The sequence below is a fragment of the Salvelinus alpinus genome, chromosome 31 (assembly GCF_045679555.1).
Source record: "Salvelinus alpinus chromosome 31, SLU_Salpinus.1, whole genome shotgun sequence".
Taxonomy (NCBI): domain Eukaryota; kingdom Metazoa; phylum Chordata; class Actinopteri; order Salmoniformes; family Salmonidae; genus Salvelinus; species Salvelinus alpinus.
In genome coordinates this window covers 24,177,898-24,249,986 of record NC_092116.1, presented here as the reverse complement: position 1 = coordinate 24,249,986, position 72,089 = coordinate 24,177,898, and the positions used below count along the sequence as shown (strand labels likewise).

At 45.9% G+C, this 72,089-nt stretch overlaps 3 protein-coding genes across 4 annotated transcripts in view; 1 reads left to right on the top strand and 2 right to left on the bottom strand.

The window, feature by feature from the left end:
* Positions 1-38,930: 38,930 nt before the first annotated feature.
* LOC139561260 (neurosecretory protein VGF-like) lies at positions 38,931-48,202 on the top strand. Its single transcript, XM_071378245.1, has 2 exons — positions 38,931-39,297; positions 42,938-48,202. Exon 2 carries the CDS (start codon positions 43,001-43,003, stop codon positions 45,176-45,178), a length of 2,178 nt encoding a protein of 725 aa, XP_071234346.1. The 5' UTR covers positions 38,931-39,297; positions 42,938-43,000; the 3' UTR covers positions 45,179-48,202.
* A 6,046-nt stretch (positions 48,203-54,248) lies between these two features.
* Positions 54,249-68,377, bottom strand: LOC139561809 (AP-1 complex subunit sigma-1A-like). Of its 2 annotated transcripts, XM_071379103.1 has the most exons (6): positions 68,175-68,313; positions 67,469-67,505; positions 61,040-61,218; positions 59,024-59,132; positions 56,973-57,110; positions 54,249-56,573 (listed from the first exon to the last, which is right to left on the bottom strand). In XM_071379103.1, exons 3-6 carry the CDS (start codon positions 61,216-61,218, stop codon positions 56,526-56,528), a joined length of 474 nt encoding a protein of 157 aa, XP_071235204.1. In that variant the 5' UTR covers positions 67,469-67,505; positions 68,175-68,313; the 3' UTR covers positions 54,249-56,525. The 2 variants fall into 2 exon arrangements, with proteins under 2 accessions (XP_071235204.1, XP_071235203.1); XM_071379102.1 differs by lacking the exon at positions 67,469-67,505 and having other exon boundaries at positions 68,175-68,377.
* A 2,371-nt stretch (positions 68,378-70,748) lies between these two features.
* LOC139561808 (plasminogen activator inhibitor 1-like) overlaps positions 70,749-72,089 on the bottom strand; it is a 6,106-nt gene continuing 4,765 nt past the window's right edge. Inside the window, exons 7-8 of the mRNA XM_071379101.1 lie at positions 71,649-71,732; positions 70,749-71,212 (exon numbers count right to left, since the gene is read on the bottom strand). Of these exons, the coding sequence (XP_071235202.1) occupies positions 71,166-71,212; positions 71,649-71,732 (131 nt within the window). The 3' untranslated portion in view covers positions 70,749-71,165. The remainder of the gene's footprint in view (positions 71,213-71,648; positions 71,733-72,089) is intronic.

Here is a 72,089-nt window from a genome sequence, read left to right as displayed (position 1 = left end):
CATTACTCTGGACCCTGATCTCTCTTTTGACGAACATATCAAGACTGTTTCAAGGATAGCTTTTTCCATCTACATAACATTGCAAAAATCAGAAACTTTATGTACAAAAACTATGCATTCCAAAAATTCATCCATGCTTTTGGCACTTCTAGATTAGACTACTGCAATGCTCTACTTTCCGGCTACCCAGATAAAGCACTAAATAGACTTCAGTTAGTGCTAAACACGGCTGCTAGAATCTTGACTAGAACCAACAAATAGTATCATATTCCAGTGCTAGTCTCTCTACACTGGCTTCCTGTTAAGGCTACTGCTGATTTCAAGGTTTTACTGCTAACCTTGGTCTGCCTATCCATGTGAGAGATGCAGACTCTGTCTCGACCTTTAAGTCTTTACTGAAGACTCATCTCTTCAGTAGGTCCTATGATTGAGAGTAGTCTGGCCCAGGGGTGTGAAGGTGAATGCAAAGGCACTGGAGCGACGAACCGCCCTTGCTGTCTCTGCCTGGCCGGTTCCCCTCTCTCCACTGGGATTCTAACCCTATTACGGGGGCTGACTCACTGGCTTACTGGTGCTCTTCCATGCCGTCCCTAGGAGGGGTGTGTCACTTGAGTGGGTTGAGTTACTGACGTGATCTTCCCGTCCGGTTTTGCGCCCCCTCAGGCTCGTGCGGTGGAGGAGATCTTTGTGGGCTATACTCGGCCTTGTCTCAGGGTAGTAAGTTGGTGGTTTGAAGATATCCTTCTAGTGGTGTGGGGGTTGCGCCTTGGCAAAGTGGATGTGGTTATATCCTGCCTGGTTCGCCCTGTCCGGGGGTATCGTCAGACAGGTCCATAGTGTCTCCAGACCCCTCCTGTATTTATGCTGCAGTAGTTTATGTGTCGGGGGGCTAGGGTCAGTCTCTTATATCTGGAGTATTTCTCCTGTCTTATCCGGTGTCCTGTGTGAATTTAAGTATGCTCCCTCTAACTCTCTCTATTCTCTCTTTTCTCTCTTCTCTCGGAGGACCTGAGCCCTAGGACCATGCCTCAGGACTACCTAGCCTGATGTCTCCTTGCTGTCCCCAGTCCACCTGTTTGTGCTGCTGCTCCAGTTTCAACTATTCTGCCTGCGACTATGGAACCCTGACCTGTTCACCGGAAGTGTTAACTTGTCCCGTACCTGCTGTTTTCGACTCTCTCTCTATACCTCATCTGCTGTCTCTAACTCTGAATGATCGGCTATGAAAAGCCAATTGACATTTACTCCTGAGGTGCTGACCTTTTGCACCCTCTACAACCACTGGGATTATTATTATTTGACCCTACTGGTCATCTATGAACGTTTGAACATCTTGGCCATGTACTGTTATAATCTCCACTCAACACAGCCAGAAGAGGACTTGCTACCCCTCAGAGCATGGTTCCTCTCTAGGTTTCTTCCTAGGTTCCTGCCTTTCTAGGGAGTTTTTCCTAGCCACCGTGCCTCTACATCTGCATTGCTTGCTGTTTGGGGTTTTTGGCTGGGTTTCTGTATAGCACTTTGGGACATCGGCTGATGTAAAAAGGGCTTTATAAAAACATTTGATTGATTGATTGATTGATTTTGGATGAGGGGTGATAGAGAGAGAGAGAGAGGTGAAATGGATGGAGGTGTGAATGAAGGAGAGGTGAGATTGAGGTGAGAGAGGAGAGAGGGAGAGAGAAAGATGACCTGAGAAACAGAGGATTAAGGCTAGAAATAACATGTCTGTCGGCCCACCTTGCTCCTGCCTCACCCCAGGACACACCTGCCGCTGAGTCCAAGAGCAAAAGTAGGGGGAGGGAGGGAGATAAAAGGTAGAAGTCATGAAAGAAAAAGTGAAGCATTTGAGTAGTTGGTAGAGAGAGAGAGAGAGAGAGATTGAGAGAGGAGGAGGGGAAGATGTGGTGAAAAGGGCAGTAAAGGGGGGATGATGACAGAAAGGGAAGAGGGTAAAACGTTGAGAGACAGTAAAGGGGGGATGATGACAGAAAGGGAAGAGGGTAAAACATTGAGAGACAGTAAAGGGGGGATGATGACAGAAAGGGAAGAGGGTAAAACATTGAGAGACAGTAAAGGGGGGATGATGACAGAAAGGGAAGAGGGTAAAACGTTGAGCGACAGTAAAGGGGGGATGATGACAGAAAGGGAAGAGGGTAAAACGTTGAGAGACAGTAAAGGGGGGATGATGACAGAAAGGGAAGAGGGTAAAACGTTGAGAGACAGTAAAGGGGGATGATGACAGAAAGGGAAGAGGGTAAAACGTTGAGAGACAGTAAAGGGGGGGGGGGTGATGACAGAAAGGGAAGAGGGTAAAACGTTGAGAGACAGTAAAGGGGGGATGATGACAGAAAGGGTAGAGGGTAAAACGTTGAGAGACAGTAAAGGGGGGATGATGACAGAAAGGGTAGAGGGTAAAACGTTGAGAGACAGTAAAGGGGGGATGATGACAGAAAGGGAAGAGGGTAAAACGTTGAGAGACAGTAAAGGGGGATGATGACAGAAAGGGAAGAGGGTAAAATGTTGAGAGACAGTAAAGGGGGGATGATGACAGAAAGGGAAGAGGGTAAAACGTTGAGAGACAGTAAAGGGGGGATGATGACAGAAAGGGAAGAGGGTAAAACGTTGAGAGACAGTAAAGGGGGATGGTGACAGAAAGGGAAGAGGGTAAAACGTTGAGAGACAGTAGAACAGTCAAACAGCTGGGTGGTGGAGCTCCACACTCCAATGTTAGGATCAATGTCCAATTCAGTTCATTGAAACTCAAATAAATGTGTTAACACTTCATTAGGAAGTCTGCTCCCAAACATTATTACAAGTAATAGTCCATTGACAGTCCCTATGTTGGTCTTTAATTCAATGGACTCAAAATCCTCTTTCGACTCAAACCACGCCCCCCCCCCCCTTCTTCCCCCTCCTGTTAATCAGTCTAATGTAATGTGTCTCTAATGGCTGCCACCAATCTTTCCCAGAATCCTCCGGGCTAATGGGGCTCTCCGCTCTCGTCCCTACAACGTCCATTTACTCATTATGTGTGTCTGTTAGCATCAGTGTGTATGTGTGTGTATGTGTGTGTGTGTGTGTGTGTGTGTGTGTGTGTGTGTGTGTGTGTGTGTGTGTGTGTGTGTGTGTGTGTGTGTGTGTGTGTGTGTGTGTGTGTGTGTGTGTGTGTGTGTGTGTGTGTGTGTGTGTGTGTGTGTGTATCTCCTCTCCTCTCCAAATATGAATCATACGCTCAACGCCTCCCTTGGTTACATTTAAAAACTTAAAACAAAAAGGGACAGAGGGTCCTCACACACACACACACACACACACACACACACACACACACACACACACACACACACACTAATTGCCGTACAATGTAGTGCTTAACCTGGCAGCACCCTACTCTGAGCATCCTTAACAATATCATAATGTCTCCACAGCAGCTTCCTGCTTGATTCACATCATAATTAGAGGAAATGAATGATGGTCTGTGTCCTTAATGGCACCCTGTCCTCTATATAGTGCACCACTTTTGAACAGGGCCCATGTGGCTCTAATTCACTATATAGGGAATAGGGTGCCATTTGGGAGGTATCCATGGTAAATGAATGTAATTGATGGTTGACTGATTAAAGACTGCAGCTGCTTTCCGTCCTTGTTCTGGAGCTCACCTGAGAGAAAAAGAAAAGCCTTGTTTTTCTCTTTTGAGAGAGAGAACTAGAAAAGGAACGAGAGAGACAGAGAGAGAAGAGAGAGAGAGAGGGAGAGCTGTCTTGTCTGAAAATGTTCTTCTTATTAAACCTGTAAAACACCACATGATAGGTCCTTTAAGAGCTTAAGGGCTAAAGAGAGAGAGAGAGAGAGAGAGAGAGAGAGAGAGAGAGAGAGAGAGAGAGAGAGAGAGAGAGAGAGAGAGAGAGAGAGAGAGAGAGAGAGAGAGAGAGAGAGAGAGAGAGAGAGAGAGAGAGAGAGACAGAGAGACAGAGAGACAGAGAGAGAGAGAGAGAGAGAGAGAGAGAGAGAGAGAGACAGAGAGACAGAGAGACAGAGAGACAGAGAGAGAGAGAGAGAGAGAGAGAATAATAATTAAGCCCTGCCAATACTTCAATACAGCAGACATCTAGATGCTGTTTGGCCAGTTACCATCAACAAGAATCACATTTGATACATAGACGATGAAACGGATGAAACTGTCTCAGAGGTTGTGTGTGTGTGTGTGTACACTATCAGGGTCTGCTTTTCCATCAGCTCTAAATCACCTCAGGGTGCAGTGCTGATAGCACAGAGCAGCTGTTGTATGAGCTGGAGGACCAGAAGAGGCAACAAGAGGCAATGAAGTATGACACGACCCGAAGGTGTGTGTGTGTGTGTGTGTGTGTGTGTGTGTGTGTGTGTGTGTGTGTGTGTGTGTGTGTGTGTGTGTGTGTGTGTGTGTGTGTGTGTGTGTGTGTGTGTGTGTGTGTGTGTGTGTGCATGTGTGTGCGCGCGTGCGTGCGTGCTGGTTGGTTGGTTCTTCTATCCTTGTGGGGACCTAAAATCCCCCAAAGTCCCCACAACAAGGAAAACAAGGAAAATTCTCCCTCGTTGGGACATTTCCCACGTCCCCATGAGGACAAAGGCTATTTTAAGCTTCGGGGTTAAGTTTAGGGTTAGGTTTACAATTAGGGTTAGGCTTAAGGTTAGGGTTACATTTAGGGTTAGGGGTTAGGGAAAATAGGATTTTGAATGGACTTCATTTTAGGTCCCAATGAGGATAAAAGAACATAATGTGTGTGTGTGAGTGTGTATGTGTGTTCGTTTGTGTGTGTGTGTGTGTATGTGTGTGTGAGTGTGTATGTGTGTGTGAGTGTGTATGTGTGTGCGGAGGAGCCACTTGCCTATTGTTGACTCTAACTCAGTACAAACAGATGAGCTTCATAGCATTTCCTCCTCTCTCTCTCTCTCTCTCTCTCTCTGCTTTGTGGTAGCAGGGTGGAAGTCTTTGTGGTAGCAGGGTGGAAGTCTTTGTGGTAGCAGGGTGGAAGTCTTTGTGGTAGCAGGGTGGAAGTCTTTGTGGTAGCAGGGTGGAAGTCTTTGTGGTAGCAGGGTGGAAGTCTTTGTGGTAGCAGGGTGGAAGTCTTTGTGGTAGCAGGGTGGAGGTCTTTGTGGTAGCAGTGTGGAAGTCTTTGTGGTAGCAGGGTGGAAGTCTTTGTGGTAGCAGGGTGGAGGTCTTTGTGGTAGCAGGGTGGAGGTCTTTGTGGTAGCAGGGTGGAAGTCTTTGTGGTAGAAGGGTGGAAGTCTTTGTGGTAGCAGGGTGGAAGTCTTTGTGGTAGCAGGGTGGAAGTCTTTGTGGTAGCAGGGTGGAAGTCTTTGTGGTAGCAGGGTGGACGTCTTTGTGGTAGCAGGGTGGAAGTCTTTGTGGTAGCAGGGTGGAGGTCTTTGTGGTAGCAGGGTGGAAGTCTTTGTGGTAGCAGGGTGGAAGTCTTTGTGGTAGCAGGGTGGAAGTCTTTGTGGTAGCAGGGTGGAAGTCTTTGTGGTAGCAGGGTGGAAGTCTTTGTGGTAGCAGGGTGGAATTCTTTGTGGTAGCAGGGTGGAAGTCTTTGTGGTAGCAGGGTGGAGAAAACCATATGTGCGTTGGGGAAGGTAGAAGAAGCTTTTTCAATCACTCTCTTGAGCGCTGTGGCCACCCTTTCCTGCTGGTCCCTCAGGTCGTTTGTGCCTGTGTGTATTATTATGTGGCTGGGTGACCCTAGTTGGTCCTCAGACAGAAGGTCTAGGGCGCGCTGGGTGTTTGGACACCAGAGTTTAGACACACTGTGTTTTGGGCAAAGTTTTTTTTCTTGTATATATTTCCCGTTTGAGTCTATAAGGAGTCCTCTTTCTCTCTCTCTGTCTCTCTCTGTGTCTCTCTCTGTCTCTCTGTGTGTGTCTCTCTCTCCGTGTCTCTCTCTCTTTCTCTCTGTGTCTCTGTATCTCCATCATATTAGATATAAATTAGCAGGAGTGATTGTTGTTGCCAATATACATCGTCAGCGACATGGTCAAAGTAATCTGCACTGAAACAGTCTATCCAGCACAATGGAAATCCTCTCTGCTGATTCATTTACATCCTGTTCCTCCCAAAGAACCGGAACAATGACTCTGCTATCTGTCATGCACACAGAGACTGTGTATCAAATGGCACCCTATTCCATATACAGTCCACTACTTTTGAATGATCATCACACACACAGCGTCAGTGGCACAGTGTGCTTCATCGTCTTTCTCTCAGCGTCCCTCTCCTCTTTTCTCTTTCATTCCACACAGCTATTCATGTTCTGTCATCTTCCATCTTCCCTCCCCTCACTTTCTCCTCCCCCTTTCTCTCCCTTCGGTCTCATGCAATCTTCCTCTGTTTCTGTCTGGACCGTTTCATGGTCTACAGAGCAAATCAGTGGACTGGAAGCATGAAACTTCATTAACCTGTGTGATAGACAGAGAGGGAGGGGGGTTGAAAGAGGGGGTGAAAGAGAGTGAGAGGGAGACAGAGAGAGAGCGAGAGAGGGGGGGGAGAAATACGGTTTAATGTGGGGATCTTTACAGCTGAGCGAGAGTGGCCCTTTATGGCACTCAGTGAAGCTGATACACACACACACACACACTCTCTCAATTCATCTGCAGAGAAATAAACAGCAACTGTCTAGGATGACAAGCTGTTGTGTCGTCTGCTGCAATGTGGCCTCAGCCAATCAAAGAAGCAGAATTGAGGCAATGTGGAGAAAGGGATAGAGAGAGACACACAGAGAGAGAGAGAGAGAGAGAGAGAGAGAGAGAGAGAGAGAGAGAGAGAGAGAGAGAGAGAGAGAGCGAGACACACACACAGACACAGAGAGAGAGATAGAGAGAGCGAGACACACACACAGACACAGAGAGAGAGATAGAGAGAGCGAGACACACACACAGACACAGAGAGAGAGAGAGAGAGAGAGAGAGAGAGAGAGAGATAGAGAGAGCGAGACACACACACAGACACAGAGAGAGAGAGAGAGAGAGAGAGAGAGAGAGAGAGAGAGAGAGAGAGAGAGAGAGAGAGAGAGAGAGAGAGAGAGAGAGAGAGAGAGAGAGAGAGAGAGAGAGAGCTGTCTTGTTCTGAAAATGTTCTTCTTATTAAACCTGTAAAACACCACAAGATAGGTCCTTTAACTGTACCAACGTACGTACGCACACACGCACGCACACACGCACACGCACACACACACACACACACACACACACACACACACACACACACACACACACACACACACACACACACACACACACACACACACACACACAGGGAGTTGTTATTACTTCTGGTGTGTGTGTGTGTGCAGATGAGTCATTATTCAAATGCAGAAATGAATGATTAGCATGTGTATGTGAGGGTTTTCTATTAAACCATCCGGTGTGTTTCTGCATACATGTGCCACTGTTTACATTACGTTCCAGTGCATGACTACCTCTGCATTAGATCACATGACTACCTCTGCATTAGATCACATGACTACCTCTGCATTAGATCACAGTGAGTTCCATTAATACCAGCAGCAGTTGTGTATATAACCAGTATTACTATGACCACCTGTGTCCCGACTCCCTGATGTGCCCTTGAGCAAGGCACTTAACCCTAATTGCTCCTGTAAATCACTCTGCATAAGAGCGTCTGTTAATGACTAAAATGTAAATGTGTGTGTCTCCTCCTCCAGCGCTGGTGACGCACGACACAGGGCTGCAGAGCTATGAGTCATACTGCCCCTGGGAACCTACCAGCTACACCTCTCTCTCTCTCTCTCTGTCTCTCTCTCAGTCTCTCTCTCTCTCTCTCTCTCTCTCATTGTGTCTGCTTTCATCCCTCCTTAATGTTCTCTCCTTTTCTGCATTCCCACCCTCCTTCCCTCACACCCAACAGTTATCTCCCTCCCTTCTCCCTCCCCCACTCCCTCCTTCCTCCATCCATTCATCTCCCTGGATGAACACACAGCTAGCTAGTCCAGATGGATTAACTAAGTGATTCCTTCAGGGTAGGATATCCCTGATCCTCTGAGACTCACCATTACTAACACTAAAGTGTGTTTGCGTGGGCTGTCCCAGGTCCCCAGAGACTAGCTCTCCAGATCACCATTACTAACACCATGTCTCACTAAAGACTGGGATTCTCCTGACTGTATAACTGGGGTCTTAAAGACTGGGATTCTCCTGGCTGTATAACTGGGGTCTAAAAGACTGGGATTCTCCTGGCTGTATAACTGGGGTCTTACAGACTGGGATTCTCCTGGCTAGATAACTGGGGTCTAAAAGACTGGGATTCTCCTGGCTGCATAACTGGGGTCTTAAAGACTGGGATTCTCCTGGCTGTATAACTGGGGTCTTACAGACTGGGATTCTCCTGGCTAGATAACTGGGGTCTAAAAGACTGGGAATCTCCTGGCTGTATAACTGGGGTCTTAAAGACTGGGAATCCCCCTGCTGCATAACTGGGGTCTTAAAGACTGGGAATCTCCTGGCTGTATAACTGGGGTCATAAAGACTGGGATTCTCCTGCTGCATAACTGAGGTCTAAAAGACTGGGATTCCCCTGGCTGTATAACTGGGGTCTTAAAGACTGGGATTCCCCTGCTGCATAACTGGGGTCTTAAAGACTGGGATTCCCCCTGCTGCATAACTGGGGTCTTAAAGACTGGGATTCCCCCTGCTGCATAACTGGGGTCTTAAAGACTGGGATTCCCCCTGCTGCATAACTGGGGTCTTAAAGACTGGGATTCCCCTGGCTGCATAACTGGGGTCTTAAAGACTGGGATTCTCCTGGCTGTATAACTGGGGTCTTACAGACTGGGATTCCCGCCGCTGCATAACTGGGGTCTTAAAGACTGGGATTCCCCTGGCTGTATAACTTGGGTCTTAAAGACTGGGATTCCCCTGGCTGTATAACTGGGGTCTAAAAGACTGGGAATCTCCTGGCTGTATAACTGGGGTCTTAAAGACTGGGAATCCCCCTGCTGCATAACTGGGGTCTTAAAGACTGGGATTCCCCCTGCTGTATTACTGGGGTCTTAAAGACTGGGATTCCCCTGGCTGTATAACTGGGGTCATAAAGACTGGGATTCCCCTGCTGTATAACTGGGATCTTAAAGACTGGGATTCCCCTGGCTGTATAACTGGGGTCTAAAAGACTGGGATTCCCCTGGCTGTATTACTGGGGTCTTACAGACTGGGATTCCCGCCGCTGCATAACTGGGGTCTTAAAGACTGGGATTCCCCTGGCTGTATAACTGGGATCTTAAAGACTGGGATTGCCCCTGCTGTCTAACTGGGGTCTTAAAGACTGGGATTCCCCTGGCTGTATAACTGGGGTCTTACAGACTGGGATTCCCCTGGCTGTATAACTGGGGTCTTAAAGACTGGGAATCCCCTGCTGCATAACTGGGATCTTAAAGACTGGGATTGCCCCTGCTGTCTAACTGGGGTCTTAAAGACTGGGATGCCCCTGCTGTATAACTGGGGTCTTAAAGACTGGGAATCTCCTGGCTGTATAACTGGGGTCATAAAGACAGGGATTCCCCCTGCTGCATAACTGGGGTCTTAAAGACTGGGATTCTCCTGGCTGTATAACTGGGGTCCTAAAGACTGGGATTCCCCTGGCTGTATAACTGGGGTCTTAAAGACTGGGATTCTCCTGGCTGCATAACTGGGGTCCTAAAGACGGGGATTCCCCTGCTGCATAACTGGGGTCCTAAAGACTGGGATTCTCCTGCTGTATAACTGGGGTCTTAAAGACTGGGATTCTCCTGGCTGTATAACTGGGGTCTTACAGACTGGGATTCTCCTGGCTAGATAACTGGGGTCTAAAAGACTGGGAATCTCCTGGCTGTATAACTGGGGTCTTAAAGACTGGGAATCCCCCTGCTGCATAACTGGGGTCTTAAAGACTGGGAATCTCCTGGCTGTATAACTGGGGTCATAAAGACTGGGATTCTCCTGCTGCATAACTGAGGTCTAAAAGACTGGGATTCCCCTGGCTGTATAACTGGGGTCTTAAAGACTGGGATTCCCCTGCTGCATAACTGGGGTCTTAAAGACTGGGATTCCCCCTGCTGCATAACTGGGGTCTTAAAGACTGGGATTCCCCCTGCTGCATAACTGGGGTCTTAAAGACTGGGATTCCCCCTGCTGCATAACTGGGGTCTTAAAGACTGGGATTCCCCTGGCTGCATAACTGGGGTCTTAAAGACTGGGATTCTCCTGGCTGTATAACTGGGGTCCTAAAGACTGGGATTCCCGCCGCTGCATAACTGGGGTCTTAAAGACTGGGATTCCCCTGGCTGTATAACTTGGGTCTTAAAGACTGGGATTCCCCTGGCTGTATAACTGGGGTCTAAAAGACTGGGAATCTCCTGGCTGTATAACTGGGGTCTTAAAGACTGGGAATCCCCCTGCTGCATAACTGGGGTCTTAAAGACTGGGATTCACCCTGCTCTATTACTGGGGTCTTAAAGACTGGGATTCCCCTGGCTGTATAACTGGGGTCATAAAGACTGGGATTCCCCTGCTGTATAACTGGGATCTTAAAGACTGGGATTCCCCTGGCTGTATAACTGGGGTCTAAAAGACTGGGATTCCCCTGGCTGTATTACTGGGGTCTTACAGACTGGGATTCCCGCCGCTGCATAACTGGGGTCTTAAAGACTGGGATTCCCCTGGCTGTATAACTGGGATCTTAAAGACTGGGATTGCCCCTGCTGTCTAACTGGGGTCTTAAAGACTGGGATTCCCCTGGCTGTATAACTGGGGTCTTACAGACTGGGATTCCCCTGGCTGTATAACTGGGGTCTTAAAGACTGGGAATCCCCTGCTGCATAACTGGGATCTTAAAGACTGGGATTGCCCCTGCTGTCTAACTGGGGTCTTAAAGACTGGGATGCCCCTGCTGTATAACTGGGGTCTTAAAGACTGGGAATCTCCTGGCTGTATAACTGGGGTCATAAAGACAGGGATCCCCCCTGCTGCATAACTGGGGTCTTAAAGACTGGGATTCTCCTGGCTGTATAACTGGGGTCCTAAAGACTGGGATTCCCCTGGCTGTATAACTGGGGTCTTAAAGACTGGGATTCTCCTGGCTGCATAACTGGGGTCCTAAAGACTGGGATTCCCCTGCTGCATAACTGGGGTCCTAAAGACTGGGATTCTCCTGCTGTATAACTGGGGTCTTAAAGACTGGGATTCTCCTGGCTGTATAACTGGGGTCTTAAAGACTGGGATTCTCCTGCTGTATAACTGGGGTCTTAAAGACTGGGATTTTCCTGGCTGTATAACTGGGGTCTTAAAGACTGGGATTCCCCTGCTGTATAACTGGGGTCTAAAAGACTGGGATTCTCCTGCTGTATAACTGGGGTCTTAAAGACTGGGATTCTCCTGGCTGTATAACTGGGGTCTTAAAGACTGGGATTCTCCTGGCTGTATAACTGGGGTCTTAAAGACTGGGATTCTCCTGGCTGTATAACTGGGGTCTTAAAGACTGGGATTCTCCTGGCTGTATAACTGGGGTCTTAAAGACTGGGATTCCCCTGCTGTATAACTGGGGTTAAGTATCTCCACTGGTTGGGGAGTTCCCCATTATATTATGGTTGTATCCACAATGCATAAAGCAGGGTTGTCAAACTCATTCCATGGAAGGCATAGTGTCTGCAGGTTTTTGTTTTTTCCTTTCAATTAAGCCCTAGTCAACCAGGTGTGTGGAGTTCCTTACTACATTAATTCATAAATCATGTAGAAGAGAGGAGCGAAAACCCCCAGCCACTAGGCCCTCCGTGGAATGAGTTTGACAACTTTGACATAAGGTATTCCCTTACTGACTTGTATCTTTAAGTAAACATTTTAAATAGACACCATAGGGAATTTAACATTAGATTCACACCAGTGGAGGCTGGTGGGAGGAGCTATAGGAGGATGGGCTCATTGTAATGCCCGGAATGGAATAATGAAATGGTATCAAACACATCAAACATGGAAAACACCTGTTTGACTTTGTTCCATTAATGCCATTCCAGCCATTACAATGAGCCCATCCTCCTATAGTTCATCCCACCAGCCTCCTCTGATACACATAGATAAACATAAAACTAAGACACAAAGTGGTAGAAAACGTTAAAGCAGTTCAACTTTGGGTAGATTTAAAAAGCATTTTGCAGTGAAGTAGAAGTTCCCTGCACCTGTTAAATCTACCTACGCTAGAATCAATTGAATAAGATTGAAATCACTGAGAGGAAAGAGTCCAACTCTTTCTCTGCGTCCAGCCAGTCTGTGTTATGGTGGTGAGCAGAGCATTATATTTAGAGAGTTGGGACAACTTTTAGTATTTTGAATATGTTTTCTAGACATTCATGTGATGTTAATGGTGAGCTAACATGGCTGCCACAGAATGTTGCAGTGTCATGTAAATTCATCATAATGTCCCAACTTTCTGAATGCATCTGGTTGTGACTGTAAATTGCCAGCTGTCCACTCTGGTAGCATAGCTGTTGAATATGTATTAGAGATAGGACTATCAGGTGACTGTAATTACAAACCAGAGAGGAACCAGAACTACTTCAGCATTACACACACACATGCACTCACCCACAGACTGACTGAACGAGAAAAGGAGAGGGAAATTATAGTCACATCACTTGGACAAGGGGAGAACAGACAGACAGACAGGACAGACAGAGAAAGAAAGAAAGAGAGAGAGAAGGCTTCGAGGGGACTCCTATGGTAGGTACACCTATAGCTCATCTCTTGGCAGTAGTACTGTAGACTACTTTATCACTGACCTCAACCCAGAGTCTCTCAGAGCTTTCATAGTCAGCCAACTGACACCCCTATCAGATCACAACAAAATCACACTCTACTTGAACAGAGCAATACTCAATCATGAGGCATCAAAGCCAAAGGAACTGAATAATATTAACAATTGTGTGGTCTTAACATTCTATATACTCCCCTTGTCCTAAGGGTAAAAAATGACCCACCTTCACTAAACCCCTAAAATAAAGCAGCTTAATTTAATTTTAAATCCCCAAATCTATTTTTCATGAAGAAACAACCTGTCATTCATCACAAACTTTGTGAATTTCTGGGTTTTCCCTCTTCACAACGCAGAAAGACTGCATTTAATCAGTGGATACCACACATTTTTATTACAACACACCTGTCATAATTGTTTTCTTTACTAAAGTAGAGGTTTATTATTATTATTATTATTATTGTTGCTAAAGGTATTGCATAGGTGTAAACATACATTTTTTAGCAAGAGATATCACTTGTATAGCCTAAGAAAGTAGCAGAAATGTGCAGAAAGTAGTTTGAATGCATTTTATTGAAGGTAAACAATAACAGTCTTGAACGTTTTTGGCAACATAGTGATATATTCTTATATACTGTACAATGAGGAATTACACTACAAAATACTTGTCTTCTCCCATTTTTTTAACCATTGCCCCCACCTACAAGGTGTTTAAACAACAACAATAAATAAGAATAAAATAAGATATAAAACAAAAACATGAAGAACATAAATCAATCAACTCCAATTAGCACATGTAGGACAGTATGCAAGTGTGTGTGCATGGACTTTGCAGATGTATTTCTCACATGTGCAGCACAGAGTATTTGTTTTACAGTCCTTCTTTGGGGGCAGAATTGGCATCTCCTCCTCTTGCCTGCCCCAGCCTCAGGTGGATCAGGACAAGATTCAACCCCCTGAACAGCTTTCACAAGCGCTGCAGAGGTTGCTGTGCGGGGGAGGCGCTCCCTTCTTTGAATGTGTGGTGTTACAAGTGCCTTTCCCAGCTGCTCTAGGAACACCCTCCTCTTGTTCCGCTTATCAGGCATCCAGGTAGGGTTGATCTTGTTCCATATCACAAAGGCATTGTATGAGGACACATCAATGATGTTATGGAAGATGACCAGGGGCCAGTGGGCAGTCATCCTCCTGCAGCTGTAAGTTCCACTCACCTTGTCCAGGTTTTCCACGCCTCTTTTGTTGTGGTTGTAGTCCAGGATGATGGCTGGCTTCCTGTCCTCATGATCACTGATCTCAGCCGTTTTGTGCAGTGGGGGGACCACATTCCGTTTTGTGCTCAGGGGGAGCACATTCTTGTTCGTTTTTGGGAGGTAAGAAACTAGAGTGGTGGTGGGGGTGAAGGCAAACTTTGATGAGAAGGCCTCTCTCCCCGTTGTTGTGAGGAGTGCAGGGGGGAGCTCTAGCTTGTTCTTTCTAACTGTGCCAACCATGGTGATTTTCCCCTTCAGGAGCTGCTGGTTGTGTGTGTGTGTGTGTGTGTGTGTGTGTGTGTGTGTGTGTGTGTGTGTGTGTGTGTGTGTGTGTGTGTGTGTGTGTGTGTGTGTGTGTGTGTGTGTGTGTGTGTGTGTGTGTGTGTGTGTGTGTGTGTGTGTGTGTGGGTGCGTGTGGGTGCGTGTGGGTGCGTGCAGTCACTCTAGGAAAAGTCATCAAATTTCAAATTGAAAAAATATAATTGAGGGGGTTTTCTCTGCTGTTAATATAGTGGCGGGTCATTTTTTACCCTTAAGACAAATAAGGGTTAAGAAATGCTATAGATGGAAGGAAAGTAGTGTGGAAACCTACCAAAAAACAACTAGGCAACAACAAATGTAATCCCTTTTAGACAACTTCCTGGACAAAAAGTTCCACTGTAATAGTGAAGGTGTCAACTTGGCAGTAGAAAACCTTAACAGAATGTTTGATATCTAATCTTCCCTTTCAAATCTAAAAATTTCAAACAGAAAACCAAAGAAAATTAACAACAATGACAAATGGTCTGATAAAGAATGCAAAAACCTAAGAAAGAAATTGAAAAACTTGTCCAACAAAAACAGAGAGACCCAGAAAACCTGAGTCTACGCCTTCACTATGGTGAATCACTAAAACAATATAGAAATACACCGCGGAAAAAGAAGGAACAGCACATCAGAAATCAGCTCAATGTAATTGAAGAATCCATAGAATCTAACCACTTCTGGGAAAATTGGAAAACACTAAACAAACAACAACACGAAGAGTTAAATATCCAAAAATTGAGATGTTTGGGTAAACCACTTCTCCAATATTTTTGGCCCTATAACAAATAGCTGAAACATATACATGATCAAATACTCATCTTAGAATCAACTATTAAAAACTACCAGAACCTACTGGAATATCCAATTACATTGAATGAACTACTGAACAAAATGTAAACCCTCCAACCCAAAAAGGCCTGTGGTGTTGATAGTATCCTCAATGAAATGATAAAATATACAGACCACAAATTCCAATTGGCTATACTTAAACTCTTTAACATCATCCTTAGCTCTGGCATCTTCCCCAATATTTGGAACCAAGGACTGATCACCCCAATCCACAAAAGTGGAGACAAATTTGACCCCAATAACTACAGTGGGATATGCGGTAGTTATTATAGATCGGCAGGGATATTATAGATCGGCAGGTAAGGGTGCTCTCGAGCGGCTAGATGTTCTTTACCATTTGGCCATCAGGTTCACCACCAATGCTCCTCATAGGACACATCACTGCACTCTATACTCCTCTGTAAACTGGTCATCTCTGTATACCCGTCACAAGACCCACTGGTTGATGCTTATTTATAAAACCCTCTAAGGCCTCCTTCCCCCCTATGTGAGTTATCTATTGCAGCTCTTATTCTCCACATACAACAGCTGTTCTGCCAGTCACATTCTGTTAAAGGTTCCGAAAGCACACACATCCCTGGGTCGCTCCTCTATTCAGTTCACTACAGCTAGCGACTGGATCGAGTTGCAACAAACACTCAAATGGACAGTTTTATCTCAATCTCTTCATTCAAAGACTCAATTATGGACACTCCTACTGACAGTTGTGGTTGCTTTGTATGCTGTATTGTTGTCTCTACCTTCTTGACCTTTGTGCTGTTGACTTTGCCCAATAATGTTTGTACCATGTTTTTGTGCTGCTACCATGTTGTGTTGGTACCATGTTATTGTCATGTTGTGTTGCTACCATGCTGTGTTGTCATGTGTTTCTGCCTTGTTATGTTGTTCTCTTAGGTCTCTCTTTATGTAGTGTTGTGTCTCCCTTGTTGTGATGTGTGTTTTGTCCTATATTTATTAGGTATTTATTTATTTACTCGGCAGGAGGCTTTTTGTCTTTTGGTAGGCCGTCATTGTAAATAAGAATTTGTTCTTAACTGACTTGCCTAGTTAAATAAAGGTTAAATAAATAAAACATGTGTCAACAGCAACCTTGGGAAAATCCTCTGCATTATCATTAACAGCAGACTAGTTCATTTTCTCAGTGAAAACAATGTACCGAGCAAATGTAAAATTGGCATTTTACCAAATTATAGTACGACAGACCACATATTCCCCCTGCACACCCTAATTGACAAACAAACAAAACAAAACAAAGGCAAAGTCTTCTCATGCTTTGTTGATTTCAATTAATATTTTGACTCAATTTGGCATTAGGGTCTGCTGTACAAATTGATAGAACGGCCGTGGGGTGAGACAGGGATGCAGCTTAAGCCCAACCCTCTTCAACATATATATCAACAATTTGATGAGGGCACTACAACAGTCTGCAGCACACGGCCTCACCCTACTAGAATCTGAAGTCAAATGTCTACTGTTTGCTGATGATCTGGTGCTTCAGTCATCAACCAAGGAGGGCCTAAACCAGCACCTAGATCTTCTGCCAGACCTGGGCCCTGACAGTAAATCTCAGTAAAATACATATAATGGGGTTCCAAAAAAGGTCCAGTCACCAGGACCACAAATACAAATTCCATCTAGACACTGTTGTCCTGGAGTACACAAAAAACGATACATACCTCGGCCTAAACATCAGCACCACAGGTAACTTCCACAAAGCTGTGAACGAGCTGAGACAAGGCAAGTAGGGCCTTCTATGCCATCAAATTTGACATAGCAATTAGGATCTGGCTAAAAATACTTGAATCAGTTATACAACCCATTGCCCTTTATAGTTGTGAGGTCTGGTGTCCGCTCACCAACCAAGAATCCACAAAATGGGACTAACACCAAATGGAGACTCTGCATGCAGAATTCTGCAGAAATATCCTCTGTGTACAACGTAAGACACCAAAATATAACGCATGCAGAGCAGAATTAGGCCTATACCCGCTAATCATCAAAATCCAGAAAAGAGTCGTTAAATTCTACAACCACCTAAAAGGAAACGATTCCCAAACCTTCCATTAATAACAAAGCCATCCCCTACAGAGAGATGAACCTGGAGAAGAGCCCCCAAAGCAAGCTGGTCCTGGGGCTCTGTTCACAAACACAAACACACCCCACAGAGCCCCAGGACAACAGCACAATTAGACTCAACCAAATCATAAGAAAACAAAAAGATAATTACTTGACACATTGGAAAGAATTAACAAAAATACAGAGCAAACTAGAATGCTATTTGGCCCTAAACAGAGAGTACACAGTGGTGGAATACCTGACCACCGTGACTGACCCAAACTTAAGGAAAGCTTTGACTATGTACAACCTACAGAGCATAGCCTTGCTATTGAGACTGGCCACAGACGGCAGACCTGGCTCTCAAGAGAAGACAGGCTATGTGCACACTGCCCACAAAATGAGGTGGAAACTGAGCTGCAGTTCCTAACCTTCTGCCAAATGTATGACCATATTAGAGACACGTATTTCCCTCAGATTACACAGATCCACAAAGAATTTGAAAACAAACCCAATTTTGTAAAACTCCCATATCCACTTGATGACCTGTTGCCACAAGGACAACCAGTGAAGAACAAACACCTGTGAGTGTAATGTTTACTGTTTATTTCACGTTTGTTTATTATCTACTTCACTTCCCATGCCAATAAATCCCTTAAATTGAATTGAATTGAGAGAAAGAAAGATAGAGAGCTAGAGAGAGAGAGAGAGAGAGCGAGAGAGAGAGAGAGAGCGAGAGAGAGAGCGAGAGCGAGAGAGAGAGAGAGAGCGAGAGAGAGAGAAAGAGAGAGAAGAGAGAAAGAGAGAGGAGAGAAAGAGAGAGAGAGAGAGCGAGAGAGAGAGCGAGAGAAGAGAGAAAGAGAGAGAAGAGAGAAAGAGAGAGAAGAGAGAGAGAGAGAGCTAGAGAGAGAGAGCTAGAGAGAGAGAGCGAGAGAGAGAGCTAGAGAGAGAGCTAGAGAGAGAGCTAGAGAGAGAGAGAGAGAGAGCTAGAGAGAGAGAGAGAGAGAGAGAGAGAGAGAGAGAGAGAGAGAGAGAGAGAGAGAGAGAGAGAGAGAGAGAGAGAGAGAGAGAGAGAGAGAGAGAGAGAGAGAGAGAGAGAGAGAGAGAGAGAGAGAGAGAGCGAGAGCGAGAGAGAGCGAGAGAGAGCGAGAGAGAGCGAGAGAGAGCGCGAGAAAGAGAAGAGAGAAAGAGAGAGCGCGAGAAAGAGAGAGAAAGAGAAAGAGAGAGAAAGAGAGAAAGAGAGAAAGAGAGCTAGAGAGAGAGAGCTAGAGAGAGAGAGAGCTAGAGAGAGAGAGCTAGAGAGAGAGAGAGAGAGAGAGAGAGAGCTAGAGCGAGAGAGAGAGAGAGAGAGAGAGAGAGAGAGAGAGAGAGAGAGAGAGAGAGAGAGAGAGAGAGAGAGAGAGAGAGAGAGCGAGAGAGAGAGAGAGAGAGAGAGAGAGAGAGAGAGAGAGAGAGAGAGAGAGAGAGAGAGAGAGAGAGAGAGAGAGAGGAGAGAGAGAAAGAAAGAGAGCTAGGGAGGGAGAGAGAGAGCTAGAGAGAGATGAGAGAAAGAGAGAGAGAGCTAGAGAGAGAGATGAGAGAAAGAGAGAGAGAGAGAGCTAGGGAGGGAGAGAGAGAGAGCTAGAGAGTGAGATGAGAGAAAGAGAGAGAGAGCTAGAGAGAGAGATGAGAGAAAGAGAGAGCTAGAGAGAGAGATAAGAGAAGAGGGAGTCAAAGAGTTATAGAAGAGGAAAACAGGATGCACACCGTTTGTCTACAGGATGGTGGCTGTGACAGCAGCAACACAGCCAGACCAGGGGGTGCACAGCGGTTGTCTACAGGATGGTGGCTGTGACAGCAGCAACACAGCCAGACCAGGGGGTGCACAGCGGTTGTCTACAGGTTGGTGGCTGTGACAGCAGCAACACAGCCAGACCAGGGACTGCACACCGTTTGTCTATGGCTAACAGTCTGGTTTAATCAGTCTGTATTGGTCACAAAGTCTGTGTTCCATTTCAGAAACAATATTGTTCTAACGTCTATACTCAGAGTCAATAGTCACCTTTGAGAAGCAATTCCCCTCAACCACACCCACAGATTGGGGTTACCAAACATTATTTCCAATTGATCCACATTGTAAAAGATCCAACTTGCTTGTTGATTTTTTGTTATACCAAAATAACAAAACATGCCGAAAAGCTGCTGTGTTGTTCAGTGTACATGTAACCAGGTCAAAAATCCCGACCTACGGTTCACAATTCTCCCATGTATGTAAATAGATACTGCGAAAGAGCCCTGTGGCTTCAGGCTATTCAGCGTGGGAGAATCTCAGAGTAGACCAAATTTAGCTAAATGTGTGGAAAACATTTCATCACAGGTAAGACATTTAACTTGTTTAGTATCGTCCGTTTGTAACCTCTGACTTGTTTGTGTTGTTGGTCTTGGCTAGCTAAGCGTTCCGGTCGGTGGCTAGCTAGCACTCACTCAAGTGGCTGCTAGCATAGCCATGAAAAGGGGCATGAGTGAAGCCCTATAAAGTATGACTTTTTAGTAGTGAGAATGCTCAGGAGCAGGCAATGTTGAATAGTGATCTTTAGACATGATGCACTTTTCTTAAATTGTAATGTATACACTGGGAGTCAGAAAGCAAGTGCAGGTGGTGAGTTGAATAATAAACTGAACATCGACCAATACAAGAAACATGAGTAGCGAATAGACATGAAACACAGTCAATACTGACTGGGAAGGGAACTAAGGAAGTGACAGCTATAGGGGAGGTAATCAGTGAAGTGATGGTGTCCAGGTGTGTCTCATGATGAGACACAGGTGCGCGTAATGATTGGTGATGCGTAACGATGGTTGCCAGGGCCGGTGGTTCGTAAACCGGCGACGTCGAACGCCGGAGGGAAGAAGCGGGAGTAGACATGACGACTATAACAAGGAAAACAACAAGAAAACTGGGGCAGCAACGTTCTATCTAATACCAACTGGAAGTATCTAGCTATGTCTCCAACTTCTGATTGGGCCTCCTCCCATCCCTCCACCCCTTCTCCCTCCACCCCCTCTCCCTCCACCCCCTCTCCCTCCCTCCACCGCACTTCCCACCTTTTCTCCAACTCCTGATTGCCTGCCTGCCTCCCTCCCTCCCTGACCCTGCCACCCACGCTGTGTGCAGTGGGGGGTGAAGGTACGTGGGAGAGACAGACAGACTGTTGCCAGGAGCGTGAGCTCTACTGGACCAAACAAAGCATTAAATCGCCTGCCGCAATAATAATGCCACTGCTCAAACACTAGCTAGATCGGTGAATTCGACCGGACACACAGATGTGCATGAGCGTGCACGCACAGACAGACACACACACATACTGTACACACACACAGGCACACACGTACATACAAACGGGCATACAGAGTGTATGCAAATGTAGGTGAGCAGTGAAAGGGAAAGCACTCAAAGTAATTTTTCTTTATTCATATTTTAATCATTTTCTGCCTACATGTGTGTCTGGATAGTGAATAGTGTGTGTGTGTGTGTGTGTGTGTGTGTGTGTGTGTGTGTGTGTGTGTGTGTGTGTGTGTGTGTGTGTGTGTGTGTGTGTGTGTGTGTGTGTGTGTGTGTGTGTGTGTGTGTGTGTGTGTGTGTGTGTGCGCGCACTCCCTCTCTCAGAGACTGCATTTATCTATTTTCTGAATTACTCTTCACTTTTCATTCATCACTTCCACTACACTGGTTCTCTCTCATCCATCCTCCCTCTTCCTCTCTCTCTTTCCCTCCCTCTCTGTCTCCCACCGTCATACCTTGCTGAGCACTTTTCTAATCTCATCTCTCTCTCCTTCCTCTCCCACATATCTGCAGAGTCAACTTTCCATTTAATTCCAATTCCTCCAATTGTGTGTGTGTGTGTGTGTGTGTAAAAGTCAAAAAAAGGTTTTTCTCAATAAAACAACAATCTGTGCTTAATGACAGGGTAGGGGCAACAGAGGGAGAAGAGAGACAATGAGAGAGAATGAAAGAGTGATAGAAAAAGAGAGGGATGAGAGAAGGAGAAATATACAGTACAGAGAAAGAGGGAAAGAAAGAAAGAGAAAGAAAGATAGGGAGGGCAGAGAGCAAGAGAGACAGTGACAGTGACAGTGAGAGGGGTAGAGAATTGAGAGAAAGAGAGAGAGAGAGAGGGAGAGAGGGAGAGAGAGAGAGAGCTCACCAAACCAGGAATTCACAAAATTCGACAAACACCAAATTGAGACGCCGCATGCAGAATTTTGCTAAAATATCCTCCATATACAACTTAAAACACCAAATAATGCATGCAGAGCAGAATTAGGCCGATACCCACTAAGTATCCACATCCAGAAAAGAGCCGTTAAATTCTACAACCACCTAAAAGGAAACGATTCCCAAACCTTCCATAACAAAGCCATCACCTACAGAGAGATGAACCTGGAGAAGAGACAATAAAGCAGACACAATAAAACAGAGTGAAGAAAGAGACACACACACACAAAGAGAGAGAGAGAGAGAGACAGAGAGAGAGAGAGAGAGAGAGACAGAGAGACACACACACAGACAGAGAGAAGAGAGAGAGACACACACACAGAGAGAGAGAGAGGGAGAGAGAGAGAGAGACAGAAAGAGAGAGAGAGAGAGAGAGAGAGAGAGAGAGAGAGAGAGAGAGAGAGAGAGAGAGAGAGAGAGAGAGAGAGAGAGAGAGAGAGAGAGAGAGAGAGAGAGAGAGAGAGAGAGAGAGAGAGAGAGAGACAGACAGACAGAGAGAGAGAAAGAGAGAGACACACACAGAGAGAGAGAGAGAGAGGGAGAGCTGTCTTGTTCTGAAAATGTTCTTCTTATTAAACCTGTAAAACACCACATGATAGGTCCTGTAACTGTACCAACACACACACACACACACACACACACACACACACACACACACACACACACACACACACACACAATTGGTTCCCATTCCCCTTCTTTTAACTGTACCAACACACAAGCGATCACAGATGCACACACACACGCACGCACACACAAACCGACCCGTACACACAGACAGAGACACACACACACACAATTGGTTCCAATTCCTCTCCTTTAAACTATACCAAGAGGAAGCAGCAAGGGGAACAACCTTATAAGGTCATACAGTCACTACGCGTCACTACACCACATCTGTTGTCTCCATGGTTACTGGCCATCCATCAGCCTTGACCATAGCATTAAGGGGTTATAATAATAATAATAATTTATTCTACTTTCATAGCACTTTTCATTACAGACAGAATATCAAAGTGCTTGTTAAGGAAAATAAACAACAAGAAGTAATTAAAAAAGAAATGTAGGCTTCAATAGTAGCTAAATCAGCTACATCAAGCCAAGGTCATGAGAGGATATGGAAGATCATAGCTAGATGGTAGTGGAGGTGGATATGTCCAAAGGCAGTCAGACAGCTCTATGTCAGCAAGGCGTCTCCTCCGACTGCAGATTCTCTGTATTGGGACTCTGTGATGAAGTTTTAGCTCCTAACAGAGTACAGCCCACTCCTTACTTCAGAAGTATCCCCCTGAGCAATTAAAAGCTGGCTAACTCCGCCTGCATAGCCTCCTCCTCCAGTCAGTAGGTGTAATTCAAATGAAAACACATATTGGCTAGCTAGCATTAGACTTATGATGTTCATACATTTACGGGCAGGAATCCAATTCATGATATCAAAACTCGATCTGCACTCATTTAGCTATTAAAAAGTTAAAACGTGTCTAAAAATATGCACATAAAAACGATGTACAAAATTTACATGAGCTCCCTGCCTAGGCTGCCACTAGGTACCATAGCAACTAGAGGACTCATGTAAACAGATGTAAACAGACAAAGGTCAACACCATGTTCACCCCCTCCTTTTCTCCCTTCACCTCTCCCTCCATCACTCCCTCTGCTATTACATCAACCATGTTTGAACTCTATCCCTCTCTTTATCCCCACCTCTCCTCTACTAGCCACTTCTCTTTCAACCTCTCCCTTCATCCCCACTTCCAAACCAGAATCTTGTAGCCTATTCTGAATACCAAAAGAGAATCTTACAAACATTCTTGAGTTCCAAAAGAGAATCTTACCAACCAACCAGTAGACTTTCACTTTCCATGAAGGACACACCTGATAGAGCTGTCCAGAAGGCAGGGAGGGAGGGTAAGTGCAAGCCAGCAGCATACCACCCTGCATCCCACTGCTGGCTTGCTTCTGAAGCTAAGCAGCATCACTCCTGGTCGGTCCCTGAATGGGAGACCAGTTGCTGCTGGAAGTGGTTTTGGAGGCCCAGTAATCCAGATGCTGCTAGAAGTGGTTTTGGAGGGCCAGTAGTCCAGATGCTGCTAGAAGTGGTTTTGGAGGCCCAGTAATCCAGATGCTGCTAGAAGTGGTTTTGGAGGGCCAGTAGTCCAGATGCTGCTAGAAGTGGTTTTGGAGGGCCAGTAGTCCAGATGCTGCTAGAAGTGGTTTTGGAGGCCCAGTAATCCAGATGCTGCTAGAAGTGGTTTTGGAGGGCCAGTAGTCCAGATGCTGCTAGAAGTGGTTTTGGAGGGCCAGTAGTCCAGATGCTGCTAGAAGTGGTTTTGGAGGCCCAGTAATCCAGATGCTGCTAGAAGTGGTTTAGGAGGCCCAGTAATCCAGATGCTGCTAGAAGGGGTTTTGGAGGGCCAGTAGTCCAGATGCTGCTAGAAGTGGTTTTGGAGGCCCAGTAGTCCAGATGCTGCAAGACGTGGTTTTGGAGGCCCAGCAGTCCAGATGCTGCCAGACGTGGTTTTGGAGTGATGGAAGTAAAGTTTGATCAAACACACATCCTTTAGTGGGGTGCAGGGTCAAAAATAGTCTCAAATAAATAAAGCCCGTACATGCAGATGTCGTTCACAGGAAATAGCTAATGGGAAAGTCCTCATTAAGTCCTTTTGGAGACATGGTTTCCTATTAGAATATCCAGTAGGATTATCTTTGCAACAGAAGTCAGTGCCAGTTGGGGGCACTCTTCCCTCTGGTCTTAAGGTCAAATCCCAATGCTCCAGGGCAATGATGGGGACATTGCCCTGTGTAGGGTGTCGTCTTTCGGATGGGATGTTAAGCGGGAGTCCTGACTCTCTGTGGCCATCTAAAATCCCATGGCATTTATCGTAAGAGTAGTGGTGTTAATGCCAGTGTCCTGGCTAAATTCCTAACCTGGCCCCATTCCCGACCTGGCCACCTAATCATCCATACTCATTCCTAATTGGCCTAGATCATTAGTGGGTGCTACACATTGGTGGTGGATGAGGTAAGTTTTCCCATTAAACCTATTTGAGCATCTGGAAAGGTGCTATGTAAATGCAATCAATTATTAAGTTAATATGTACATGTAGATGGATAAGGAGAAAGAACCTTCAGGGTGTGTTGGTGGCACTATGCCCAGTTCTGTTCTGGGCAGGATGGAGAAATCTGATGTAAGACAGGAGAGACACACACACACACACACGCGGAGGATGGCCTCTCTGAATCATTCATACAGTAGCGTCATGCAGGCAGCATATACATATCTAATTAAGATAGAAGCTTTGGATTTCCATTCCAACGTGGTGCACACACACACAGAAAGTAACGGGTCTGAATACTTATGTAAATTTGATATTTCCGTTTTTTTTAATCTATTCTAAAAACCTGTTTTTGCTTTGTCATTATGGGGTATTGTGATGTCATTATGGGGTATTGTGATGTCATTATGGGGTATTGTGATGTCATTGTGGGTATTGTGATGTCATTATGGGGTATTGTGATGTCATTGTGGGTATTGTGATGTCATTATGGGGTATTGTGTATAGATTGATGAGGGGAAAAACAATGTAATCCATTTTAGAATAAGGCAACAAAATGTTAATGTAACAAAATGTGGAAAAGGTCAAGGGGTCAGAATACTTTCCGAATGCACTGTATATATACTCTGTAAAGAGCTGTGGTGTGTTTCAACTCATCACAAATGTAATGGTTGGATGTGTGTTTCAGATGCTTTTTAATGTTAGCATTAGATTTTGTAAGAGGTCAAGTTACAAGTAAACAAATACTGTCACATTCACTCAATCTTCCACTCTCTCATAAACACTCGCACAAAAACACACACCAAATTCACACGCACTGCCCCCCACACACACTCTCCCCCAAAAGACACCTTCTCCCATACACACACTCACACAGACCACCCACCCCAATCTCCCAAACACACACAGACCCCCCCCACCCCAACCTCCCCAACACACAGACAGTTCTCCCCACCCCAACCTCCCAAACACACATACAGACCCCTCACCCCTCACCCCAACCTCCCAAACACACACATACCCCTCACCCCAACCTCCCAAACACACACACAGACCCCAACCCAACCTCCCAAACACACACACACAGACCACCAACCTCCCAAACACACACACAGACCTCCAACCTCCCAAACACACACAGACCCCAACCCAACCTCCCAAACACACACACAGACCTCCAACCTCCCAAACACACACAGACCCCCCACCCCAATCTCCAAAACACACACACAGACCCCAACTCAACCTCCCAAACACACACACACAGACCACCAACCTCCCAAACACACACACAGACCTCCAACCTCCCAAACACACACAGACCCCCCCACCCCAACCTCCAAAACACACACAGAGCCCCCCACTCCAACCTCCCAAACACACACAGACCCCAACCCAACCTCCCAAACACACACAAAGAGCCCCAACCTCCCCAACACAGACCCCCAACCTCCCGAATACACACAGACCCCCCAACCTCCCAAACACACACAGACCTCCAACCCACCAACACAGACAGACCCCCCACCCCATCCTCCAAAATACACACAGACCCCCCCACCCCAAACACACACAGACCCCCCACCCCAACCTCCCAAACACACACAGACCCCCCACCCCAACCTCCCAAACACACACAGAGCCCCCACTCCAACCTCCCAAACACACACAGACCCCCCACCCCAACCTCCCAAACACACACAGAGCCCCCCACTCCAACCTCCCAAACACACACAGAGAGCCCCAACCTCCCCAACACAGACCCCCAACCTCCCGAATACACACAGACCCCCCAACCTCCCAAACACACACAGACCTCCAACCCAACCTCCCAAACACACACAGAGCCCCCCACTCCAACCTCCCAAACACACTCAGACCCCCACTCCAACCTCCCAAACACACACAGACCCCCCACCCCAACCTCCCAAACACACACAGACCCCCCACCCCAACCTCCCAAACACACACAGAGCCCCCCACTCCAACCTCCCAAATACACACAGACCCCCCACCCCAACCTCCCAAACACACACAGACCCCCCACCCCAACCTCCCAAACACACACAGACCCCCCACTCCAACCTCCCAAACACACACAGAGCCCCCCACTCCAACCTCCCAAACACACACAGAGCCCCCCACTCCAACCTCCCAAACACACACAGACCCCCCACCCCAACCTCCCAAACACACACAGAGCCCCCCACTCCAACCTCCCAAACACACAGAGACCCCCCCACCCCAACCTCCCAAACACACACAGAGCCCCCCACCCCAACCTCCCAAACACGCACAGAGCCCCCCACTCCAACCTCCCAAACACACACAGACCCCCCACCCCAACCTCCCAAACACACACAGACCCCCCACTCCAACCTCCCAAACACACACAGAGCCCCCCACTCCAACCTCCCAAACACACACAGAGCCCCCCACTCCAACCTCCCAAACACACACAGAGCCCCCCACTCCAACCTCCCAAACACACACAGAGCCCTCCACTCCAACCTCCCAAACACACACAGAGCCCCCCACTCCAACCTCCCAAACACACACAGAGCCCCCCACCCCAACCTCCCAAACACACACAGAGCCCCCCACCCCAACCTCCCAAACACACACAGAGCCCCCCACTCCAACCTCCCAAACACACACAGAGCCCCCCACTCCAACCTCCCAAACACACACAGAGCCCCCCACCCCAACCTCCCAAACACACACAGAGCCCCCCACTCCAACCTCCCAAACACACACAGAGCCCCCCACCCCAAACTCCCAAACACACACAGAGCCCCCCACCCCAACCTCCCAAACACACACAGAGCCCCCCACTCCAACCTCCCAAACACACACAGAGCCCCCCACTCCAACCTCCCAAACACACACAGAGCCCCCCACTCCAACCTCCCAAACACACACAGAGCCCCCCACTCCAACCTCCCAAACACACACAGAGCCCCCCACCCCAACCTCCCAAACACACACAGAGCCCCCCACTCCAACCTCCCAAACACACACAGAGCCCCCCACTCCAACCTCCCAAACACACACAGAGCCCCCCACTCCAACCTCCCAAACACACACAGACCCCCCACCCCAACCTCCCAAACACACACAGAGCCCCCCACTCCAACCTCCCAAACACACAGAGACCCCCCCACCCCAACCTCCCAAACACACACAGAGCCCCCCACCCCAACCTCCCAAACACGCACAGAGCCCCCCACTCCAACCTCCCAAACACACACAGACCCCCCACCCCAACCTCCCAAACACACACAGACCCCCCACTCCAACCTCCCAAACACACACAGAGCCCCCCACTCCAACCTCCCAAACACACACAGAGCCCCCCACTCCAACCTCCCAAACACACACAGAGCCCCCCACTCCAACCTCCCAAACACACACAGAGCCCTCCACTCCAACCTCCCAAACACACACAGAGCCCCCCACTCCAACCTCCCAAACACACACAGAGCCCCCCACCCCAACCTCCCAAACACACACAGAGCCCCCCACCCCAACCTCCCAAACACACACAGAGCCCCCCACTCCAACCTCCCAAACACACACAGAGCCCCCCACTCCAACCTCCCAAACACACACAGAGCCCCCCACTCCAACCTCCCAAACACACACAGAGCCCCCCACCCCAACCTCCCAAACACACACAGAGCCCCCCACTCCAACCTCCCAAACACACACAGAGCCCCCCACCCCAAACTCCCAAACACACACAGAGCCCCCCACCCCAACCATCCCAAACACACACAGAGCCCCCCACTCCAACCTCCCAAACACACACAGAGCCCCCCACTCCAACCTCCCAAACACACACAGAGCCCCCCACTCCAACCTCCCAAACACACACAGAGCCCCCCACTCCAACCTCCCAAACACACACAGAGCCCCCCACCCCAACCTCCCAAACACACACAGAGCCCCCCACTCCAACCTCCCAAACACACACAGAGCCCCCCACTCCAACCTCCCAAACACACACAGAGCCCCCCACTCCAACCTCCCAAACACACACAGAGCCCCCCACTCCAACCTCCCAAACACACACAGAGCCCCCCACTCCAACCTCCCAAACACACACAGAGCCCCCCACTCCAACCTCCCAAACACACACAGAGCCCCCACTCCAACCTCCCAAACACACACAGAGCCCCCCACTCCAACCTCCCAAACACACACAGAGCCCCCCACTCCAACCTCCCAAACACACACAGAGCCCCCCACTCCAACCTCCCAAACACACACAGAGCCCCCCACCCCAACCTCCCAAACACACACAGAGCCCCCCACTCCAACCTCCCAAACACACAGAGCCCCCCACCCCAACCTCCCAAACACACACAGAGCCCCCCACTCCAGCCTCCCAAACACACACAGAGCCCCCCACTCCAACCTCCCAAACACACACAGAGCCCCCACTCCAACCTCCCAAACACACAGAGCCCCCCACTCCAACCTCCCAAACACACACAGAGCCCCCACTCCAACCTCCCAAACACACACAGAGCCCCCCACTCCAACCTCCCAAACACACACAGAGCCCCCCACTCCAACCTCCCAAACACACAGAGCCCCCCACTCCAACCTCCCAAACACACACAGAGCCCCCCACTCCAACCTCCCAAACACACAGAGCCCCCCACTCCAACCTCCCAAACACACACAGAGCCCCCACTCCAACCTCCCAAACACACAGAGCCCCCCACTCCAACCTCCCAAACACACACAGAGCCCCCACTCCAACCTCCCAAACACACACAGAGCCCCCCACTCCAACCTCCCAAACAAACACAGAGCCCCCCACTCCAACCTCCCAAACACACACAGAGCCCCCACTCCAACCTCCCAAACACACACAGAGCCCCCCACTCCAACCTCCCAAACACACACAGAGCCCCCCACTCCAACCTCCCAAACACACAGAGCCCCCCACTCCAACCTCCCAAACACACACAGAGCCCCCACTCCAACCTCCCAAACACACAGAGCCCCCCACTCCAACCTCCCAAACACACACAGAGCCCCCCACTCCAACCTCCCAAACACACACAGAGCCCCCCACTCCAACCTCCCAAACACACAGAGCCCCCCACCCCAACCTCCCAAACACACACAGAGCCCCCCACTCCAACCTCCCAAACACACAGAGCCCCCCACCCCAACCTCCCAAACACACACAGAGCCCCCCACTCCAACCTCCCAAACACACACAGAGCCCCCCACTCCAACCTCCCAAACACACACAGAGCCCCCACTCCAACCTCCCAAACACACAGAGCCCCCCACTCCAACCTCCCAAACACACACAGAGCCCCCACTCCAACCTCCCAAACACACACAGAGCCCCCCACTCCAACCTCCCAAACACACACAGAGCCCCCCACTCCAACCTCCCAAACACACAGAGCCCCCCACTCCAACCTCCCAAACACACACAGAGCCCCCCACTCCAACCTCCCAAACACACAGAGCCCCCCACTCCAACCTCCCAAACACACACAGAGCCCCCACTCCAACCTCCCAAACACACAGAGCCCCCCACTCCAACCTCCCAAACACACACAGAGCCCCCACTCCAACCTCCCAAACACACACAGAGCCCCCCACTCCAACCTCCCAAACACACACAGAGCCCCCCACTCCAACCTCCCAAACACACAGAGCCCTCCACTCCAACCTCCCAAACACACACAGAGCCCCCACTCCAACCTCCCAAACACACACAGAGCCCCCCACTCCAACCTCCCAAACACACACAGAGCCCCCCACTCCAACCTCCCAAACACACAGAGCCCCCCACTCCAACCTCCCAAACACACACAGAGCCCCCCACTCCAACCTCCCAAACACACAGAGCCCCCCACTCCAACCTCCCAAACACACACAGAGCCCCCACTCCAACCTCCCAAACACACAGAGCCCCCCACTCCAACCTCCCAAACACACACAGAGCCCCCACTCCAACCTCCCAAACACACACAGAGCCCCCCACTCCAACCTCCCAAACAAACACAGAGCCCCCCACTCCAACCTCCCAAACACACACAGAGCCCCCACTCCAACCTCCCAAACACACACAGAGCCCCCCACTCCAACCTCCCAAACACACACAGAGCCCCCCACTCCAACCTCCCAAACACACAGAGCCCCCCACTCCAACCTCCCAAACACACACAGAGCCCCCACTCCAACCTCCCAAACACACAGAGCCCCCCACTCCAACCTCCCAAACACACACAGAGCCCCCACTCCAACCTCCCAAACACACACAGAGCCCCCCACTCCAACCTCCCAAACACACACAGAGCCCCCCACTCCAACCTCCCAAACACACACAGAGCCCCCCACTCCAACCTCCCAAACACACACAGAGCCCCCACTCCAACCTCCCAAACACACACAGAGCCCCCCACTCCAACCTCCCAAACACACACAGAGCCCCCCACTCCAACCTCCCAAACACACACAGAGCCCCCCACTCCAACCTCCCAAACACACACAGAGCCCCCCACCCCAACCTCCCAAACACACACAGAGCCCCCCACTCCAACCTCCCAAACACACACAGAGCCCCCCACTCCAACCTCCCAAACACACACAGAGCCCCCACTCCAACCTCCCAAACACACACAGAGCCCCCCACTCCAACCTCCCAAACACACACAGAGCCCCCACTCCAACCTCCCAAACACACACAGAGCCCCCCACTCCAACCTCCCAAACACACACAGAGCCCCCCACTCCAACCTCCCAAACACACAGAGCCCTCCACTCCAACCTCCCAAACACACACAGAGCCCCCCACCCCAACCTCCCAAACACACACAGAGCCCCCCACTCCAACCTCCCAAACACACACAGAGCCCCCCACTCCAACCTCCCAAACACACACAGAGCCCCCACTCCAACCTCCCAAACACACAGAGCCCCCCACTCCAACCTCCCAAACACACACAGAGCCCCCACTCCAACCTCCCAAACACACACAGAGCCCCCCCTCCAACCTCCCAAACACACACAGAGCCCCCCACTCCAACCTCCCAAACACACACAGAGCCCCCCACTCCAACCTCCCAAACACACAGAGCCCTCCACTCCAACCTCCCAAACACACACAGAGCCCCCCACTCCAACCTCCCAAACACACACAGAGCCCCCCACTCCAACCTCCCAAACACACACAGAGCCCCCACTCCAACCTCCCAAACACACAGAGCCCCCCACTCCAACCTCCCAAACACACACAGAGCCCCCACTCCAACCTCCCAAACACACACAGAGCCCCCCACTCCAACCTCCCAAACACACACAGAGCCCCCCACTCCAACCTCCCAAACACACACAGAGCCCCCCACTCCAACCTCCCAAACACACACAGAGCCCCCACTCCAACCTCCCAAACACACACAGAGCCCCCCACTCCAACCTCCCAAACACACACAGAGCCCCCCACTCCAACCTCCCAAACACACACAGAGCCCCCCACTCCAACCTCCCAAACACACACAGAGCCCCCCACCCCAACCTCCCAAACACACACAGAGCCCCCCACTCCAACCTCCCAAACACACACAGAGCCCCCCACTCCAACCTCCCAAACACACACAGAGCCCCCACTCCAACCTCCCAAACACACACAGAGCCCCCCACTCCAACCTCCCAAACACACACAGAGCCCCCACTCCAACCTCCCAAACACACACAGAGCCCCCCACTCCAACCTCCCAAACACACACAGAGCCCCCCACTCCAACCTCCCAAACACACAGAGCCCTCCACTCCAACCTCCCAAACACACACAGAGCCCCCCACTCCAACCTCCCAAACACACACAGAGCCCCCCACTCCAACCTCCCAAACACACACAGAGCCCCCACTCCAACCTCCCAAACACACACAGAGCCCCCCATTCCAACCTCCCAAACACACACAGAGCCCCCACTCCAACCTCCCAAACACACACAGAGCCCCCCACTCCAACCTCCCAAACACACACAGACCCCCCACTCCAACCTCCCAAACACACACAGAGCCCCCCACTCCAACCTCCCAAACATACACAGAAGCACACACACTCTTCCTGTGTAAACCTTGCTGTGGATCGCCTGTGAGGTGATAAGTATGTCTGAGTCCAAAATGGTACTTTATTCTACATAGGGCACTACTTTTGGCAAGGGCCCATAGTTTTCTGGTCAAAAGTAGTGCAATATGTAGGGAATATGGTGCCATTTAGGACTGGATGACTCACGCCAGTACATTAACAATTCTTTGGAGGCTTCCAAAGGACTCTTCTCTCCCGGGGGTTGTCGTAACACAAACAAACACACACACACACACATTGTTTGTAAACATGTTGTGGAAGTATTGGTTCACTGTCTTGATGAAACACACACATACAGACACACACAAAGACACACACGCACGCACTGACACACAGACACACACACACACACACACAGGAGAGCTTATTACTGTGGTTGATGTAGGCCTAATCATCGGTAGCAGGTTCATTAACTTCCCAATCAGTCTAGAAAGCCAAGAAGCTACTTAATAATCATCACTGTGATGTGGAATTAGTCACTCAGTTAAACCATAGAAGAGATTCTATGCTTACAACAACCAGAACATGACTGACTAGGCTACTCCGTTTTTCATTTGTCTATTCAGTAATTTAAGTTACAATTCACTCCTAAATCAAAGTTTGTCAGTTGCTTTGCAGACGTCAAAACTCCCATGCACCCCAGTTGTTAGGTGATTTCTGAAATCACTATGAATGGGGATCATAGGCACAATGTAATTTCCTTATTTTAGATGGTGAATGTATCTGATAATTGTCTCTTTAGCCCTGATATGAAGGACACGCGGTAGAGCGCATCCAGCAGGACACACCGTTGTGAATCGTTCAGATGCTACACAGTAATGGAAAACTGTCAATTATAAAGCAGTTGTTTGTATTATCAACAGTAATATACTCTGAAACATTGTAATGCAGCATACTGTAAATTATGGTGCATTGTGGGAAAATGTTGTGGGTGGGGAAAGAATTGCTGTATCTCGAATGGTACTGTGATTTCCACCCCAAAGAATACAGTACTGTACCATATCTTTTGGAACGCCAAAAACCATTTGACCACTAAGGTGGGGGGTTCTGCCTCATTAACATATTTTGAGGCGTGCCTTCTAAAGAGACTATATTTGTTGCACCCATGAGTGAGGATGCTGTAGGCCTACCAATTTAACTACTATGTGGTAGTAGTGCCTCATACATTTATAATGTATAGGGGACAAATTGAAGTAGCAGCAAGTCTGAAACTTTAAATGGTTGAGCATTTTGCCATGTCCTTTGGGTCTGTTTTGGCCTTTTTGTCACTGCCAGTTTTGGCAGTTTGGAAGCCTTTGTTAAGGCCTTTAGAAGTGCAAGTGGTATAAAACACCAACTATTAAGTAATATGCTGTAATGTTTGTAAACGCTTCACCTAGGAGCCAACCTGCGTGCACCAAACGCTTGTAATTACAGTAAAATAATGTGAAATACAAACCCCTCCCCTCAACGAATTTCATCCATTCATCCATTTATTCATTCATTCATTCTCATTACATAGCATTTACTTATTTACAGTATAATACATTCAATTTTACGGTATTGCACTGTGTCACTACACAATAGTACTCATATTTATACTACAGTAGGTGTCCTGTATTATAAAATACAGACTTATACTTGCCACCAAGCTGCCTGTAAGCTGCCTGTAAGTCAAATTCACAGTAACCCCTTTACAGTGTATGTAGAACAAACATTCCTCTGACATGTAGAATAACGAATCACTTCGGTTCTATTCGTGGAATTTCGATATGTTACGTTCTACAATGTTTGGCAACCGAACGTGGCCCTGCTATATCAAAGTTCTTAACTCCAGAACTTGTTGAAATTGCACTCTTGTTAAGGATTATTGTTGGGGAGGCACCGCGTAGGCTTTACTAAATAACCATTGACTTCTTCTGGCTGAGTGAGGGGAAACAGAAACACCGTCTTGACAGTGCGCGTGGGCGGCGAAACTCTCCGACGCTCCCCGGTCCCTCGCGCGTTTTATCACAAAACCTATAAGGGCATTCCTCCCACGGGTTGTTGTCATGCTGATGCACACTGACTGCCTCGAGATTATAAATGGATTCATTTAAAACAGACAGATAACCTCGCCTCGCGCGGGGCTGGGATTCCGTTGTGAATGTCTTTGCGCGCGAGAGAGATTGATCTAGCCAAGAGGGGGACACCGCTGCTAGAGCGAATCCCGCCTCATTAACTTTCAAAGTCGAACGCGGCAGAGATCCGTCTCCACCTTCGCCCCTGATGCGCACAGCGATGGCAGCAGCAGGCAGCGCGCCTGGTTTTCTGGTTTAAAATAGGCCTATACCTGGCACGTGGCATTCTCCACCAACAGCTTCAAAGGGCGGAAGTGAAGTGATGAACGAGAGAGGTTGAGTTGTTTTTACGGCCTAGAACCACCCACGCAACATTATGGAAAATATTGTGCAGCAGCAGCCAACCTATAATTAACGGCCCCTGATATTAGGGAGCTGTTTGGAGTTCGAGACTCGAGCAATCAAGCCAACGCAAAGCACTCATAGTCACTGGCGCGATGATGGCAAATCTACTGTTCAGAACGGAAATGAACTGGCCTGAACACAAAACATCTCGAACAATATAAACCGACAACAAAAACCACACTACTGTCTCTGTATTATCCTAAATTAATAGAAATGATGTCTCATGGTTCGTTGAATGAATCATTCAAACCCGGGGACATTTGATTAGGCAGAATAGCTCGCTAATGAAAAAGCTTTGGCACAGGCAGCACCATGGACACAACCACATGACTCTGCGAATAGAACATGACTTCTGCCATGGATTCTGTTTTGTTCCGCTGCATAAACATTTGAATGAGCTGTTTTTAATTCCCCCATACAGCCAACCAGATTTAGGTTATCAGGCTACTTAAATGCAATATAATCCGGGGAGACACCAGTGATCACTAACAAATGTGAGTCATGAAACGATTCCTGTTTAATGCTGAGCAAATAGAATACAAATAACAATAAAAACATCACTACAGCAACCAGACTAGACTAAATGTACGATAGCGGATGCATTTAGGAAAGGGACCTTAATCGAGAGTGAAAGATGTGAATGTAGGCCTATGCCTCTTTAAACCACGATCCGCCTGCGGGTAAAGCCTGCGGAGGCTTTTTTTGTGAATGGAATGCGGCATCCAATAATGGAACTCCCTGGCTGAAGACATCATGCGCGCGAGCTGTCTGGTGCCAGAAGGAATACAGGCAGGCAGCTAGACGCCATTTATCAAAGGCAGAAACTATACAGACTAAACCCTATGTCATTGTGACATACAGACAAAACCCTATGTCATTGTGACATTCAGACAAAACCCTATGTCATTGTGACATTGTAAAATAGAAGGGTATTTTTTTCATTAAAAACGAGAAAGAGTTAGTGCGCTCGTTTAAGAAAGCGTGCAGCATTCATGCGTAATATCAATCAGTAGGCCTATAGACAAATAATGTATCCCCAACAATGTGTTGTTTTGAACAGACTTCATGCGAAATGCCAGTCAGACAGAACTAACGCACACAACTCGCGGATGCAGTGATTTATTTCGACTGCGGCCGCGACAGACAACCTCAACAACACAACACTGCTCGCCAGCCTCCTCCCCATCGGTTCCTCACTCTCAACCGGCCAGATTAGCTAATCAATGCGGACTAAACTGGAGGAGAAGAGCCATCCCGATGCGGTGTGTGTGGACTGCTCTCCAGCAGCAGCCGGACGCAGAGGGAGACACTGTGGGTGCAGATTATGGCAGTCTGATCCGTGCAGCTGACGATGCAAAAGCTGAAATTGGAAGGCCTAGTCAAAAGACTTCCAACGACATATAATGATGCTATAGCCTATATTTACTACACACAAATAAGCTAATAATAATGCAAAGGTCCTACATTTAACTAATACACATTATATGCCTATACTTAGGCAATCAGGGTTGTCCTGCCTATAGCTTTAAAGGGAAAGGGGGAAATCTAGTCAGATGTACAACTGAATGTCTTCAACTGAAATGTGTCTTCCGCATTTAACCCAAACCCTCTGAATCGACATCCACGGCGCCCTGGGAAGTGCGGGTTACCTGCCTTGCTCAGGGGCAGAACGACCGATTTTTACCTTGTCATCTCGGGGATTCGATCCAGCAACCTTACAGTTACTGGCGCCAACGCTCTAACGAGCCTGTGCTATAGGCCTAGTTAAACTATTGAGATCATTGAGAATAGTAGTGTTATTTCTGTTTACAGAGTTGGCCTACCAATAGCTAGGCATATTAAACTACCAAATGTGAGAATTAGTTTCGACTTCACTTTCAAACATATATCATCCAACCCATGTCCCAAAGCGTCCACGCGGGCAACTTTAGAGAAGGTGAGAGTCACTGCAGTGAAAGGAGGATGCTGCAAAACCGAACCCGCGCGCTCTAATGTTGAGTGGCATACGGTAATGCTCAACGGTTATAGGAAAATATGCACCCTTAGCTCCCGATTACCGGCCTAATTTATCTCTGCTGGTAACACACACATATGCAGGCCGTTATGCACGTACGCGCGCATGCACACACACACACTGAACACAGTGGTGTCACACGCATAGGCCTTCACATGCAAGCACGCACGCACATAAAGAACAGTGTCACACACAACCTCACACAAACACCCTTCTCCCTCTCACATGCATCCGTGTCCAATCACTGAAAGAGTCAGACTGGCGCCACTCATTGCAGCCAGCCCCACCATCAGATTCAATTATCCTTCAATTTGATTGGATTGTTCTCTCCATACAGCAGTGCACGCCTTGGAAATGCATAATGTTTGCACAAGAACAAAGGGCCGAGGAGCAGGTAAATTAGTCCTGCGTTGAAAATGTCAGAACGGACACAGGCCTAATTTACTTAATAGGTACATTAAGGTAAAGATGGTGAAGACAACATTGTGTTTGTTCTCTCTCTCTCTCTCACACACACACCTTTAACCAACCTTTATAGTCTTGGCAGTGCCATTATTGCTTTTCTTAAGTGCCCCCAGGCAATTGTTTACAGCCCTGGCTATGCCTCTCGATGGATTGTGAGTTCATTCAGTGTCCCCCCGCAGTTCACTAGAAGTAACACGTAAATGGAAGTACCTGCTTCTCGAGAGATAATAACGCTCACCGTGCTTATGTGTTTTATCTTTGGCACTTCCTCCGAAGTCACGTGACCGGTTTAGACACATCCGTTGAATGCGGGATTTTCCAAAACGGATCCATATAAATAAAGAATAGAATGTAATCAAGTTATCTTGGAGTTCTATTTCATCAGCACATGCATTACATAGGCCTATAAGTTGTCGTTTGTATTTTGATAAACAACAGACAATATATTATTGTCATTACACATGCACTAAAATGAAATACAATTATATAAGTCCTATACTGGAGAACAACAAAAGAAACATGCTACACTAATTCACCAATTGCCCCCATGGTCTAAAGTGTGTGGCCAGCTCGCACTGGGAGCCCTATAATACACACAACCAGACAGAAGCCAGCAACAGTTGAGTGGAAGGTTGGCGGAGGTAAGTGAGACAGCGAGTAGTGATGCAACTGCAAGCCTGGCAAGGCAAGCTCCAGTGGGAGAGATTCCTCCGCACTGCACTGGGCTGGCAAAGTGCCCAAACACTTCAAATTAGACCGGTGTGCCTATACTTCTATAAACTATATTATGACAGCTGTCTAAAATAGAGAAAGGGATGGTTTAGGCCTACATATCTCTGTCTCAGTTTAAAATAAAATCGACTTCATCTTCTATTATGATTCAGTATTATTGCTTTCATCAATCATAATCATAACATCAGGGCCGGCCCTGGGCATAAGCAATATAAGGGGTCGCTTAGGGCCACCGGCCGCTAGGGGGGCCCTCAACCCCCCCAATTTGCTTTAAAACCACAACATTTTCTCTATGCCTCATGGCAAAAAGAAGGCGTCCACCAAATCTCGCTTAGGGCCCCCAAAAAATTAGGGTCGGCCCTGAATAACATGACGTCTGCCTGTCATATGACCCTGCATTCGCTTTGAAATCATACTTCGATATTCTGATATTGTCATAACAACCAAACCCCTGAATGCTCACACTGTGTCAGTATTCAGTTCACACAGGCTCCAGATCTGGGGGAGAGAAACCTCCTATCTCCCTCTCCCCCCTCCAGCGGGAGAAATACTATTTCATTCACCCCGCTTCCGTTCATTCATCAGGGTACTGCAGTGTGGCAGAGCCAGAACGCTCGTTGGTTTGTTCGATCGAAGCTAAAATTCTTATCAATGAAAGCTTGCTGACGTCAATGGGGGGAAACGCTGACATCGGGTCACGTGGGCAGCGAGGGCGGACGTATAAAGACGCGGCGCTGTCCGCGGTTCTGAAAATACTCACTGAAACAGACACACACAACAACAGTAGGGATGGAAACCTAAAGCGAAAAATAACAAGTACTTTATACAGACGCTTCCGAACAATACAGAGCTTTATTTGTTTTAGGAAAACATTGGTGTATTGAGTTATAGAGTAGGAAGCTGAGTCAGGGAGAGGTTTGAGGAGTGACAGTATAACTACACCAGACTGCGCTTCTGGATTCATCACAAGACTCCAGGTAAGAAGGACAAACTTCTTCATAATTTCTTCATTTGAAAGTGATCAAAATGACTGACATGTAGCCTACAATTAAAAAAAGAAAGTGGTGGAAATCTAAATGGCCATTATAAATGTGTTACTGTTTGGGACATCCACCTTCCTTTTTGTTGGACATACTAGTTGAAACAAATACATTAGGAACAGAAATGTTGGTACACAAAGTTACAAAATAATTGTTTTAAGACAAAGCCCAATAGGAACTATGCAAAGCCTACAAGGAAATGGGTGTGGATTAGAATGATTTTGATGAGTTTGGCTAACGATTGTGATAATAATGTTGACAATGATTACCGGAGATGGTGATAATTGTCATATCATCATCATAACCATCATCATCATCATAGCGACGCTTCTCCCCAGTCTTCCATCACCATGGCATCACCAACTGCCAAAAATAAAGACAAAGGGTGAAAGTGACCCTTTAATGAGCCGCGTTTGGCTGCGTTAAAGAGTGGTTTTGCGCGTCAAACCAATGTTGATGCTGCTTTTAGAATATAGTTAGTTGAGCATCTTTTTTTATGTATATAAACACGAATTGCTTGGCTTTTTTTCTATACTCTCATGCATTCTCATGTTACTGTGGTTGTACAGTTCTTGCACTTTTAATTTTGAAGCAACAGAGAAATTTCACCGGGTCGTAGAAGCGTGGTGCAGAGCAGATTATGGCGAGATAGGGCTTCTTAAAATCGGATTACTAATGTATTTTGCGAGAGAGAGAGAAAGAGAGAGAGAGAGAGAAAGAGAGAGAGAGAGGCGGTTAAAATATGCTTTTTGATGACTGTACAAAGTGTAGCCTACCACACAGCTAAACTATTAAGTAGCCTATGACAAAGTGACTAATTAAGACTGCAAAGGATATACAATAATTGCAAGGTGATATAGATTATTGCTATACAGTTTGCACACACAGAGCTTTACATATTAGGAAAAATCAGTCTCAATGGGAAGAAAGTGAGATGGATGGTGCATCATCAGGCCAGGTCATTGTAGATTGTTTCCTAATCTCTCTGTGGATTACACTCATCCATCTGTGTTATAATGAGCGAGGGGTCAAACCTCAATACTGGTCCCAAATGGCACCCTCTTGACTATTTACTGCCCTATTGTTGACCAGGACCCATGGGGCTCTAGTCAAAAGTAGTGCACTATATTGGCAATAGGCTGAGCGTGCCATTGGGACGCACTTCAATGCGGCATCATGATCCTTTAATCTTGTAGGCCTATATCCCTTTTCAATCGCATCTAGATTCTATGACTATAAATAGCTGCAACGAATAAAGATTCGGTCCAGTGGTTAAATCCAATGGGGTTATGTTTGATATTGTTGCGGCTGTAATGGATTCGTATAAAGGAGATGATCAATTGTGATTGAATATCTGATCAATCTATTCGTGCTTTTTGTTGTATTTCTCAGAGACAGAAAAACATGAATCTTAAATCATTGTGCAGTTAGATTACGTCATTTATGGATCGATATTATACTGCATAGGCTACATACAATATGATCAATGTGAAATCTGTTGTTGCCATGGCCACAGATATAAACGATCTTACAAGTCTAACAATTTTGCTAATAGTTATCTGTAGCCCTATAGCGGCGTCGCGCCGAACGCGCCTTGGAACGCTTTCTTTCCGCGTTCACATGCGAAAGGCACATTAAAACTTGCAGCACTGCTCGAGACACTGAGACAATAAAGTTTTTGTTAGAAGAGTGGAGGCGCGAGAAAATATGTATAAAAAAAAAAACTGTACAGCATATGTCTAATCGAACAGTTTAACCCGAATCGACGAACGAGAGTTGTACTTATCTTGACACCTTCCAGTAAAAAGCCCACTGGTAGGCCTATATATTATGTGTAAGGGATAATCAATGAGGGGCTATGCGTTCTATGGAAAATAATGAATGACGCGGAAGGTGTTCCACAACGCGCTAGCGGAGTGGAACTGACCTTCCACAGAGTTGCATTATTTTCCAGATAACTCAGAGTCCCTAGTTGATTATATACCATGGGATATAATTGAACACATTTGCATTATAAATGTGTTTATTTGCCGGTATAAATGTGTTCAACATCCACTAAAATAGCTAGCAAGTTTACTAGATAGCTACAATAGTTGCCATGGTAACCAACCAAACAGACTTGGTAGTTTAGCTACCCAAAGCATCAGTTCTAGCTTGCTTGCTATCATGAAAATCGAATTCAACAATACTAATACTGTTTTCAATTCTACTTTTGCTTTCAAAAGCAGCTGAAACAAAACTTGTAAAAATGAACTATAGCCATCGAAATCTACCATGCAAATATATACCGTGCGTTATTTATAGGGGAACAATGCACGCTCTAGAATGCCCTTCAAGCCAATCAGAAAGGAGTATTCAACAACGCCATGGTATAAAGTAGTTTAGGCTGTAGAGCTGAGAAGTTACATTGAGGAAAATCCAATTTGGACATGAAAGGTGTTGTTGTGAAAGCAAATAATGTGAGCCATGGAATTAAATGAATGGTTTATTACCATGAAAAGCAAGCATGCTCATTCACAGACACCCAGCCAAGTCTAGTTGTTTTAGCTTACCTTGCATATGAACATTTGATTCACTTTTGTTGCGGAGTGTTGCTTTTTGAACTGTGGTCCTCTGTAGCTCAGTTGGTAGCGCATGGTGCTGGCAATGTCCAGATAGAGGGTTTGATTCCTGGGACCACCCCATACGTAAAATTAATTCACACTTGACTGCAAGTCGCTTTGGATAAAAGCATCTGCTAAAATGTTATGTTACTAAATGTTGAGGGAAAGACATTGATAAACCATTTCAAACTGTGTCATACTAGTCGGCCATCTTGCGTGGGTCTCTATGTTATTTGTTGACCTGCACAGAGGGTGAATGAATGTAGTGGTTTACCTATTATGTGTGTGATATTTATGGGGGGAAACATGTATAGACTACTGGTAGTGTCTAGGCTTACCAGATGGCTAGACTGTAAAAGACGATTCTGAGTTGCTTTCCACTAGTTACCACAGCCAGAATTGGCAATAGCATAATAATTAATGAAAGCAAAAATGTGCTTTTTGGACTTAATTTAAAGATTAAGGTTAGGCATAAGGTTAGCAGTGTGGTTAATTAAGGTTAGGGTTAGGTTTAAAATCACATTTTAAACAGATAAATTGTATATTTAGTGACAACCTAAATTGAGAAATGTTTTCACTGCTAGATGAGTTTTGACTTTGACTACTCCACTTGGGCTCTTTTCTTTGGTTCACGTCATCATTCCTTTACACAGGCCAACTCACTTCCAGCAATACATTTCACTTTAATGCTGTGAGCTAATGGTTTAATTGGCAATGAAACTACCTAGTTTAAAAAGAGGAGAGAACCTCAACTGAACTGTATACGGTATAGTTTCATTAAACCACAAAACAATTTGTATCATCCCTGTAAAACCTTTCACTATAGATAAACACTTTACATTGTACAGGGGGAGGGGATTCCATAGAATTAAAATTCTATATTAGTTCACCAATTTTTATCATCCTAACATAAATCTCTCTCGCTCTGTCTCTCTCTCTCCCTCCTCTCTCTCTTTCTCCCCATTTCTTTCCAGGCACATCACCTTCCCTCGCCCCCCCCCCCCGTCCGTCCGTCCGTCCGTCCGTTCTGTGTGGTCATGACGCAGAGCCAATTCGCCACAAGTGCCCTTATCCTACTGGTCATCCTGCTGGGACTCACCCTAACCCTTCCGCCTGCCACCTCCGCCCCTGTGCCGACCGAGACACACAGCCCCAGCGACAGCCATGCTCCTCCGCCTCCTGGGCTTAGGCTACCCGAGGGAGAAATGGATGTGCGGGAAGGGAAGAAGGGCGGACTTCCACGGAGAGAGAGAGCAGAGGAGGAGGAAGAGGAGGGTGAGCTTTTCGGAGACATGGACCCCAAAACATTAGCGGCCGTTCTGCTGGAGGCGATGAATAAGCCGCACGGGGAGAGGATGAACGGAGGCGTGGAGGATGGTAGGAAGGATGAGGAGAGAGGAGAGGAGGAGGAGGGAGAAAGGCAAGAGGAGAAGGGAGAGGAGGTGAGAGCTGCGTTGGAGGAGGGAGTGGACCGAGACAGGGACGGTCGAGAGGAACTCGAGTTGGTGATGGCCGCCGCTGCAGAGCAGGGCACGGAGGAGCGACAGAGGGAGGAGGAGGAAGAGAGGAAGAGAGCACAGGAGGAGGAAGAAAGACTAACAGAGAAGGTGACTAGCCGTACCACCAGCCAGACTGTTCCTGTGAAGGAGAAACAACCTCCGACGGTAGAAGGAAGAGGGGAGGAGGTTGGAGTAAAGGAGGTAGGGGCCAGAGAGGAGGCGCAGAAGGGACCTCCCACCTCCCAGGAGATCCAACAAGAGGAGCAGGAGCAGCTAAGCCCAGAGGAGGTGCAGAACCTTCAAACCATGTTGGAGGAACTACAGAACTACAACACAGCCAACAAGAGAGAGCGGGAGTCTCAGGCCCAGGAGCAGAGAGAGAGGGAGAGCAGGGGCTACAACCAACATGACACAGACCAAGCCCTGATGGACAACCAGATAAAACCTAAATCGAAGGGAGGATATCCACTAGCCATGTCCAAAAAGAAGCTCAAATGGCAGGAGGAGACTCAGAAAGCCCTGAACATGCCCACCTATAGAGGAGGCAACTTCATGGACCACTTTGACGACAATCTGGCTCACCAAACGGCTGAGGATGAGGAGGATGATGAGGGAGACGAAGAGGAGGAGGAGGTGTTGAGCCCCCAGGAAGAGGAGAGGAGAGCGAAGGAGGAGCAGGAGGAGGTCAGGAGGCAGGCGAAGGAGGCGCAGAGGGCCAAAGCTGAGGAGGAGAAGTTGGCGGATATCGCCTCAGACATGCTCCTGCAGTACATGGTTAAACAGGACAAAGGGAAGTACTCCAACCAGAACAAGAAGACCCTGCTGTCCAACGCAGCCGAGGACAAGCGCTCCGATGAGGAGGTGGTCAGCGAGGATGACGATATTGATCCTCAGACCATCGATAAGCTCATCGAAATCTCCAGTAAACTCCACCTCCCAGCAGACGACATTGTCGACATCATCAGTGACGTCGAGAAGAAGAAGAAGAAAGACACTCCTGAGATGTTACCCTGGCAACGACCCCAGCAACGACCCCTAGTTCCCCCAGCAGCCCCCGCCTTCGACACCCAGCCTTCGACCCCACACAATCCCACCCTGAATCAGCCTTCTCCAGCCATCAACCCCCTCAAGGCCTGGTTCATGGACATATCCTCCTCAAAACAAGACCCAAACGTCTGGATCAAACCGCGACACAAGTCCTTTCGGACCTCCTCCAACTACCCTGCCTATCCCTTCTACCAACAGAGGCCTTACCGAGGGTACTACCCCCTCTACTTCCCCCCTCCCAAGCCCAAACCTCGCTACTACGCCAAATCCTCCCTCAATGACCTCCTGTCGAATTCTCTGGACTACGACTCTGACTTCCCCCCCAAGAGGAGGTACCGTCCCTGGGTACAACCCCGCCCAAGGAATCCCCCCGTGGCTCTCCGGCAGAAGCTCTACTACCCCAAATACCTCCTCCCCTCACACCCCCGGACATACAACCACCTCCCCATCCCCATGGCCAAACCCCGGTCGTCGCCTCCCTGGGGTCAGGTTCAGCCTCGACGCCGGCATGGTTACTATTACCAAGCGCCCCCAGCGCCTCTAGTGACCCGGGACCAAGATTATTATGGGATGCAGGGGTTGGGGCAGCAGCAGCAAGACAGTGATGAAGACCTGGAGAACTACATTCAACAGGTCTTTATGAAACCCAGACCCAGAATGTATCAGTGAAGGGAGAGGAGAGAAAGAAAGAGGGAGCGCGAGAGAGAGAGAGAGAGAGAGAAAGAAAGAGAGAGAGAGAGAGAGAGAGAAAGAAAGAGGGAGCGCGAGAGAGAGAGAGAGAAAGAGAGAGAGAGAGAGAGAGAGAGCTAGAGGTAACAATGGAATGTATATTTTTCTCACTTACTTTTGATTTTGTTTTTGGGTTTGAGTCTCGTGTCTTTTTAATGTTTAGCTAGATTTTGGTCGAAAAGCAACACAAAAATGTAATTTAGCGGGGGGGGGGGGGGGGGGCTTTCCTTCGCTGTAGAGTATAAAACAAACTTGCAGATAGAAGAGAGAGATATAGGAGGAGACATCCATTCATTCATTCATTCCTCCACTTTGGAAGATCACATGAGAAACTGAGGGTCGTTGTCCAAAATGACTTTAAGAGGGGCACAAAACCAACCGTGTATAGAACTATAAAACATACAGAACTCTCCAATGGAACTCCCGGCTCTCACCATGTCATCCTGACGGATATGAGGAAGCATCAGCATCATTCAGAGGACATTAAACATTGAGGGTGATTCCCAGATAGTACCCTATTCCTTATGTAGTGTAGAGTTCTAGGGGCCCTGGTCAAAAGTAGTGCACTACATAGGTAATAGGGTGCCATTTATGAAGCAAGCCCGACAGCCATGTTGCCCGTCATTCCAAACTTTAGAGTTTTGTAGTTGTTAACAAATACGCAGATGTCAATGTTTGGAACCAAAACGTGCAGTCAAACATGTTTATATTCCAAAAGACTAGCCATTGCTATTGGAGCAGAGGCCCCATCGATATTAAGCCTTACCAACATGTGTGTGTTAGGTTTTATTATTAAATGAGCATTTACATGATCGTTCTAGTTATACATCATTGTTTGTAGAACATTTTACTTGTAAAAAAAGATTGAATTGCACCTTTTCAAGAACTCACAGATACAAGCAGTTAATCTGAAGGAATGAGGAGAAAAACTCACCATTATTCCATTGATACCCTTGATAAATTGCCATGGCATATGCAGTGCAAGACAGTCAATATTGACCAAATATGTTTTCTTTTGTATTTTTTTCCCATTTGAGTGTTACTTGTCTGTTTTTATCAATTCTGTTTTGTTTTTTGTCATAATATTTTTTGCGTAATGTTTGATTTGAATGTAAATTGCCCCTCTGCAGACAATTTGATGATTTTATTTCTGTATTTATAATGTACTTTATTTAGATTTTTTTTTTACAAAGCAGTGCTAAGATTTACATATTCATACATTCCAAATATTTGTAAGACAAAGTGATTTTAATGAAAAGAAGTTGAAAATACTGAAATACAGTTTTATATTGCCTTATTATGATGAATTCCCCCTCATCTTGCTAAAGGCGGTCAGCTTTGTTAAGGGGGTAGAATTTAATCGAGTGACGCTCTTGTATGGAGTAAAATGGGGTTGTGATCTCAATTCCATTCGATCTCAAGTCGATTCAGAGAATGAATTAGAATATTCGATTCACAAATAGAAAAACGGTATGGGGATTTTTCAATGAAACTGACTTGAGTTGGAAAGGAATCTTCCCTCGCTCCCGATGAATGAGTGATATGAGAAGAGAAAAGGGAAAATAAAAAAACTGAAAAGGTCAAGGATATTCACTCTGTGCTACCATAGAGAAACAAATATGGCTCTGTTTATGCCTTTAGAGGCTGCAGAGAGGACCGGGATTCAGAATCTCACAGGTGTTACAGGAAATCAATATCTAATCACCTCCAAATACTTACTCATTTAATATTGCCTTGGGAACCAAACCCCAACAAACTCCCGTTTTGTCACGTTTACCCGCTCAAGTCTTCAACTAACCATGTGGCAATCTCAAAGCCGAGACAAGGTTTGCATCCCAAATGGATCTCTATTCCCTTCATAGTGCACTATTTTTGACCAGAGCTCTATCGGCACTGGTCAAAAGTAGTGCACTGCACAATATAGTGAAAAGGGTACCATTTGGGACGAACCCATTGGCCATAGCTCAATCAAACACAGCATAGACAATCTCAAAGTGAAACCATTTTCAATGTGACTGACGCCACAGACGCTAGCGAAAAATCCCTTATTTTACAGAATAGATGAGGGGAGAAACACTGGGGGAACATTGGGAGTGGTGTTTGATATGTGTGTTCCGCTTGACTGAGATTTAGACTTGGCACCTTATTCCCTACATAGTGCACTACCTTTGATTAAAGAAATGGCACCTTATTCCCTACATAGTGCACTACCTTTGATTAAAGAAATGGCACCTTATTCCGTACATAGTGCCCTACTTTTGATCAAGGCCCGTAGGGCACTATTGGTAATTGTGTGTCATTTAGGACGCACCCTTGTGACTGTTCCAGTTCGTTGAAATGAACTCATTGCCATTTGATATTTGAACGGGTTCAGCGTTTACTAGGAACACTGATCAAAGGGGACAGACTCACCCTTCAAAACCTGGTACTCAATACTGAAGTTCCCTAACTGTGAGGTATCTGCTTTAGGAGAAAAAGAGAGCGAGAGATGTTAAAGAAAGTCATGAAAGTAGGGAGGGACCTAAAACGTTAATTTCATTTTGATTATTTTTTTTTTTGACCAAGGGACAAAAAGATAGGGAGGGAAATAGAAAGGGTTGGGGATGATTGAAGAGAGAGAGAGAGAGAGAAAGAAAGACAGACAGAAGACAGTTTCTGCTGCATGTACCTGCATCTAAAATGTGTTGCTTCTTTTTGATGAACTTAACAAGCATTGAAAAAAAGTATAAAAAAAATCTAAAATAGCTAAAAGATGACTTTATAGACGTATGACGTACCAGATATAAAACCCTGTTGAAGTCTTGTACGAGGATGTTGTTCTGATCTATGTACTCTATGTCTAGCTGTACCTTGTATCTATATCGTAATAAACATGCGTATTGCTGATTGTAAATAACCGCATGTATCCATGATGACTAGTTTTGCTACACAGAGAGAAAGAAATAAAATCAACTATTTTTTATTATGAAACTGAAATGCCTTTTTTTTTTACAACTCTTTTTTAGTAGACATTTTGTGAAGTTATATTTTCAGACGACACCTTTGCTTCCGTTTCCTACCTATCATACGGCAGCAATAATGGGGGACCACGATAGCAGTGGTGCGTGCACAGTTTGCTTTTTGCCCTAGCACTACACACCTGATTCAAATCATCAAAGCTTGATGAGTTGATAATTTGAATCAGGTGTGTAGTGCCAGGGTAAAAACAACAACCTGTACACCCCTTTGGGTCCCCAGGACCAGGATTGAGAACCACTGCACTATAGGGTTGCAAAATGAACTTTAAAAAAACAAAAGTAGGTGGGATGATTTACAGAAATCCTGGTAGGAGGATCCGGATGTCCTGCTTATTCCATCCTGAATCCAGGAATCTTCCAACTGGGAATTCTGGGAATTTTGGGAAAGTTAACTGAATTTTGCAACCCAACCTGTGTGATCTGTTACTTTTTATAATGTACAGTATACAGGCCAACTCAGCTACTGCAGCCATAGAATGTACAGTATACAGGCCAACTCAGCTACTGCAGCCATAGAATTTACAGTATACAGGCCAACTCAGCTACTGCAGCCATAGAATGTACAGTATACAGGCCAACTCAGCTACTGCAGGCATAGAATTTACAGTATACAGGCCAACTCAGCTACTGCTGCCATAGAATGTACAGTATACAGGCCAACTCAGCTACTGCAGGCATAGAATGTACAGTATACAGGCCAACTCAGCTACTGCTGCCATTCTTTCCTTCATAATAACACGACTAGCTTACATCCTGCCTGAGACTTACAGCCAATCAACGCCAACACACCACTCATTCATTCTGTACTGATTGAAGGGACGAGGGAGGGATGGAAGGAGAAGGGGGGGATGGAAGGAGAAGGGGGGATGGAAGGAGAAGGGGGGGATGGAAGGAGAAGGGGGGGATGGAAGGAGAAGGGAGGGATGGAAGGAGAAAGGGGGGATGGAAGGAGAAGGGGGGGATGGAAGGAGAAGGGAGGGATGGAAGGAGAAGGGGGGGATGGAAGGAGAAGGGAGGGATGGAAGGAGAAGGGGGGATGGAAGGAGAAGGGGGGATGGAAGGAGAAGGGGGGATGGAAGGAGAAGGGAGGGATGGAAGGAGAAGGAGGGGATGGAAGGAGAAGGGGGGGATGGAAGGAGAAGGGAGGGATGGAAGGAGAAGGGGGGATGGAAGGAGAAGGGGGGATGGAAGGAGAAGGGGGGGATGGAAGGAGAAGGGGGGATGGAAGGAGAAGGGGGGATGAGTGAAGGAAGAAGTGTGGAATGTGAAGGAGGAGGACGGAAGAGGGAGATGAGAGAACGACGGAAGTGAGGGATACAGGGATGAAGAAAGGTTGTGTTGCTTTGATAAAACATGCTCCCCTAAGGAGAGAGAGGAGAGGAAGAAGTGGAAGAGGGAAGGATGAGGAAGAAGGCTTGGTGTGTGTGTGTGTGTGTGTGTGTTCAGGGAGTTGTTAAGAGGTTAAATTGATGATCAGAGGAAAGGTTGATCACTGCTCACTGGGGAAATGGACACACACACACACACACACACACAAGCAGAAGAAGAAGGGAGGGAGAGGAGAAAGAGGTGGAAGGAGAGAAGGGAGAAGTCATATCAGACTACATGTACCGACAAAGCCCCGCGGTGGTGCTGCGATGTCTGGGACCTACCACTGTTACTGGGGAGGGTCAAACATGCATCCCTGCCACGCTTAGATCCAGAGCACAGGGCTTTGATCCCAGTAACGAGTGCCCGTTTCCCCCTTGTTGAACAGGTGGGATGCCCCCCCTGGAGCCTTCTGGAGCTAAGAAATCTGATGGAGACTCATGCTGTCAAAGGTTATTCAATAATTTGGCTAGGGAGGCATGGGATACATAGATGGGTGAAGTGGGGGGGGGGTTCTGTGTGTGAGAGAATGATAATAATAATAATAACGATGACTATCAGAAACAAACAAAAGGAATATAAATACTCTAAATAAAGAGATCGATTAAAAATAAATGAGAGAATGAAAGTGAAGAGAGGATAGATGGAAGGAGGAAGGTGGGAGGGATGGGGGGATGAGATGAGAGGGGGATGGAGAGAAGGAGGGATGAGAAGAGCAGAAGGGAGGGAGGGATGGGATAAGAGGGGGAAGAAAGGAAAAGAGCAGAGAAGGATGAAGGGAAGAAGATAAGGAGAAAGGAGAGGAAAGGAGAGGTTGATGACTGCAGCCAGCTCACGGAGGGATAGCAGCAGTGATTCATTGGTCATGTGACTCCCCCCCTCCCTCTGTCCTCCCTCTGTCCTCCATCCCTCCCTTCTCTCCTCTGCTGGGTGAGTCATCCTTCGCTCCTCCATGTTCATGCAGAACCACTGCAGAACCCTCAGGCAGCCACACACACAAAGTGCAGACAGCATGCGCACAGTCAGGCACACTCACACAGAGACACATACATACTGCAGTCCACTGGTGTGCGTGGCCAAAGAGCTCTATTTTCACGTCATCTCCGAATAGCGCCGGTTCCAACCGAAGTGCCAGTGCCGTTCACCAAACTCCAGGTGGTGGTGGTCAGAGTTCTTTGGCCACGCATACCAGTGGTGGGTTTAGTGTTGTAAAACAGAAGCCTATACAGAAACACGACCTCACACCTACCGTAAAATATGGTGGTGGATCTTTGATTTTATGGGGCTGTTTTGCTTCCACTGGTCCTGGGGCCCTTGTTAAGGTCAACGGCATCATGAACTTTACGCAGTACCACAAAATCGACATTTTGCAACAGCCATCTCAGTCCCTGAACTTGAAGCCCATTGAAAACCTGTGGTTTGAATTGAAGAGGACAGTCCATAAGAACAGATGAAGGACATCAAAGATCTGGAAAGATTCTGTATGGAGGAGTGGTCAAAGATCCCTCCAAATGTGTTCTCCAATCTCATAAAATATTTTTGTAAAAGGCGCAGTGTCATTATCCTTGCAAGGAGAGTGTGCTAGAGTAATGAAAACAGAGGCACCAATAACTGACCACTATCTTTTAAATGTCTTTTTGGCATTACTTCTTAAACAAAATCTCTTCCTCTTACAATTGTATTAGTATAAAATAGAATTTCCAAATTTTTCCCCTCAGTATATGTATTATGTATTTTATAGTATTTTTTGCTGATCTTTATCAAAGGTGGTAATAACTCTGGACCTGACTAATGTAACAGAGTAGATCCGGTCCAGTCCAACCAGCTACATATAGTTCATCTGGTATAACCAGCCACAGCCAGGCCATATTAGGACATGATACATACAAATGGAATACACACCCACATAATCAAAAACAGACCTATCTCTCTTTCTTTCCCTCTCATGTTTTTTTCTCCTTCAGTCCCTCTCTCACACACACACACACACACACGATGCACCCACGACCTGCATTATTATTTGTGATATACTCCCAGTCATTTTCCATCTCTGTGTACTGATGATGTATTGATTGTGTATCCCAAATGGCACCCTATTCCCTATGTAGTGCCCGCTACAGTGCACTACTTTTGACCAGGGCCCATAGGTAAAAGTAGTGCACTATGTAGGGAATAGGGTGCCGTTTGGGACACATTCAGATGGAAAACAGAATGGAGCATTTTAACATTCTATGTTTATTTCAGGGCCCCATACCGTCACCAAGGATAATAGCTTTCTCAAAAAAGGTCTGGGCTAATCACTGCCATTTAGAAGAGAAGGATGGCGGGAGGGCGGGAATCTGCGAAAGAGGTGAGGGAGGAGGAGAGGAAGAGGAAATGAGAAGAGGGGAGGTCAGGAAGAGATGGGGGGGGGGGGGGGGGGTCAGGAGGAGGGGAAGTCAGGAGGAGGAGGGGAGAGTTCACCAACCTCAACATCATAGCAGGAACAGTCTGTGGGAATGCAGCACGGCCTCAAATTATCAGCCCGTGTGTGTGTGTGTGTGTGTGGGGGGGGGGGGGGGGTACTGTATTTCCATTGCAAATCTGAGAGCCCTTTCCTGCCTACTCTGATACTAAGCCACCCACACCTTTGGAACCGACACACACACCCCCTCTCTCCCTCACTAGCGCTCTCTCCAAGCCTTTGGAACCGACACACACACCCCCTCTCTCCCTCACTAGCGCTCTCTCCAAGCCTTTGGAACCGACACACACACCCCCTCTCTCCCTCACTAGCGCTCTCTCCAAGCATTTGGAACCGACACACACACCCCCTCTCTCCCTCACTAGCGCTCTCTCCAAGCCTTTGGAACCGACACACACACCCCCTCTCCCTCACTAGCGCTCTCTCCAAGCCTTTGGAACCGACACACACACCCCCTCTCTCCCTCACTAGCGCTCTCTCCAAGCCTTTGGAACCGACACACACACACCCTCTCTCCCTCACTAGCGCTCTCTCCAAGCCTTTGTCGGTGACTGTAATGTGGGCTTGCTGAAATAACACAGCATTAAAGATGCATAATACAGAGGGTTAGAGAGAGGTATTTGGCTGTGGGGGAGCCAAGTAGGACCATGTGAGGGTTAGAGAGGGGTATCTGCCTGTGGGGGAGCCAAGTAGGACCATGTGAGGGTTAGAGAGAGGTATCTGGCTGTGGAGGAGCCAAGTAGGACCATGTGTGGGTTAGAGAGAGGTATCTGGCTGTGGGGGAGCCAACGAGGACCATGTGTGGGTTAGAGAGAGGTATCTGGCTGTGGGGGAGCCAAGTAGGACAATGTGTGGGTTAGAGAGAGGTATTTGGCTGTGGGGGAGCCAAGTAGGACCATGTGTGGGTTAGAGAGAGGTATCTGGCTGTGGAGGAGCCAAGTAGGACCATGTGTGGGTTAGAGAGAGGTATCTGGCTGTGGAGGAGCCAAGTAGGACCATGTGAGGGTTAGAGAGAGGTATCTGGCTGTGGGGGAGCCAAGTAGGACCATGTGTGGGTTAGAGAGAGGTATCTGGCTGTGGGGGAGCCAAGTAGGACCATGTGTGGGTTAGAGAGAGGTATCTGGCTGTGGGGGAGCCAAGTAGGACCATGTGTGGGTTAGAGAGAGGTATCTGGCTGTGGGGGAGCCAAGTAGGACCATGTGTGGGTTGGAGGGGACAAGGGACTGAAGTCCCAAATGTATTTAGGCATATTTAGTACTATTTTAGGAAGTATGCCAGGGAAGTGTGTTCATTGTATACTTGCAAGTTCAATATTGATATGTTGGCCATATCTCCATCAGCTAGTCAGCCCAGAGCTACTGCTGCGTCCCCATGGTAGCTCTGAGACGGCCATGTCAGTTTGGTGCCAACATGATGCCCTGAATGGCCAATTCATCCTCGATACTTTGTGACAGCTCTGAAAACATTGAATAGTTTGTGGTGGGATAGGTATTGCCTGAATAAATCCACCTGTACTCCTATTCTGTGCCCTTATTTACGGACAGACTGCCCTCCTTTATCTCATCCCTCCATCTCCCTCGGACTCGTTTCTCGCTCTCTGCTGTATGGCAAGGCTGAGCTTCACTTCAACACGGTCACAAAAGAACGGTGACTCATACACTTAGAGGCTCCATCTCTCTTTCCCCTTTCTTTCTCTCTCCCTATCTTACACAAACAGCTTGGCTTTGGATACTCTCTGAATTTAAAACAGTAGCTACATCAACAGGTATGCATTTACACCTATAGAGACTGACATTTCCCACTAACACATGCATCCACTTTCTAACATTTGTCTACACAGAAACACTCCTTTATCTCCCACAAACAGCTTCCTACACTGAGGCTTTGAAACGTCTCTGAATTTCAAAACAGCAGCTACATCAACTGGTCGCTGTGCATTAAAGTCTATAGACTGGCACTTCCTATTGGAATCCATTTCTTTAAACATGCATGGGCATTCTGTAGTTAACACAAAATGCTTTAACAAAACGACTACTAGCTACAGTTACATTTTAGTCATTTAAAATAAGGACAGACGCTCTTATCCAGACCGACTTACTGTCAGTACATTCAACTAAGGCAGGTAAAAGATTTAAACAATTCAGAAGGCACAAATACACAATACTTTTAAAATGTGATTTTATTGTCATTATAAAATTACATTCCCACATGATTCCCCACATGATTGTTCTTAAGTGACTTGCCTAGTTAAATAAATATATTTAGGGAAGAGGGTGCCATGACTGGACCTTAGTTCAGTAGTTATTTATCAGACCTCCCACCCCTAATGCTGGATTACAAAATGAATAAAACACCACACAAGAGTCCCTGAAAAACCTCAACACTACTCAAAATAGCTTCCAACTTCAGGTGCAGTTCCAATAATCCACACTAGACCACTAAGAAGCTCTGTCCCATTGCTCAGATCCCTTTGAACAGAACACTATATAGGGCAGATGCGACGGAGGATTGAGAAGAAGATGGAGTATGACCTCATCTAATAATTCCTCACCATGAACGCTGCAGACCAGAAGCACTGGTGCTCTCCCCTAGAAGCCTTGTGTAACTCCAGACACAAAGAGGACTGGGTAGGTAGGTAAGTAATATATTGGGCATGAATTCTAAGTTGTATGCCAGTGTGGATATTGGAACATAGCCTATGTATTGATACTACTTGGAGTAAAGCAACGTATTTGGGAATGCACACTAGCAAGTAGTTTTGTTGGTATGAACATTGGAACGTACCTTGTTAAAAGCAAAGGGCTAAAGTCTGGTTATAAGAACACATGTTTATAGTCTGAAGCCAAACTCTACTAGTTGCAGTTTCTTCCCTCTTGTTGCAGACAAACACATGATGACTCTTTGGAAAGTAGGTATTCCATAGGCGTAAATTGGGGAGAAATGATCTGCCATGTGGTATAGTACTGCATTTAGTGTGTGTGTATATATATAGGAATGGTAGCTAGGTCCATTTTTTTGTTGTATTTCTCCCAAAAGTCATATGCATCTAAAAGTAGTTCACTTTTTTTATGCATTGCAGCTCAAAAACAACCTGAAACTATTTTTTGCCCTGGGTTAGTTTTAACTAAGTTGAATCATCATAATCACCTACCATCACGTTGAGCCCTTTAAACACATTCATGTTAGCACATCCACACAAGGGCTAAAACGGCACGAACTTCTCCGTTGGTTACTTGTTCAACACAAGAAAGCCTGGGCGAGAGAGAGTGAGATGGAGAGATGGTCTGAAACAGTTCCGGAATAGAACACAGAACTAGAATTCTAAAGGAACTCTGGATGGAACTGGAATTTTGGGAAGAATCATTTTTCAGATTTGTTTCCCTTCCTCTTTATATGAATGTCAAGGTTACTTATTTTTGTTCCCAGACAAGATCCTACTATAGGTCCAACAAAGCTCACCAACGCAGACAATCAATGTGTTCCCTTAAAAACAGCAAACGTATTATATTACTATTATTAATAATAATCTCATAACATGTGGTCCATATACAAAACATTTTAAAACAGCCATTTATTTAAAAGCAAATTCATGTCCCCCAAATGGCACCCTATTCCCTATGTAGTGCCCTACTTTTTACCAGAGCCCATGTGCACTATATATAGGGAATAGGTTGCCATTTGGCGATGCAACCCTAATCTGATCAAACGTAATCTGTTCAGTGATGTTTTGATGTTTAATTGCATCCCCAGCTATAAAAAGGCTTGAGATGTGTTCTGACCTGCCTCTTTTGAGGGAAATGTCAAAGGTCAAATCAGACCTGGGTTCTAAAACTATTTCAAATACTTAAAGCCGAGCTTGGTTGGCACAATGGAACCAATAGAATGGTCTCCAGGCAGGCCAAAGCAAACGCTGGAAGTACTTGAAGGATTTTCAGATACTATTTGAACCTACATCTGGGTTACATAACAGTAGTAATAGATAAATCTTCCAGCCAAAATTGGAATGATTTTCACAGAGCTAATATACATAGGGCATGGATCATTACGGTTGCAATATTCCGGTAACTTCCCAAAAATTCCCAGGTTATCCAAAAATAGTTGTAAAATCCCAGGAATCAGACAGGATTTAACAGGTAATCCAGAATCCACCATTAAGGATATCTGGAAAACTTGAGAATTTTGGGAAAGTTAGTTTTACAACCTTAAACCATCATGATAATATACAATTAATGTCAGCAATGCTTTGAATTCAGTAGTACCAGAACGTCAACGGTGTGAATCTCATCGGACCCCCCCGGCTTAACCCAAACCCCTCCATTTACCCACTCCCCATACACACCCACATCACAAACCCCCTTTCCTCCCCCCTGCACCTGGAACCCAAAGAGTCTTTGTCTGTAGCCTGATAAAGTGCTGTGAGCAGAGTACCCTGCTGTCACTATGCCAGACCCATCTCCTCTAGAACACTCCTGGGAGATTCATCCTCCTGTAGGGGGAGATAGAGAGAAGGGGAACAGCATAGAATGACATATTACAAGTCTAGAATGTACATTATCACATTCTAGCATTATGAGGGTCTATGAACTCATCCCCTCTTGTAATCCAACAGTATCTCTGTGGGGAACAGATGCTCTGACAGGATAATGATTACCACCACCGTACAACACAAAAAAACATACATCATTCATTCTAAGGTAGAGTCCTAGCAAGTATGGTAGGGAGAACTCCAAAATACACCGATTGAGGTCGAGGGAGACCCAAACGTTGGTTAAAAACAGCCATTCAATAGTTTGAAGTATCAATAACACTGGTTAGCTGGAGTTTCACATTATTTTTAATAAGAGATCACTTCTACCTCCTGTGGTGTGTGTGTGTGTGTGTGTACCTCCTGCAGTAGGTCGGCCTGTTCGATGGCCTTGAGTACACTCTTCTTGGACGTGTCCTGGATCTCTCCCCCGATCAGAAACTCATCCAGTATAAAGTAGGCCTTCTCAAAGTTAAAGATGATGTCCAGCTCACAAACCTACCGGGGCGAACGCACACACGCAGGGAGGAATCAGAATCACCTTTATTGACCAAGTACATTTACCTAAAAACACAGAATTTGAAGGAGAGAGGGGAGAGGGTTTAAGAGAGGGATGGTAACCACAGTCCATTCAGAAAGTTCAGACCCCTTCACTTTTTCCCACATTTGTTACATTACAGCCTTATTCTAAAATTGAATAAATAAAAATCCTCAGCAATCTACACACAATACCCCATAATGATAAAGCAAAAACAGATATAGAAATGTTTGCAAATTTATTACAAATAAAAAACAGAAATACCTTATTTACATACGTATTCAGACCCTTTGCTATGAGACTCAAAATTGAGCTCAGGTGCATCCCGTTTCCATTGATCATCCTTGAGATGTTTCTACAACTTGATTGGAGTCCACCTGTGGTACATTCAATTGATTGGACATGATTTGGAAAGGCATACACCTGTCTATATAAAAGTCCCACAGTTGACAGTGCATGTCAGAGCAAAAACCAAGCCATGAGGTTGAAGGAATTGTCCGTAGAGCTCCGAGACAGGATTGTGTCGAGGAACAGATCTGGGGAAGGGTACCAAAACATGTCTGCAGCATTGAAGGTCCCCAAGATCACAGTGGCCTCCATCATTCTTAAATGGAAGAAGTTTGAAACCACCAAGACTCTTCCAAGAGCTGGCCACTCGGCCAAACTGAGCAATCGGGGGAGAAGGGCCTTGGTCAGGGAGGTCACTCTGACAGAGCTCTAGAGTTCCTCTGGAGATGGGAGAACCTTCCAGAAGGACAACCATCTCTGCAGCACTCCACCAATCAGGTCTTTATGGTAGAGTGGCCAGAGAAGCCACTCGACAGTAAAAGGCAGATGACAACCACACTTGGAGTTTGTCAAAAGGCACCTAAAGGACTCTGACCATAAAAAACAAGATTCTCAGGTCTGATGAAACCAAGATTGAACTTTTTGGCATGAATGTCAAGCTTCACATCCGGAGGAAACCTGGCACCATCCCTACAGTGAAGCATGGTGGTGGCAGCATCATGTGGGGATGTTTTTCAGCAGAAGGTACTGGGAGACTAGTCAGGATCGAAGCAAAGAAACGGAGCAAAGTACAGAGTTCCTTGATAAAAACCTGCTCCAGAGCGCTCAGGAACTCAGACTGAGGTGAAGATTCACCTTCAAACAGGACAACGACCCTAAGCACACAGCCAAGACAGGGCCGGAGTGGCATCAGGACAAGTCTCTGATTGTCCTTGAGTGGCCCTACCAGAGCCCGGACTTGAACTCGATCAAACATCTCTGGACAGACCTGAAAATAGCTGTGCAGTGATGCTCCCCATCCAACCTGGAAGAGCTTGAGTGGATCTGCAGAGAAGAATGGGAGAAACTCCCCAAATACAGGTGTGCCAAACTTGTAGTGTCATACGCAAGAAGACTCAAGTACATAATCACTGCAAAAGGCGCTTCAACAAAGTACTGAGTAAAGGGTCTGGATCCTTATGTAAATGTGATATTTCCATTTTTTATTTGGAATAAATTGCAAGATTTTGGAAAAAACAGTTTTGATTTATCATTATGGGCTATTATTTGTAGATTGAGGGGGAGGGGCACAGAGCCAAGGAGAAGGGCACAGAGCCAGGAGAGGGGCACAGAGCCAGGAGAGACATTTGGCCACAGGAGTGAAGAAAAAAAAGCGAGAGGGTTGGTTACAGGAGAGGGGGATGAGAGAAAGAGTTGGCAATAGAACAAAAGATGGTGAAGGAGAGTGAGGGATGAGAAAGAAAGAGAGAAGAAGAAAGAATAGTAAAATAGAGTGATATAAATATAGAGTAGGAGTGAGAGAGAAAAAGAGAGAGGGTGGAGAAACAGCGTGAGGGATGAGAGAAAGAGAGCTGGAGTGACTCACACTGCCGAAGTACTTATCCAGCAGCTCTACGAAGCGGTGGATGACCTCCAGAGTAATGAGCTCGTTGTCCTGCTCTTCCACCGCACAGCAGAAATACAGACTGGCATACCTAACACACACACCTGTTGTGTTATTCAAGTTCAACACACCCACACTTTTATCATTGAGGTGTTCCACAGGAGGGAATAACCAGGGAATCTAGAACCCTCCAACTCAGTACTTCTGGAAAACCTGGGAATTCAGGGAAAGTTAACAAGAATTTTGCAACCCTAGGTTCAGCTGAGAATAAAAGGTCCTGGGGGAATCTCTGGAGCGCCAGTCCAGTCCTTAACCCAGGAAAACTAAGAACTACTGAAAGAAAATCTTGATATGCTGCTGTTAACAATGCCAATCTATGCAGTGTAGCAGCTAAATCCTCAGCCTTTCTACCAAAGCAGTGGCGGGTGGCTCTTTGTTATTGTTTGAATGCAGATTGTCTCTTTAATGACTCAAGTCTATGCAGTGTAGTCAGACAATTCAAGGGGTGTGATATTCAAAATGGCATGTGCCAGTCTTATACACCATAGTGTGTGCATCTGTGTGTTAGAGCATTAGAGAAGTCCGTAGGTTCTTTGGCTCCCTCCCCTGGCCAGAAACAGGCACTGCATGACACTGCTGCGCAAATGATTAGACGCTTCTACAGAATCACTAAGCCTCACACCAAGGATACTGACGACCGAGAGATACTTAGTACATCTGTCCAGTGTCGGCAGTAAATGTTTTGTTGTTCACTCAAATCATCTGCCGTCTGCCTAGATAGCTTAAGAAAGCAACGCTATGTTTGGCTTGTGCCCACTTCTAAATATGTAGTTAGCTAATGTTGGCTAACTAGCAAGCTGCGCTAATGTTGATAGCTAGCTAAAATGTGTAGTAAGTCCTTGTTGTGGCCATCTGGCTAGTATCAACATTATCATTAAATCAAAGGATTTGTTCTTGCAAGTTCACATGATCAAACCTAACAAAAAAATGATTTGTGCGCAAAACTCCTTAGCTAAATGTAAAAGACGTAAAGACTTGCTTTCGAAAAATAAATTATAGTATGCTGCTTAATTGTTTAAGTTAGTCCGGGCTCTCCAATTGGCTCAGTTAAATTGTCGGCCACTGACAGGCACGTTCTTTGTTCTAGTAAAAGAAGGAACGGCCTACTACTGTGATAAGTACCCATCGACCCGTCAGGTCTCGGTGTGTCTAACCTCTAAGCTACTGTGGGATCCTATGGGCAGCTTTAACCCAGAGTGTTGTGTGTGGATGCCTGCTGCATGAGTGGTGGAATGAGTGTTATAACAGAATCATTGAGCATCCGCTGTATTGGAGCACACTGTACAATCTAAAACGCTGTCTGCTGTGAGACATCAGTGTTGGGAGAAAACAATACACATGCCTGAAAGACAGCCTGGGCGATTCACTGTGCTCACACACACAGTAATATCACGAGGTGACATTCTGTCTCTTAAAATACACCCCCCCGGAACCACGTTTGAAGGGCAATTATTAACGTCCCCCCTGGAAACACATTTGAATGGCAATTATTACCAGTAAAGTGGGGCCAGATGTTTTGATGGGGAGAATGATTAGAACATAACACCAAACACTGAGTCACTGGTTGACTCATCATTCCAACCATGACAACTCATTTTCAGAGAGAGTTGGCATTTCAGAAACTCATTCCACAATTAACACTTTCCAGAGGCCCCCTAGAGAGTGTGAGTGAATACGCACAATTTCAGATACTAATGCACGTATAGCTCACAGATAGCAGCCCATGGAGCACATGCTCAAGTGTGTGTGAACAGCGCATAGCGCCTACCTGCTGTTCCACACAACCATGAAGACGTAGGCATTACAACAAACAGCCTGTCCTTTTAGGGAAGTGTAGGATGTAGTACTGTACATGTAGCAGGTGATTATATCATGAATATTGTGAATGCATATCTACTGTGCATGTTGAAACAGAGAGAGACAGAAATATTCCAGTACCTCTTGTAGACAATCTTGAGGTCCCTCCACTCCAGGAAGCTGCTCATCTTGGGTTTGCGGGCCAGGACCACCTGCATCAGTTCCCTGACCATCTTCTTCTTGTCCCTCTCGGCCGTGGCCGTGTACCACTTCTGGAGACGCAGCTTCCCCTGCCGACTGAACAGCAGCATGAAACGCATCTATACAGGGGGAGGAGATAGCAAGACATTGAAATATATTGGTTGTCCAAGACTAGGTTTAATCTGTGTCTGGGAACCCAGGGAGCCCAGGGAGCGTGGAGGAGGAAGCAGGGGGTATGATAGAAAGAGGTTACCAGAAGGGAGATCTAGACATAATAAAGATAAATATTCAGTTGTTGGATGAATACTGGACACACACCACACACAGTGAGTCTGATACATTAACAGCCTGCACTGGGATGATGGTAGAGCGCAGTGGGAGGGAGAGAGAGAGAGAGAGGAAGAGATGAGGTAGAGAGAGAAGACAGACAGAGAGCAAGGTGGGAGGGAGAGAGAGAGAGGAAGAGATGAGGTAGAGAGAGAAGACAGACAGAGAGCAAGGTGGGAGAGAGAGAGAGAGAGATGAGGTAGAGAGAGAAGACAGACAGAGAGCAAGGTGGGAGAGAGAGAGAGAGAGAGAAAGAGATGAGGTAGAGAGAGAAGACAGACAGAGAGCAAGGTGGGAGAGAGAGAGAGAGAGATGAGGTAGAGAGAGAAGACAGACAGAGAGCAAGGTGGGAGAGAGAGAGAGAGAGAAAGAGATGAGGTAGAGAGAGAAGACAGACAGAGAGCAAGGTGGGAGAGAGAGAGAGAGAGAAAGAGATGAGGTAGAGAGAGAAGACAGACAGAGAGCAAGGTGGGAGAGAGAGAGAGAAAGAGATGAGGTAGAGAGAGAAGACAGACAGAGAGCAAGGTGGGAGAGAGAGAGAGAGAGAAAGAGATGAGGTAGAGAGAGAAGACAGACAGAGAGCAAGGTGGGAGAGAGAGAGCGAGAAAGTCAGATTAGAGGAAAACCGATGGAGGAAGAAAGACAGAGCCCTTAACTCATGACTCTCAAGTGCATTCTTTTTTTTTTAAAACATTTTCACAGGAGTCTACTGCAGGTATTTCTAAACTGGAGTAATGAGATTCAGTTAAAAAAAGAATACATTTATTTATTTTTCCCCTTCCCATTTTCAAACTACATTTATATTTTCCAATGGGGCTATAGATTTGGGTGAGGTCCCCCCTCCCTCACCTGAGTAGCCTCGATTCACTGCCAAAAATTAAATTAAACCATCTAGTGTTCAGCGAAATAAAAACAATGTCAAATACAGGTAGCCTAGTCAAATAATTAACATCCAATCACATTAACAGTTACTCTCTCGCTGGAAACCTTCACTCTTGCGTAGACATTTAGAAACGAAACATGACAATTTGAAAAATAAACCACGGGATTTTGAGCGAGAATAAAGATGACTTTCGAGTAGCAAGATATGCATAAAAGCAACACATACCATTAATAAGAAGTGGCTAGAAGCATCTTATATGGTGAGCTACCGAGTGGCTAGGACAGGCAAGCCCCATACTATTGTGGAGGACTTAATTCTTCCTGCTGCCACGGATATGGCTGGGACAATGCTGGGGGGGGGGAAACAACTATACAGACAATGGCTTCATCAAACAACACTGTTTCACGACGCATCAGCGACATGGCAGGAGATGTTGACACAATTAGTGCTTTGCATACAAGCCAGTGAATTATATGCGTTACAGCTGGATGAGTCAACAGACGTGGCGGGCCTGGCACAGCTCATGGTATATGTCCGTTACGTTCATGGGGGGGGGTCAATTAAGGAAGACATCCTCTTCTGCAAACCAGGACAACAGGAGAGGATATTTTTTAAGTACTGGACAGCTTTGTGACATCAAATGGACATGTGGTCAAGATGTGTTGGTATCTGTACTGATGGCACAAAAGCCATGACAGGGAGACATAGTGGAGTGGTAACACGCGTGCAAGCAGTTGCTCCCGACGCTACTTGGGTACACTGCAGCATCCACCGAGAGGCTCTTGCTGCCAAGGGAATGCCTGACAGCTTGAAAGATGTTTTGGACACTACAGTGAAAATGGTTAACTGTGTTAAAGCAAGGCCCCTGAACTCTCGTGTATTTTCTGCATTATGCAATGATATGGGAAGTGACCATGTAACGCTTTTACAAGATACAGAAGTGCACTTGTTATCAAGGGGAAAAGTATTGATGTTTTTTTGAATTGCGAGACAAGCTTAAAGTTCTCTTTACTGACCATAATTTTCACTTGTCTGACCGCCTGCATGATGACAAGTTTCCTCACACGACTGGCCTATCTGGGTAATATTTTTTCCTCACCTGAATGATCTGAATCTAGGATTACAGGGACTCTCCGCAACTACATTCAATGTACGGGGGAAAAAATGATGAAGTTGCAGCTCTTTTCTGTCCGCATTAACAAGGACAACACACAGGTCTTTCCATCATTGTATGATTTTGTGTGTGCAAATGAACTCAAGCTTACGGACAATGTCAAAAGTGATATCGCAAAGCACCTGAGTGAACTGGGTGCGCAATTACGCAGGTACTTTCCCGAAACGGACGACACAAACAACTGGATTCGTTATCCCTGCCTCCAGTCCATTTACCGATATCTGAACAAAAGAACCTCATCGAAATTGCAACAAGTGGTTTGGTGAAAATGTCATTTAAATCAGAAGCCACTGCCAGATTTCTGGATAGGGCTACGCTCAGAGTTTCTTGCATTGGCAAATAGCACTGTTAAGACACTGATGCCCTTTGCAATCACGTACCTACAGTTGAAGTTGGAAGTTTACATACACTTAGGTTGGAGTCAGCCAAATTGTTTTTCAACCACTCCACAAATATCTTGTTAACACACTATAGTTTGGCAAGTCGGTTAGGACATCTACTTTGTGCATGACAAGTAATTTTTCCAACGACTGTTTACAGACAGATTATTTCACTATCACAATTTCAGTGGGTCAGAAGTTTACATGCACTAAGTTGACTGTGCATTTAAACAGCTTGGAAAATTCCAGAAAATTATGTCATGGCTTCAGAAGCTTCTGATAAATGATGTCAATTAGCCTGAGTCAATTGGAGGTGTAACTGTGGATATATTTCAAGGCCTACCTTCAAACTCAGTGCAACTTTGCTTGACATCATGAGAAAGTCAAAAGAAATCAGCCAAGACCTCAGAAAAAAAATTGTAGACCTCCACAAGTCTGGTTCATACTTTGGGAGCAATTTCCAAACGCCTGAAGGTACCACGTTCATCTGTACAAACAATAGTACGCAAGTATAAACACCATGGGACCACGCAGCCGTCATACCGCTCAGGAAGGAGACGTATTCTGTCTCCTAGAGATGAACGTACTTGGTGCGAAAAGTGCAAATCAATCCCAGAACAGCAGCAAAGGACCTTGTGAAGATGCTGGAGGAAACGGGTACAAAAGTATCTATTTCCTATATCGACATAACCTGAAAGGCCACTCAGCAAGGAAGAAGCCACTGCTCCAAAACCGCCATAAAAAAGCCAGGCTACGGTTTGCAACTGCACATGGGGATAAAGATCGTACTTTTTGGAGACATGTCCTCTGGTCTGAAAATAGAACTGTTTGGCCATAATGACTATGGTTATGTTTGGAGGAAAAAGGGGAAGGCTTGCAAGGAAGCACGAGGATGGCAGCATCATGTTGTGGGGTGCTTTGCTGCAGGAGGGACTGGTGCACTTCACAAAATAGATGGCATCATGAGGGAGGACAATTATGTGGATATATTGAAGCAACATCTCAAGACATCAGTCAGGTAGTTAAAGCTTGGTCGCAAATGGGTCTTCCCGAATGGACAACGACCCCAAGCATACTTCCAAAGTTGTGACAAAATGGCTTAAGGACAACAAAGTCAAGGTATTGGAGTGTCCATCACAAAGCCCTGACCTCAATCCTATAGAAATGTGTGGGCAGAACTGAAAAAGTGTGTGCAAGCAAGGAGGCCTACAAACCTGACTCAGTTACGCCAGCTCTGTCAGGAGGAATGGTCCAAAATTCACCCAACTTATTGTGGGAAGCTTGTGGAAGGCTACCCGATACGTTTGACCCAAGTTAAACAATTTAAAGGCGATGCTCCCAAATACTAATGGAGTGTATGTAAATTTCTGACCCACTGGGAATGTGATGAAAGAAATAAAAGCTGAAATAAATCATTCTCTCTACTATTATTCTGGCATTTCACATTCTTAAAATAAAGTAGTGATCCTAACTGACCTAAGACAGGGAATTTGTATTAGGATTAAATGTCAGGAATTGTGAAAAACTGAGTTTAAATGCATTTTGCTAAGGTGTATGTAAACTTCAACTGTATGTGAGAGTGGATTCTCAGCCCTCACTAGCATGAAAACTAAATACAGGCAGAGACTGTGTGTGGAAAATGATTTAAGACTGAGACTCTCTCCAATACAACCCAACATTTCAGAGTTATGTGCATCCTTTCAAGCACACCCTTCTCATTAAGCTGTGGTGAGTTACTCACCATTTTTGACGAACAAATAAGGTTTTATGTAAGATGGCTAAATAAAGAGCAAAATTATTGATTATTATTATTTGTGCCCTGGTCCTATAAGAGCTCTTTGTCACTTCCCACGAGCCGGGTTGTGATAAAAACTCACACTCATTCTTATGTTTAATAAAATGTATCGATTAGTGTGTGTGGCAGGCTTACAATGATGGCAAAAAAACAACATTTGAGAGTGCGCTGACCCTGGTGCTAGAGGGGGTACGCAGCTGGAGGTTGAATGTTTGAAGGGGTACGGGACTATAAAAAGGTTGGGAACCACTAGTCTACTGTATGCCCACAGTGTTAATATTGAGGAACAACAACTGTCCAGTAGCAGAGATTGCTATAGAACACTGGAACTCCCTGGCACCATGTGGTCTGGTGGAGCGTCAATCTCTTAGATACTAATGTAGCACAAACATTAACCCCGGTAGCATACGGCCCAACTCACACCAACCATTGTCATTAACTCTGGCCCGGATGTCATTCTCAACTCTGTAATACAGCCTGCCTACAACATCATCATATGTGAAAGTCACCTTCTAAAATTACTCCATAAACGTATGTGTGTAGTGCGTACTGCCTGCGTGTGTGTGCGTGTGAGAAAGAGAGAGAAAACAAGAAAGAACAGTGAAGATGTGAGAACTAAACAGTGTGTGTCCTCAGAGACACTACAGAGAGCGAGCGAGGCATGTGATGCGGTAGAAGCGGCCATGTTGTGTACAAGAATAGAATTCTCTTTGGGAGTATTCTTAGTCTCATCTGTGTCAGATCCTAAAATATGATGTGATTTAGCAGCAGCAGTCATAAGACTTCGTCAATGGACCCACAGTATTGTAGCCTGGGCCCAGATCTCATATGGTCGTTGTCGCATTTGGCATGACAATGACCATATATGAGTTGGCAAGACAGCGCAAACAGATCGGGAACCAGGCTAACATTATTCAATTTAGCCAACAGAATTGACAGAGCTCTTCTGTGTACAATATGTCCATGTAAAACACAATTAGAACTCAGAGACCCATCACTCTTCAAGAAGCAATGACCAGACAACCATAAATATTAGTTTGTTTAGTAATCAAATATTATTAACAGCAACTGTAGAGATCATTAAAAGTTAGACTGAGGCTAAAGCAAACACAATATTAGATTGAAAGCTATACAGAGAACATCAGTAGTTGGTATCATCTCCTCTGGAACTATTCCGCAGGTCGTTGCTGTAAATGAGAACGTGTTCTCAGTCAACTTACCTGGTAATATAAGGGTTAAATTAAAAAACGTAAAAAGTAGCCTGAGTGCCAGTCTGTCTGTGCCATCATGGCAACTCCTTGTCACTTAGTGCCAAACAAGGAGTTGCCATGATGGCACAAACAGACTGGCACTACGGCTAGTTAGTTACTACGAAAAACACAGAAGCAAAGCTGAGCTACACATGATGTTAGGGACCATAGGTTAAATACACAGAACTAGACGAACCGTACAAACTAGAGCTGGGTGATAAACAAAAATCCACTATAAATGAATTATCACGATAATTTGAACATTAAGTTTATCACAATGTGTAAGTCTTTTTTTATATTAACCATTAAAACTTACTGTTCTAGCTATCAATTGTCCCATTAAAAATAACCCATATTAGCAAACTTATTTCATTTCAAACTTCACATTTCTGTAGTAGAGCCCTATAGGTTATTTATCATAACGATATTAGCAAAATGTTAAAGATAAGTGTTTGGTTGGTATCGATCCTTGTTGGTTCATCGTCCCAGCTCTAGTACAAACTACTCACACCAATCAATAATACAGACTACTTGGGCTATGCTAGTTCCACTTTACTTACAGTCAAACCCGCTCAGTGCTTTCTCTCTAGTATAAATCTGACAGAGAGAAGAGACACGGAAGGGGTGTTATGTCCTGTAGTAGGATACTGGTGACATGGAGACAGCATTTCCCATTTGTATTGGAGTGTACAGATGAAAGGAGTGTTTATCAAGTTGACAAAGGTGGACATGGTCTAACAGTCAATAGTTCATCATTCTGTCCACACTAGTACAATAAAGGTATCAGGGTAGCAATACAATAGGTAACTAGTTAGCCTAACTGACTGACAAACAGGTCCGCAACAGAATAACTAATGTCTGAATAGTTAGCTGCACATTTAAATCAACACACATTGTTCATTTCTATCATTGCAGATATATAGATAGATGTTTGTCTAATCACTATAGTATTTGGCTAAGCAAATATCAAAGGTTAGTTTGAAGCCTCGAAGCTAACTTGCTAACTAATGAGCGTACATCTTGCTGGCGAAGTTAGAATTTATATTAGATACAATTCGAATGTACAGCCTGTCTATCAGCAAGCAAGTTACCTGTATTTTAGCATTAACCACTTTACATTGCTAACTAGGTAACACAGTACAACTGTCAGTTGGCCAACCGGCTTGGTTTACACTGCTTCCTGAAACCATACACTTTGCTAGCTAATGAGCTAGCAGGTTAGCTTTAGCTAGTCAACTATTTTTATGGCGAGCCGACAATACTTACCATTTTATCGGGTTCTCGACGCAAATATTACCTCGTGTCTTCCTAGATGAATTACTTGCTTTGGTTTTAAACGCAGCAAGCGTCAACATTCCATCTCTGTTTTAGCAGAACACTACGGCTAACTCAAACAACCCATTCGGCCAGTCAACTAGCTCGTAGTAGGAAAGAATCCGGTGACAGACGTCAGCTCACTGAACATGCGCATTGCGCATTTTGAGGCAACCGTTTTGTAGCCAGGCCAACTCGCTAGAGTTTTTTATTTAAATGTATTGCAACAATAATAACAATATTACACATCTATACAGGGACATTCCTGTGAATACAATGAAAAAATAAAATAAACAAACACCAGGCGAACCTCCCCCCCATACACACACAAAAAAAAGTATACCCTTGTCAAACCAAAGGCCTTTGGCGGATTTCCTGATAATTTTAATAACTATATTATTCCAAATCAATGTTTTATGGGGGGAAAAATTGTGCTTGAATAATCTTTTCCAGGAAAACAAATTTTTACTGATGAAACTTAGACAATTTCACACGTAATTTTGGAGGGTCAAAATAACATTTCATTAGGATTTCAAGTCCACCAAGTTTATTAAACAGACTTTTAGGGATATGATACCATATAGAGGCAGGATTAGACAAACATCCTTTTAACAATTAATTCTAAAAGCACCCACTAACGACTCAAAATCAATAGCCTGTAAACCTCCACGATCAGTCTTTCACTAATTGAGATTTCCGAATAGAATGCTTTTTATTCCTCCAAACAAATCTAAGTATAAAATAATTGACTTTTTCATGTTATTAGAATAAATAAATAGGGACTGACTTGACTAAATGATTCTCGATAAACCATCAGTCTTGGACAAAAGAATATGACCCAAAATTGAGATATTGTCACATCTGCTCCTGCTACGCCCTCTGGTGTTCATCCGGTGTCTTCTTGCCCTGCAGTTACTCCCCCTGTACACACTGTCTCTTTCCCTCTCCCTCTCTGTGTGATTGTGTGGTTGGAGACATGTGTGCTGGAGACAGAGCAGATCCCTACCAGCTGCAACTTGTTCCATAATCAAGACCTCTACAAATACTCAGTCCTTCCACTTCCTCTCTGCCAGATCGTAATCTCTGCTCAGTCAGTTCATGATTCTAGCCATTTATGGTTATTCAAGATCCTGTTACGCTGCTGTGCATGTTTCCTTGCCTGACACCGTTTATCCTCTCTGTCTCTGGCTCCTGTCTCCTGTTCCACATCTCACCACCCAACTACCTTGCTCTGGATTTTACTCACCACTACTACCTTCAGGACCTGTTTACCCTGTTCTACTCAGCTAACTTCAACCTCAGTCTCCACATCTGATTTATCTGCAACTCATCTGAGCTTCCCTGGATCTACACTCCATATCTTCCTGTGTAACAATAAATAATTTGGTTCATTCATCCCTGTTTCCTCATCTGAGTCTGCTCTTGGGTTCCCCTGTGTCGCTCCGCTTAACAGATAGATTTTTGGTGATAACAATTCCAAAATATTTAACTTTCTTTTTAACAGGTACGGAGGCAATGTTGTCGGAGTCACAGAAGTGAATTGGCATGAGATCACATTTGTTAAGGTTGAGAGTCAACCCAGAGGCCATAGAAAATATCTTGATTCTGTCAATAGCCAAGGGAATAGTTGCCCTATCCTTTAGGAAAGGGCAGTATCATCTGCAAATTGACATATCTTTACCAAAAAAATGCAGATCCCTTTTGAATTCTCAGATTTGTTAAATATGGCTAGTAAATCTGTTTCAGCTTATTGGCAAAGACATGGACTAGTAATTTAAAGTCATTTGCCAATAACTTGATTGGTCTCCAATTGTCCAGGTAGAGTCCTTTAGTTTGGGTATAATAACTATTATTCCCTGTCTCAACACGCTAGACCTAGACCTAGACCTAGACCTAGACCTAGATCTAGACCTAGACCTAGACCTAGACCTAGACCTAGATCTAGGCCTATTTCAAACTATTGCGTTAGTAAAACTAACCGTAGACATAAAGTGCTTTCATTTGCGTTCATGAGTAGCCTATATTTTGTTATAAATCTGATTTGGTGTGCATGATGGGTATTCTTGGGAGGATCGGGGGCATGACATGTGGAGGGTGTCTCTGGCACGAGTTCAGTATGTTCGGGTGGTGTTGCCATGACAAGACGGTTGATGTGGTTTCCATGGAAATTGAGTTCTTACGAAATTATGGCCAAAAATGTGTTCATTCAGTCAGAAAGATAGAGAGATTTTTATAGATTTAAACACAAGTTAAATTGCCGGTTTTATCTACATATTGCAGGCAATATTACATTTAGGCCTGCTCTGTTGCCTAAATTTTGTGCAACCACAACATGCAGGCTGCACACATCTTATGTCACACTGTGGGGCCTATTTTATTGTATTCAGAATCTGAATTAAAACCTATATTTCTGGATTCAACTACTCCAATGAAATAATTGATTTTCTAAGTCACTGTTCATGTTATGGACACAAGAGGTTGACACTAATATGCAAATGTTTTAAATTGTAGGCGTCAACACAGTAGTTTTCTTTAAAGTTGTCATTTTAATAAATATATAAATACTTTAAAAATACAACGTGTTGGAACAAGCAGAGCAATACATAAAAATAAAAATAAAATTCATACATCTTTTTTCCCATTCAATCATTTTCCCTTCATATCAATTTCATTTCCAACCATACCAATTGCTCACATTACAATTAAAAAAATATATCCCATCAGAACAAATAACAGATATATAAACTTTCACTTCTTATCAAAATATATGCAAAATATATGATTATGTATAATTAACTTGTAGTTAATGTCAAGGTCATAGATGTAACTATTCATGGTCGGTTTCAGTAGCAAGTTGACTGACAGGTATCCCTGCCAATGGAATGATAGGAGTGTCCATGGTCATTGTGATCTAGTCTGTGTTTCAAGGGATCCTATTGGTCACTAGTGTTGCTGGGGTTGATTGACTTGACCCATGAACAGAACAGCACCTGGGATGGGAAAACAAATATATTTTATATTAGAGAAAGAACAAGGTAGGAAGTATGTCAATGTGTCAGAGGGACAAAGATAATTCCAACAAGATCATGCAGTATATGAATTTACTCAAACGTGTATGCACTTGTATAAAGAGGGCACAGCTAGCTAGACTTATGGTGAGTGGAGACAGTGGATAACCAAGGCTAACATGTTGTTGTTTTTTACATAGATGGTGATGTAGCAACAGGAGGACGGTTGCACCTTAATGGGGGAGGACGGGCTCGTGGTAATGACTGGAGTGGAATCAGCGGAATGGTATCAGATACATCAAACATGTGGTTTGCATGGGTTTTATGCCATTCCATTTGCTCCATCCCAGCCATTATAATGAGCCGTCTTCTCCTCAAAAGCCTCCACTGTGATGTAGGTATAGTAGGGGAAACTCACCTGTGGACTTGTGATGGATGAGGAAGAGGAAAGGTCTATTCATTGTGATCTCCTCTACAGCCATACGAGAGAACAGGATGGCAGCTGGAAAGAGGCAAAGACAGGAGAGGAGACGATGCAGTCAAAACACAACTCAGATACTATCATCATCCTCAATGTATTGTCTTTACGTGCCCCTCTATGATAGGCAATGCAGTCAAAACACAACTCAGATACTATCATCATCCTCAATGTATTGTCTTTACGTGCCCCTCTATGATAGGCACTGCAGTCAAAACACAACTCTCCATTATTTATTATTGTAAAGTCAGCATCAATTCCTTATGAATTACCATAGCATACATCCATATCACAGGAGGCTGCTGAGAGGAGGACGGCTCATAATCATGGCTGGAATGGACTGAATGGAATGGCATTGGATACCATTGTTGGATTCCATCC

Coding starts and splice junctions, on each gene's coding strand:
- LOC139561260 (XM_071378245.1), top strand. CDS start 43,001: ATGACGCAGAGCCAATTCGCCACAAGTGCCCTTATCCTACTGGTCATC.
- LOC139561809 (XM_071379102.1), bottom strand. Junction 57,111..59,023: donor TGGATAAGTACTTCGGCAGT/GTGAGTCACTCC, acceptor TCGCCCCGGTAG/GTTTGTGAGCTGGACATCAT. Junction 56,574..56,972: donor AGGCCGACCTACTGCAGGAG/GTACACACACAC, acceptor CTCCCCCTACAG/GAGGATGAATCTCCCAGGAG.